Below are 71,428 nucleotides of genomic sequence, written 5' to 3'. Positions count from 1 at the left end.
CGCTGTGGGCCGGTTGCAGACTGGGCCCCCAGGCCCCTGGGACAGCGTGGCGGGCAGCGGACATATTCCGCAGCGTCTAAGGCGTCGGTGTTGATTCTCTAGGCCGCTGGCCTGGCGGAGGGGCCCCCGTCTGCGGGTTCCCCGGGTCCCCCGTTGTTGCTGGGAGTCCGCAGCCCTTTCCCTCCGCTGGCGTCATTCCCCATGTGGCCACCGGGTGGCAGGAGCGCTCTTTGCTGGCCGGGCGCCCGGTGCTGGGACCAACCCCAGCCCAAGACTGATTCCTGTGAACCCAAAGTTTGGGAGAAAAGCGTAAAAGCGCACACCAGGAAAAGTTTCAGTAATAATTTGGGGCAGAATCTGGACGTTCCCCTGGATTCTGAAGTGGCGCCCCTTGTTAATTGGCGGCGTGTTCAGGAGCAGAAGGGCGGGACCAGGGGCGTCAGCGGCCCCGGGCGGGGGGCCGGGGGCAGGGGGCGCCTCACGGGCTCCGTGGGGCTTCATACCCGGGGTGGGGGGCGCGTTCCGTGTGTGATTCCTGATCACCCGGGCGGGGGCGGGACGCTGTGGACCCGGGAGAGTCCCCGTGCTGGGCCGGGGCGGGCGGGGCCCAGACCCCAGGGTTGGGGGCCGGCAGGCAGGGCTGCAGAGACCCTGCGGGGCGGTTGGGGGACGCTGGGGCGGGTGGGTCCTCTGGCCCCCAGGCCCCACCTCTGGAGCACACCGAGTCGGGCTGAGAAGCGCGGATGCAGGGCTCCCCGCCCTGGACCTGGGCCGCAGAAGGCTGACCGCCGGCCCCTCACCACAGCCCCTGGGAAGCCCCCTGCCCGCCCCCCCAGAGCAACTGCGGGGCCCAGGGGAGGGGTCACTTCCTGGGTGACGGCTTCTCGTCTCTCCTCCCCCCAGCCTGGGCCCCCAAGGGTGGCACCCGGTGCTGCACCCCCTCCTTCCCCCAGCACATGGCTCAGGGCACAGCTCCGAGCACGGGCGTCCCCTGTGCTCCACGGTGACTGCGGGAGGCTGGCGTGGCGTGGCGTGGGGACGGGGGCTGGTGTGGAGGGGCTCACACCGGCGTAGGTGTCTGGGTGCCCGCCGCCGTCGCCCCGAAGGCGGGCGGTGCAGTGCGCTAGTGAAGACGGGGGGCTCAGACCCCCTCGTTCACCATGGTAACGAAACAGGGGCGCAAGACGCTGTCTTGTTCATCTTCCCCCTTGAAAGCACATCTGCAGCCTGGCCACTCTTCAGTGGTGGATGAAACCGTGGTGACCTGTGTTTCCCAGACGAGGACAAAGCTCCGGAGCTAGAAGTGAGCTTCACCTGGGTGAGCGGCGGAGAGGACGAGGGGGCGGCGGCGCCTGCGCAGGACGCTGGAGGGCCGGCCAGGGGCAGAGGCCCCCTCTCTGTCTGCGTCCCTGTGAGGGTACCAGGGCCTCTGAGGCCAGACGGGACCAGCGCGGGGCAGGCCACGGTGGGGAGCGGCAGCCCTGGGTCAGCAGAGGCAGGAAGAGGCAGCAGGGACCCTCCCTGGAGCCCAGCCTGCACCCTGATCTCGGGCTCCAGCTCCGGGACTGTGACACGGCCGTCCGCGCCGTCTCAAGCCCCTTCCCCGTTTGAGTGTCGTCACAGCACTCCCAGGAAGCCCCTCAGACCCTGAGCCCCTCGTGAGCGAACCACGGGCCCTGCACCTCCCACGGCCACGCGGGTTGGGAAGCGGGGGCCCAGACTCGGCTCGCACGCAGCCTGTTCCCCTCAGGGCTTCCGCCTCCACCGTCCTCCTCCCACCGGCCTGGGCCCCGGGCAGGGTCCGTCCGGCTCCGGGTACAGGGGGTTCCTGGCCATGTGCCTGTGATTCCTCCCCATGGGGGGGGCGATGCCAGGTGACACATGACTGTGGTCACAGGCTCTGTCCTGGAAGATAACGAGGCCTGGGGCTGCCCGCCACGACCCCGCCCCCCGCGGAGCCCAAACGTGGCCCCGGAACACCTGTGTGTGCAACCTCAGGCCCACCCTGGTTCCCTCCAACCTGACGCTGGGCCCCTTCGTGCCCTCCTCCATGCCCACCCCTGCCTTTCTCAGCACACGTCAGAGGATGCCTCGGTGCTGAAACTCTTCCCTTCTGCGGGTTCCTGGCTCCGACCCCCCGGCCAGGAACTGCTTCTATCCCAGACCCTCCGTCCCGTTAGCTGTTTTTCCTCCCCTGCTGCTGCTTGGCCGGAAATGACCTTGTTGAGATGGAGGGCGAGCTGTGCTGGCCTGCGCTGGTCCCAGGGGGCCGGGCCTCCCTGTCCGGGAGGGAAGGGCTCTGAGAGCTCCGGACGCCCTGGCCTTCCCTTGGGCTCCTCCCCTGGGTGCTGGGGGCAGGCCCTGCCCTGCTGGCCCACCTCCCATGGTGGGCGAACCATCCCCCCAGGGCTGTGCTGGGCCAGTCTGGGTGCCCCAGTGCCGTGGGGGCTGCAGGACGGGGGGGCACTGGCAGGGCTGCAAGGACGTCATGTGTCTGGGGTCCAGGGCTGCTTATTCCCAGCAAACCGACGAAGAAACCGAGAGGTGGGAAGGAGGGACGGAGGAGGCGTCCCGGCCTCACGCGCTCAGCCTCCGTGCTCCTGCGGAGCCCTTTGGGTGGCCCTGCATTTGGAAGGTGTTGCATTGCCCTCCGCACCTCTGGCACCGGCTCTGGGTGGGTCCTGGGCCTGTGTTGGGGGGTGCAGCGGGGCCCCGGGCGACCTGGGAGCGCAGGTGAGTTTCTGCCCCAGTGTCCCTGACCCCTGGGCAGCCTGTCCTGGAGAAGTGGCAGCAAAGGGCAGGACCCAGGGGACCTCGGTGCTGTGCCTGGTCCAAGTTCAGACGCAGCGCAGGGCCCCTGGGGCCTCTGAGGCTCGGCCGGGCTTGGGGGCTCTGACTCCTGGGGCAGCGCTGCCCGGCGGGGCCTGAACTGCAGCTGAAGACCTGCCTTCCGGGCTTAGCTTGGCCCCAGAGGGAGTGCCCTGCTCGCTCGGCCTTTGCCCTCCCCGCCACGGGCTGGGTTTATGATGCCTAGAAAATCTAAGTGCCTCTATGTGCACACACAGGCCTGTTTCCTATCCCCACCGCAAACTCGATAACCTGGCCACAGCCCTTTCTTCTCACCCCAGCACTGTGCCTCCGCTGACTTTGGGCCACAGCTGGGGCCCCTCTTCCTCCTGCAATCACACCCCCATCTGCCCCGCTGCTCAGGCCAGAGGCCCCGGGGTCTTCACAGCTCCCTGACCAGCACTGCTCACTAGGGCTGGCTCCGAACCATCCAGAAACAGCTCCTTCCCCGGCTGCTAGCTACCTCCCAGCTCAAGGGACACTCTGGCGCCCTCCCCGCATCCATCCTGTCCGTGCAGGACACTCGAGGGGCCTCCCCTCTGCCTAAGTCCTCTGAGACTGCATGCTGCCTGGGACCCTGACGTTCAGGCCCCGTGGCTGGCCCTTGACCCCCACCCAATCCACCTCTGCCTCTCCCTCCCCGTCAGGCTCGCTGGCCTGCACGTAGGCCCAGCGGGTTCCACTGGTGTATTTCTTCTGTGTCTCCTGTCCTTGGATGGTGTTCCCGGGCTCTCTGCTTGGCTAGCTCTCACTGTTCAGACCTCTGCTTGGATTTCGCCCAGAGCACTTTGTTACACGGCTTTCTTTTCTTTTTTGTTTTTTTAACATATATATACGTTCTTTTTTAAAATATTCTTTTCCACGATGGGTTATCCCAGGAGACTGGCTCTAGTCCCCTGTGCGGTACAGTAGGACCTTGCTGTTTATCCATGCTGCATGTAATAGTTTGCAGCTGCTGACCCCAAACTCCCAGTGCATCCCGCCCCCCTCCCCCCACCCCCCGGCAACCACAAGTCTGACCTCTATGTCTCGTTACATGACTTTCTTCTTTTCCTGCACAGAGGTTGTCCTGTTTCCTTGTATGGGGACTTTGAGCTCCAGGAGGTCTGGACGCCGTCCCTGGACGCATCCGCGGGACTGAGAATGGCCCGGGCACCAGGTGGTCTTCGATACATGGCAACTCTTAGTGAAGATGTTCTTCCTGCAGACCCCAGAAGATACCCGCCACCCAGACACCAAACCCAGGCCGCCCCCCAGGGCCCTCCTGGCAGCAGCTGGGTGCGGTCAGAGGTGGGTAGAGGGCAGTGTGAGGGCTGCAGACAGCCTGGCAGTCAGAGCTCAGGACGTGTGGGAGGTGCTATGGTGAGTTCTGGGTGGGCAGATGTGGCCCTGGTGCCCTGTTCTCTCCGCACAGCCACCTGCCTCTTTTAGAAAGGAACAGATGTCAGTCATTTACACAATAGTATGAATTTATCACCAGTGATAATCTTACATTTCCTTAAAAAAGTTAATGAAATATTTCAGTTATATAGAAAAACAGAGGAAATAATCTGATAGACTCACACGTCCAGCACCCAGATCGGCAGGTGTTAGCGCCTCGTCACGCTGCATCGCTGGCCCCACGCTTCACTTTGACGGGGGTGAGCATTAGAGGCAAGGCCATGGCCCGGCCCTTCCTCAGCTGGTTTCTCCTGCGGTAGCTGCTGTCCCGAATGTTTGCCCTGCTGACGTGGGGCTCAATCCGTCAACAATACCTGATGTCGTTTTGGGTGCTATAAACATTTGCATAAAGGGGATCATATTCTGTGATTCCTTTCTCACCTTTTTCCCTACTCAGCATGATGTTTTGGGATTCATTCACGTTAATAAATGCGTCTCTAGTTGATTCATTTAACTGCTGCACAGAAGAGCAGCTGGTTTGCACGCTCACTCCTGTGCTGAGGTGATTCACGGCTCCCGGCTGCCTGCACCCTTGGGGGCTTCTCCTCAGAGGTGGCTGGCACTTGTCCCAGCATTTCTAGGAACTGGAATCTGGAGCTGGGTGTGGCGTCCTGTCTACCATCTCACCGGAGTGGGAACTCTCCATCTGACCCTCCAATGTGAAGTTTGTTCCAGAATGTTCTAACTTGAAGGACTTTGCATTGCACTCACCAGATTACGGGAGCTCTGATAAGCCCTGGGAAGATGCAGGCAAGTGTCTGGAGGAGGGCTTGCAACCGGTCCACTCCCAGAAGTCGAGGTCAGCCTGGCTTCCTGCAGGAGCTGAGGCAGCAGCTGGCCTCGGTAAGTAAATACAGGTTAAGTTACTGGACGGAGATAACCCGCCGTCCAGGAGTGAGAGGGAGAGGGTCTGAGAGGAGGTGGGGAGGGCTGATGGGGGAGGCTGTGGATGGAGCTTGGAAGGACCCAGCGGGGCATGAGGACAAAGGGGTGCTGAGGACCCCACATTCCTGACGTGGTCCGCTTGGTGGGTGGCGGAGGCTTTACAGACAGCGAGCCTGGGCAGAGAGTTGTTTGGGGGTTTACATGGATTTTAAAGAACCAAAGCGGGGGGTGTCCAAGAGGCAGCTACGTGTACAGGCGGGTGGTCTGGGCTAGAGATAGGCGTTCGAAACGTGACAGTAATAGGAGTTCCACTTCCAAGGTGGGAGTTCAAGGAGCTCCACAGACTCATAGACTGCCCCCCAGCAGAGCAAGAAAAGCTTGTAAAAACTACTTAAAAAAAGCATTTAAAGTCTCTTGAAATTGTCCTCAGGGCCTACAGCAAATGAAGAAATATTTGTTCAAGAAAATTTACGAAGACTTGGTAAGAATTCCAAGAGCTGTGGCGTCTGAGCCGTGGCTGCCCCGCTTTCTCCCTCCGCCAGCTCAGTCTGATGGAAGCCCCACTCCAGGCAGGTAAAGCCATTCCACCCTAACCCTCCCCCCGGCCCCCAAAGGTTACAGCATCTCACCCGCCCCCCAGCATTGCTCACCCACTCCAGGTCCAAGAGGTCCGGCACTGCATTCCTGGTGAGTGTGGCCAGGAGGTCGGAGGTCCCCTTCCCCCCTCAGGTGGAGGCTCTACCCAGGTGTGGTGGGCTGACCCCCGGAGACCTGACCACCCTGGCCCCAGCTCTTTATCAAGCAGAGATTCCCGACCAGGAGAAGTAAGCCTGACGACCACAGGCCACGCCTTGCCCAGAGTGGTGGCTCAGAGACTCTGTCTGGGGGAGAGGTGGTCCCTAGAGAAGAGGGCTTCAAAGGCTCCCCTGGGGAACCTACTTCATTTGAAACAGAGTGTGTGGAAGTTCAAGCCTCTGGAAACAAGCAGTAGCTCTTCTTAATTAACAGCACGCGCTGCCCCAAGGAACACTAGAAAGAACCAGGGAAATACACAGCTGAGAAGAGCCCCCCTGGGCCACAGCAACCCTCAAAGACCGGCCTGGATTTAGCTGGATTACCTGCTGAGTAACTTAGGTTCCAGCAGTGAAAATAGCAGAACAGCAGCTGGCGATCAGTGGAGCTGAACAGGCTGGGTGTGATGCCAAATGAGTCAGAAGCCTGACGGAGAGACAGGGAAAGACGCAGCAGGTGGGAGCCTGTCATCCAGGTGACTGCACGTCCCCAAGGCTGAGCCACCTGACAGTGACGCCAAAGGCTTCACCCGGTGGGAAGCAGACTTCACTAAAGTAACCCAGCCTGCCCATCTGAAAATCAATAGAATAAAAGACAGAAAACACGTGATCATCTCAACAGGTGCAGAAAAACATGTGGCAAAATTCAAACCCCTTCATGATAAAAAGAGTTAAACTAGGAATAAAGGGGAAGTCCTGCAACCTGATAGAGGCAGAGTTTGTGTAACAGCTGATGGTGAGAGACTGAATGCTTTCCCTTAAGACCAGGAACAAGACAGGGATGTCCACTCATAGCCTTTCCAACATCACACCGGAGGTTCTAGCCAGGGCATTAGGAAAAGAAAAAAGAAAGGAAAAGAAAAGGAAAGAAAGGCATCAGTATTGGAAAGGAAGAAGTAAAAGTATTACCATTTGCTGATGACATGATTTTGTATATGAAAATTCAAGGACTCTACTGAAAACTATTGGGGCCCATAAACAGGTTCAGAAAGTTTGCAGGTTACAAGGTTCACATACAAAAATAAAGTGTATTTCTACACAGTAGCACTGAGCAAACTGAAAATGAAATTAGGAAAACGATGACACTTAGCAATAGTGTCAGGCTTCCCTGGTGGTGCAGTGGTTGAGAGTCCACCTGCCGATGCAGGGGACACGGGTTCGTGCCCCGGTCCGGGAAGATCCCACATGCCGCGGAGCGGCTGGGCCCATGAGACATGGCCGCTGAGCCTGCGCGTCCGGAGCCTGTGCTCTGCAACGGGAGAGGCCACAACGGTGAGAGGTCCACGTACCGCAAAAAAAAAAAAAAAAAAAAAAAAAAAAACACACAAAAACAGAAAAACCCAATAGCATCAAAATAATAAAATACTTAGGAATAAGTTTAACAAAAGAAGAGCAAACTTGCCCTCTGAAAACTACAAAACATTGTTGAAAGAAATTAAATTAGATCTAAATAAATGGAAAGAAAGCCATGTTCATGGATCAGAAGATTTGATATTGTTAAGACGGCAATACTCCCCAACTGATCTCCAGATTAACTGTTATCCCGATCAAAATCTAAGCTGACTTCTTTGTAGAAATAGGAAAGTCTTTCTAAAGTTCATATGGAACTCAAGGGACTCTGAACAGGGTAAACCAATCTTGAAAAAAGATGAACGAAGTTGGAGGACGCATATGTCTTGATTTCAAAACTTACTACAAAGCTGCAGTAATGAAGACAGTGTGGCACTGCCGTAAGGATAGACACATAGATCAGTGGAGTAGAATAGAAAGCCCCCAAATAAAACCTTACACTGGAAGTAACTGATTTTTTTTTTTTTTTTTTTTTTTTTGCGGTACGCGGGCCTCTCACTGTTGTGGCCTCTCCCTTTGCGGAGCACAGGCTCTGGACGCGCAGGCTCAGCGGCCATGGCTCACGGGCCCAGCCACTCCGCGGCATGTGGGATCTTCCCGGACCGAGGCACGAACCCGTGTCCCCTGCATTGGCAGGCGGACTCTCAACCACTGTGCCACCAGGGAAGCCCTCAACTGATTTTTGACGAGGGCGCTAAGACCATTCGTTTGGGGGGAAAAGAATAGTTTTTTCAACTAATAGGGTTGGAACAATTGGATACACACATGCAAAAGAATAAGTTTAGATCCCTACCTCAGACTACATGCAAAAATTAAATCAAAACGGATCAAGAATCCAGTTGTAAGAGCTAGAACTATACAACTCTTAGAAGGAAACATAGCTATAATCATCATGACCTTGGATTAGGTAATGGTTTCTTAAATATGACACCAAAAGCACAAGAAACAAAGGAAAAAATAAATAAGTTGGACTTCATCAAAACTGAAAGATGTGGGCATCAAAGGACACTCTCAATAAAATGAAAAGACAACCCAGAGAATTAGCAAAAATATTTGCAAATCATATATCTGCTAATGATTTGTATCCAGAATATGTAAGAATTATAAAAAGTACCATTACAACTCAATAATAAATGATAAATTTAATTGACAGATGAGCAAAGGATCTGAAAGACATTTCTCCGAAGAAGAGCTACAAACGGCCAATGAGCACATGAAAAGGTGCCCCACGTCCTTAGCCATCAGGAAAATGCAAATCAAAACCACAACGAGATACCACGTCACACCCAGCAGGACGGATAGCGTCTAAAGGACAGAGGATTACAGTTGTTGTTGAGGATGTGGTGAAGTTGGAACCCTCATGCATTGCGGGTCAGAATGACAAAGGGTGCAGCCACTTCGGAAGACAGTTTAGCAGTTCCTCAGAGGGTCAAATGTAGAACTCTACTCCTAGGCATATACCCGAGAGAAGTGGAAACATATGTCCACACAAAAACTTGTACCTAAATGCTTATAGCAGCATTGTTTGTCATAGCCCCAAATTGGAAACAACCCAAATGTCTGTCAAAGGTTAAATAAACAAAATGTGGTGTATCCAGATAGTGGAATATTATTCAACCGTAAAAAGTAATGAAACACGGACACAGGCTGCAATATGGAAGAACCTTGAAAATAATACGCTAAGTGAAAGAAGCCGGTCTCAAAGGACCACATGTTGTATGATTCCATTTCTATGAACTGTCCAGAGAAGACACATCGATAGAGATCGAAAGTAGATCACTGGCTGCCAGGGGCTGGGGGAGTGGGGCTTTGGGAGGGATAAAAATACTCTAAAATAGATGGTGGTGGTAGATACAGAATTCCATAAATATACTAAAAGGCACTGAATTGTACACTTTAAATGGGTGAGTTGAATAATATGTGAATTTTATTTCAATAAAGCCATTACATATAAAAAACGGTAACTATCAGAAAGCTCCTTTATGCAACCACCCCGCTGGGAGGCAGGGCAGGAAGGCACAGATCCGAAGGGGACTCAGACTCTGGGCCCCGGAGATAAAAGGCGGTGCTGATGTCCGTGGGCGCCACACACGTACCATCTTTCCTGCGCGCGAGCCAAGTTATCATTTTTATGGAGTTGCTTTTCCAATTAGGGCCATATTTATAATTAGTTTGGAAGCCATTAACTGTCTTATTACTCTTCTTCTTTTAGGTCAAAATCCTCTGCTAATTACTAACCATAATTTTAAAGACAGAAGGGCTGAAGTTGTGCTGTGCGTAGCTGTGCGTCTCTCTCTGCCTCCTGCACATACATGTTGTTGATTTTCATGAGCCTGGCGATGAGGCCGTGCATATGCATGATCTGTGCGTTCTCTTCTCTCCTGGCAGGGGTGCTGGCCTCTCACCCCAGGGCCAAAGATAGGAGCGGACAGCCCGGTCCCCATGGGGCTGCTGTGCAGAAGGACCACGGTCTCAGGATTCCCAGGACCACGCGGACTCCAGGGGCTCACGGGTGAGCCTATGACCTCTTGCCTCTGAGCAAAGGGTACGACTCCTTCTGGCCTCAGCCAGGAGAGGTGGGACTCAGGGGCCTACACCTGAGTCACACCTGCATGGTGGGTGCCGCCCTGGGGGCTGGGCATGGCCGGGCGGGGGCTGCCTGGCCCTGATGGAGGGGAGGCCGTGGGCATCCTGGCTTGGAGGACAGAAGCCGGGGCCGAGGAGGTCTGTGCCGTCTGTTCTGGGAGGGGCTCCAGGCCTGGAGCTGGCAGTGAGGCTGGGGTGCTGGGCGTGGCTGGGTGAGGGTCTTAGAGAGGGGCCAGAACAAGCCCACCTGGACTCTCCCCAACGTTTCTTCCTAATTTAGGCTCCTTTGAGTTATTAAGAAAATATTGAAAGCTGCCCTTAGTGGGCCTGGTCAGAGCCAATTCCTGCTCCTCTGGGAGAGGAGGGCCCTGGGTGGGGCGAACTCTCTGTGCAGCGGGTGGGCCCCAGACCCCTCCCCGCCCTGGAACACTGCTTGAGGCTCTCCTGACGCCCTGCCTTGTGTCATCGGAAGATGCACGAGCGCCCGTCGTCTCCTCAGGAAGCTCGGCCATTTCGCTCGGGGACCTAAAACGCTCTATGATTTTGTGCATTTGCCAAAATCATTTTTATGCGAAAAACAAAAGATGGCCCCATCACTCACTGGGGACTTACTGTCCCCGTGCCAGTCCCCGTGCTGGGAAGGCGCTGGGTGGGAGGGGCTCCGGCCTCAGTGCCGGCTCGCCAGCTCTGGGGGCTGGACCCTGGCAGAGTGGGAAAACCCACCCTCGGCCCAGGGGGTCATGGCGGGAGCGTTCCGTGGGAGCCCCGCCCTGGGCCGGCGACGCCCCGTCGTTGGCGGGGCCATCGGGGGTCTGCCACCCTGCGTCCTTCTTCTCAGTTGGGTCTTTTCCGTGTGGTGTCCTGGGGTCAGAGCTGCTCGACCTTGTGGCTCTTGGCCACAGCTGAGACAGACGTCTGTGAAACAGACAGAGGACAGGACGTGGTGAGGAAGAATCACTGCAGGAGGCCCTGGGGCGCAGCGGGCAGCAGGCGGCCGCGCGGTGCCCTCGTCCCCTCCAACAGCAGTGGGTGGTCTGCCGTCCCCTCACCTCCCATGGTGATGGCAGCCTGTCTGTCCTCCCCAGGCCTCAGGGTCAGTGGACCCTCCTGTGGGGCAGCGGACCGTGCCTGGCCTTGGGCTGGCTGCACTCAGAGGCGAAGGTGAGGCTCCCCACCCCACGAGGGCGGTCGTGGCCTGAGCGTGGCACTCACTCAGTTGGGTCCCCGTCTGCCACTGAGAAGGGGTCTGTCTCACCTGGCGGGAAGGTGTCGACTGAGCCCTGGGCCCTGCGGGGATGCTCAAGAAGAGCTCAACTTAGGGGCCCCGCGCTGACGTGCCCTGGGGGCGGGACCCTGAGGCAGGGCCGGGTCTGCTCTGCCAGTGGGAGGGTAAGCAGCAGGGGGCCCTGGGCGTCCTGCAAGGGCGGGTCTGACTCTGGGCGCAGAGGCGGGAGGCGGGCAGCCCCACCCCGTCTCCAGTCTCAGGCTCTCACCTGGCAGAGCCCCAGCTGTCTCTGTCCACTGGGGAGGATGGTCCACCCATGTGCCCACGGGCCCAGCAGGCCCCTGGGTCCCGGCCCCGCTTACTGAGGGAGCCCAGAGTCCAGAGCGTGATCTCCCTCCTCATGCTTCCAGGTCGGCTCGGACATTGCTGCCTCTGGGAAGTCCTCCTAGGCTGGTGCCTTCCTTGGGCTCTGCCGGCCCCTGTCCTGGGTGTGGGGTCAGCAGCAGGCACCAGAGAGGGCACCCCCGCTCTCAGGCAGCTGCCATCCAGCGGGAGAGATGGACAGTGTGGATGCAGCTCCTGGGGTGGGAAACACACGAGGCAGGGGCTGGGGGCTGAGCTGCTGTGGGAGCAAGGAAGGCTCTTCTGTAACCTGGTGACGGAGGGGATGATCTTCCAGCTGGCGGGCTGGGGCGGTGGGAGATCAGCTTTCCCAGTTGCGTGCGACCTGGTCACCCTGCCCTTCGCCAGCCCTTAAGGGGGCTGGGGGTCCCTGGTGGGTGGGATGCAAGCCCCCCAGCCCAAGGTAGAACCCTAACTCTGGGGGCTGTAAAACTCTGGGATTTGGGGCAAAGAAATTTGCCAACACACAGCTTCTTTGAACAAAATGAGAGATTTCCTCTGAATAATATTTGCGGCTAAAAGCGAACTCAGTTTTCAGAGCTGTAATTGTGCTCGTTCGGAAACTGACTCCCGTTTGGCCTCATCCTGTGTTTTATGAAATAAAGACAAAATTGCCAACACATTTCTTTATATTTCCATTTGGAAAGGGTTATAAATAGCTGGGCTTGGTAGAAGCCAATATGGACACACAGCTGCAAACTATTCCCGTCAACAGCGGAGGAACCTCGGCCCCAGTGTCAGGATGGAGTCAGAGATCAGTGTGACTTTGGGGTGAGGACACCATGGTCTGCACGGGCCCCGGTGGTCCACCTGCCCCTCCAGGAAGAAACCCACGCTTCTTTGTGGTCTAACTTGGATGTGTCTGCCTGAAGTTATAGCTCCTGAAGTTACAGAGCTGACGGGGAGCTCACCCTTTCACAGGAACGCCTGGTCTATTTCTGGGCAATTCAGTGATCCAGAACATGCTTTCTTTCACTGAACTTAAGCCCAGCAAGGCTGCCCAGCACCTCTGCTCCTTCCTTCCATTGCCAGACCTGAGGCCACCGTCCTGGTCCTCCGCTGCCACCCCTTCTCCAGGACGCTCACCGCTCGTCCTCCCATAGCCTTTCTCTTGCGTGGCTGGAACCCCCAACTGCCCACCACAACCGGCCCCCCTGCTCAGGCTCTGTTCAGTGCTGCACTGCTCCCGGCCGGAGCTCCAGGCTTGGGCTGACTCAAGGCTCGTGGGCGCCTTGCCCGAGTGGGAGAGAAGCCAGGGGCCTGGGAGTTTTTGGTAATTTGGTGGCGTGGGCAGACAGCTGAGTCCCGTCAGTTCCTGGGCGGTGCCTCCCGGCCCCTCTGGCCCCTGAGAACGGGGGCTGTGCAGGGCATCTTCCCCATCTGCTCTTGCGGAAGCACCTCTCTGTCCCTGACAGCACGTCTTCCTGCAGCCCGAGTCCATCGATAAACGTTGCCAGTGTTGTGTCACCTGCAGCAGTTTAGCGAGCGTCTCTGCCACGCTTCCCTCAGCCTGAGCTGGGCTGGTCAGCACCTCGGACAGTGCCCCTCCCGCCCTCGGGAACCAGATTCCAGGGGCGGGGCGGGTGGCGCCACGTGTGCCCTGCTCAGGGCTGGCCACCTCCCTCTCCGGGCCCCCAGGGCCCGGCCCCGCTCAGGACACTCCTCCCTCGGCGGCAGCTCACTTGGACTTAGTCTTGGCCGTGAGATCATCAACCGAGGCGCCAAGCCCCCTCCTCAGGTGTGTCCTGCAGGCGAGCAGAGCACCCGCTGTGGTGGGAGGTCAGGGATGGACCGCCAGACCGCAGGGGTGTCCCTGGCCCCGACGTCAGAGCCGGGGAGCCTGCCGTGCACACACCTCGCTCCTAGCGCCCACCTGCGCGCCCTAGCCCTCCCAGGACTGGGTGCTGGACCCCCTGGGCCACGCCCCCCCTCCTCGTCCTCCTGCTCTGCTCCTGGTAACGGCCCACACGCCTCTGGGCAGAAGCAGGAGTGGATCTCCCTGCAGCAGCGCGGGCAGCTCCAGGAGAGGCCAGACTTTCTCGATAATGAGGTTGGGTCTTTGAGCGCAGCTGCAGACACATCGAAAGTGCGCATGGCCCATGTGGCCCGAAGTCACGTGCTTTGAGGACCGTCCCCCCAGGAGGCAGCTCTGGCATCAGTGGAGCAGAACAGGGGAGTGTAAGGTGCTCAGCAAAAGAAGCAGGAAGTGAGCAGTGAGGGCTGCTGGGTGGAGGACGGAGCCTTCCTCTTGTGTAAACAAGGGTCACAACACCCCCACCCCCAATTAGTGTGACTTTGGTTAAAATGGAATAATTATGAGCAGCGCCAGGGAAACTATAGGCTTATCTGTGCTAGGAGCGAGGTGTGTGCACGGCAGGGTCCCCGACTCTGCCGTCGGGGCCAGGGACACCCCTGCGGTCTGGCGGTCCATCCCTGACACCACACCACAGGGGGTGCTCTGCTCGCCTGCAGGACACACCTGAGAAGGGGCTTGGCCTCTCGGTTGATGATCTCATGGCAAAGACTAAGGACGGGATCCCTCCGTCCTGTGAGCCCTCCACCTCCCACATGGCCCCAGAGGTTGCTCTTGGGTCCCCTCTGCCCCAGGCAGAGTGGGGGACAGCATGGAGGACCGTGTGCAGGTGGCTCTCGAGGACCAGGCTGGAAGCCTCACACCCCACTCGTACCACCCATGCGCATCTGCTGGAACTCAGGCACACGATGGGCTCTGACTGCAAGGGAGGCCGAAAATGTCGTTTAGGTGTGTGTCCAGGCAAAAGAGGAAACAGGTTCGGTGACCAGATAGTTTCTGACACATTGCTTTCTTCTGATTACCGAATAACGGATGAGCCATTTTTCCAGTGTGTGAAACCCATGTACCGCAATGTCTTCCTCACCACCAAGGAGGTACTTCAAGATGCCATCTGGTCCCTGCATCTGGTGCAAAGTCCTGGATCTCTCCCCAGAGAGATATCCATCTTTCTGTCTGTCTACCTATCTATCATCTATCTATCTATCTATCTATCTATCTTTCTGTATCTATCTATCTATCTATCTATCTATCTATCTATCTATCTATCTATATCTATCTATCTATGTTATAGAGGCACAGAGATACATAAGACACACGAAGGGAAGACAAATGTATTACTTGGTATTTCTGAATATGAATACAAATAAATGGAACAGAAAAGTTTTATTTTAAAAAGTAATGAAAGGCCCAACAAAATACTAAAAAAATCAAATTCAGAAACATATGAAAAAGATTCTACCCCATGTTCAAGTGGGATTTATCCCTGGAATGCAAAGATGTTTCAATATATGAAAATATACCACATTAACAGAATGAAGAAAAAAAAGAAACACATGACCATTTCAACTGATGCAGAAAAAGTAACAAAATTCAACACACTTTCACGATAAAAATACTCAACAGTCGTGGTGATCGTGTTGTAATGTGTATAAAAGTTGAATCACTACATTGTACACCTGAAACTAATATAGCATTGTATGCCAATTATACTTCAATTAAAAAAACATGAAACAAGAAAACACTCAACAAACTAGGAATAGAATGAAACTACCTCAACATAATAATGGTCATATAAAAAAGCCCACAGCAAACATCATAACTAAGGGTGAAGCAATAGAAGTGTTTCTTGTAGGAACAGGAGCAAGTCAGAGGCCCATTTCCCACCTTCTATTCAACCTGGCGCTGAAGTGCCAGCAAGAGCAATTAGGGCAAAAAGACATAAAAGCCATTCAAGTCGGAAAGGAAGATGTAACATTATCTCTGTTCGCAAGTGACATGATCTTACATGTAGGAAAGTGTAAAGACTCCACAAAAACTCTTTTAGAATTAAGAAATAAACTCAGCAGGCTTCCCTGGTGGCGCAGCGGTGGAGAGTCCGCCTGCCGATGCAGGGGACACGGGTTCGTGCCCCGGTCCGGGAAGATCCCACATGCCGCGGAGCGGCTGGGCCCGTGAGCCATGGCCGCTGAGCCTGCGCGTCCGGAGCCTGCGCGTCCGGAGCCTGTGCTCCGCAACGGGAGAGGCCACAACGGTGAGAGGCCCGCGTACCGCAAAAAAAAAAAAAAAAAAAGATCTACAAATTTGATGCAACCTCTTTTAAAATCCCAGTGTTATTTTTTTTGCTGAAATAGAACAATTCACCCTAAAATTCATATAGGATCTGGAGACCCAGAGTAGCTAAAACCATCTGGAAAAAGAAGAACAAATTTGGAGGACTCACACTTCCTGTTTTCAAAGTTACTACAAAGCTGCAGTAATCAAACAGCGTGACATGAAGACCAACATCCAGACCTATGGACTAGAATGGACAGCCCAGACGTAAGTGCTCTTGGCAAGCATGGCCAAAAGATTTCCAACAAGGCTGCCAAGACCATTCAATAGGGAAAGGGTAAACTGGATATCCATGTGCAGAAGAATGAAGTTGGACCCTTACTTAACACCATATACAAAAATGAACTCAAAATGGGTCAAATACCTAAATACAAGAGCTACAACCATAAAAGTCTTAGAAGAAAACAAAGGGGAAAAGCTTCATGACAGTGGGTTGGCAATGATTTCTTCGATATGACACCAACAGCATAGGCAACAGAATAAAAAATAGGTGAATTAGGGCTTCCCTGGTGGCGCAGTGGTTGAGAGTCCGCCTGCCGATGCAGGGGACGCGGGTTTGTGCCCCGGTCCGGGAAGATCCCACATGCCGCGGAGCGGCTGCACCCGTAAGCCATGGCCGCTGAGCCTGCGCATCCGGAGCCTGTGCTCCGCAACGGGAGAGGCCACAGCAGTGAGAAGCCTGCGTACCAAAAAAAAAAAAAAAAAAAAAAAAAAAAAAAAAGGTGAATTAGACTTCCTCAAAATTAAATAGGGCTCTTTTGTGCATCAAAGGACCCTATCAACAGAGTGGAAGACAACCCATGGACTAGGAGAAAATATTTGCAAATCATATATCAGATGAGGGTCTAATATCTAGAATAAACAAAGAATTCCTACAACTCATCAACAAAAAACAAACAACCTGATAAAAAAAGGGCAAAATACTTGAAAGGGTATTTCTCCAAAGAAGATACCCATCACTAATCATTAGGGAAATGCAAATCAAAGCCACATGAATAAAAGAGAAAAAGAATAAAAGGCACACGTGAACCCACCTCATACCCATTACGATGACTCCTATAAAAAACAGAATAGAGCCAAGGTTGTTGAGGATGCGGAGAAACTGGAAACTTTGTGCACTGCTGGTGGGAATGTAAATGGTGCAGGCACTGTGGAAAACAGTACGGCGGTTCCTCAGAAATTAAACGCGGAATTACCATACGATCCAGCAATTCCACTCCTGGGTACGTACCCCGGAGAACTGAATGCAGGGACTTGAACAGATGTTTGTACACCACGTTCAGCAGCATGGTTGACAATAGTCAAAGGTGGAGACAACTCAAGTGTCCACGGGCAAGTGAATGGATAACAGAACTTGGCCCCTACATACAAGGGAACATTATTCAACCTTAAAAAGGAAGGGGATTCTGACACCTGCTACAACATGGATGAACCCTGAAAACATTATGCCCAGTGAAATAAACCAGTCACAAAAGGACAAATATTATATGATCCCACTTACATAAGGGCCCTAGAGTAGTCAAATTTATAGAGACAGAAAGTAGAAGGGGATTGACGGGGGTTGGGGGAGGGGGATGGAGACTGCATGTGTAATGGGGACAGAGTTTCAGATTAGGAAGCTGAGAAAGTTCTGGAGACGGATGGTGGCGATGGTTTGGACAGCAAGGTGAATGTAATTAGTGCCCCTGAACTTACACTGAGAGACGGTAGAGATGGTACATTTCTTGTTATGTACCTTTTACCACAATAAAGAAAATGTAATGGAAGGAAAACGTTACTTGAATTCAGAGACTGAAAGGACCCAGAATGATCAACACAGGACAACAAGACAGCAAAATCCAGGGGAGCAGGGCTGTCCCAGCAGGAGCTGGGGCTGAAGGGATGGAGGCGGGCAAGGGTCCAGCTCACCGGAGAGCTGAGGTGGCTGTGATGCAACAATGCAGGTGGTGGAAACCTAGCAGGGAAATCAATGGCCTTCTCAGTGACACTCAGGAGGTGGGCAGAGAAGGAGGGGGTTTCCTCAAATTCAGTGCCAGTGAGTAACTCTATGTGCTTAGAATTAAAACCATGCAATTTAAAAGCGCTCCAACCTTTTAATATATTTTTGTAATTTCTACTCCCCCGCCCGCCCTGGTTTGGTGGGATTTTTTTTTAAGGAACTTTGGAGAAGGAATAACATATTTCAGCAATCTCTTCACGTTCACTTAAAAAAAATCTGTTTATTTCAAGTAAAATATAAAACTCTTAATGGAAGTTAGCATTTGTCGTGTGAAGCCGCTTCTCTAGCCCGTTCTGTCCGTTTTCTGGTTCGCTCTCCTTCCCGTGGACAGTTTGAGGGGGGCTGAGCTGTATTCACCAGGGGTTACGGGGCAAGATTTTAAATTTTAATTCTTTCCTTTCATTTTGTATTGCCTTAACTTTTTATAATGAGCACGTACTATTTTAAAAATCTAGTTAACCTATTTTTAGAAATTAGGGTAACCACTAGAAACTGGATAGATAACTTTCCAGAGGGAGAAACAGAACAGAGGAAGCGTCATCCAGTCATGGGCAGGAGAAGCGAAGTCGGGCAAACGTGGAAATAGGACGCCCGGGAGGGAGAAAGGGCTGGGCTGCGACGCACGTGGGCCTCCAAAGTACAGCGGCAGGCTGGACGTTTTCTATTTAAAGACAGAGGCTCTTGCACTGAGAAAAGAAATGATTCCAGCCCTATCGTGATTATGAGAGACAACCTCAAAGAAGGTGAAACACACAAAATAAAACATATACCAGGCGACTGTCAACCAATAAAGCAAACATACTAATATTAGACAAAATGAAATTCAAGGCAAAGTGCATTAAACAAGACAAAAGTGTCCTTTTTGTTGTTTTTTCAAAAGTACAACTCACGAAGGATATGTAATTGAGAAAGCTGGTGACTACGTGTATTAGAGTCTCTGCACACAGGTCCCCGCCCCAAACCAAACACCAGCAGCAAGCAACCACCCGTCAGAGCAGAGGTGCAGAGAACGAGCCCTCCTCCCGGTGCCCTCCCAGGACAGAGTGTCAGGCAGGGGCTGCTGGGAAGTCTCAGCAGGAGGGTCCCAGTGGAGGCGCGTGGGGTTGACGCTGTAGAAAATACGGCACTTAACTTACTTCATGAAACTGGCACAAACCTGACACCCAGATCAGAGAAAAAAAAAAAGTTCTATCTTATTGAAGACACAAGTAAAATCCTAAATAAAACATAAGTAAGTCAAATCTAGCAGCGTACTACAACATTCAGTACTAGTAAATCAATGGATAACATTAAATATTGAGTGAAAATATAGAAACAGAGGTTAATAAATCATTCAATAAAAATTCTAAGTTTCATCCCTGATGAAAAACATTTCGCATGATGGGCACAGCCAGGAGTCTCTTTAATTCGGCACAGGGTGTGTGCCAGCACCTGTGGCGAACCTCACGTGCTAGACGGACCCCAGTGAGGTCAGGTCCGGACGGAGGGGAGCCGCCCGCTCTGCAGGGCCTGGGAGGGCTTGTGGGCACGGAGCGAGCGCTGCCCACACCTTCTCTCACTTCTCTCACTTCCTCACCACAACCCTGTGAATTGAGTCTGCTGTTATCATCATTATTTTTTTTATAAGTTTCAAGTGTGCGGCGTTACAGTTCGACGTCTGTACACCCTACAGCATGGTCACCCCACAAGCCTGGTCACCACCCTCCCCATCCATCAACCCCTCCATGCACATCCCGCGCCGGGCGGCAGCCCCCTCCAGCTTGGCTACTGGCAGCTTCCGCGTCATCAGTGCAAACGTCAACTCAGTGAAGCAGCGAGTGACAGCTTGATGCTCTACGGGAAGGAGTTTGGGCCCAGGTGCTCGGGGACCTCTGGGCTCAAGGACACCATGGTGGCCACTGCTGGTCTTAAGGAAGGCATTTCCAGGACTGCAGGAAGTGTGACAGTGAGTGATGGCGGCTTGACAGTGACGGTGAGCGGGAGCCCAGGGGCTTAAGTGAAGACCGCCTTCCCAGCTGGAGCAGTCGTGCAAAGGCCCTGAGGCAGGAGGGAGCAGGGGCCTTTGGGAGGTCAGTGAGCCTGCGGTGGGAGGGGGGCCTGGCCCTGTCTGAGGGGCCACGGGGCTCCAGTGCTCCAAGCCCGCGGTCAGGTGTGCGTTTCAAGAGCACCTTCTGGCCCCAGTGCTGGGGACTGGTGGGCAGAGGGATGGGCGCTCTGTGCGCACGTGGCTGGCGGTGTGGGTGCAGTGAGTCAGTGGGGGCCGGAGGTTGGGGTGCAGGAGCGATGGGCAGAGTCCTGGCTATGAGAACGCAGCTGCAGATTGCCAACAGGGGCTCGTGGGTGCCTGTGATGTGAAATCCACCACCACAGCCCAGGACCAAGCATGGCGGGGATCTCAGCGGGCCTGTCCCTGGGGCAGAGGCTCCTCTGGTGCCTGGTTTGACCTGAGGGCTCCTGCGAGCCAGAGAGTCCTCAGATGTGCACCCTCACTCCACCCTCACTGGGGCTCCCCTGGGAACCTCTCGCTCCTGTAGTTCACTGTCGGCGTCTCATTCCTGGAAGATGCAGACTAACCCAGGGAGCGCTGTCCTTCACAAGGACGGGAGGATGGAAGAGGACCGAGCTGGCGGCGAAGCTCGAGCTGGGGCCGCACGGTCTGAGGCCCTTCGGTCAGCTGCCCGGGGGCTTGGATGTAGGTCTGGAGTTTGGGGGAGCCGATGGGGTCTTCCTGTGCAGAGACGTGGTCTCCTTGACGTGGCCGTGTCTTCTTGATCAGTCTTCATTTGAGTAGGTGACCACCAGGTGGAATTAAAACAATATCAATTGGGCATAAATGCACTTTCCACAAAAATTGGGCTTTTTAGGGCTTTATTTATTTGGTTTTGAATTACGGTAAAAATATACATAAGATTTACCATTTTAACCATTTGTAGGTGTACAGCTCAGGGGCATTAAGTGCATTCCCATTGCTGTGTGATCATCACCTCCACCATCTCCAGAACTTTTCCATCTTCCCAAAGTAGAGCTCTGGGTCGAAGGGACCTTTTGTGCTCACGGCCCCGTGGGGAGAGCCGCTTTCTTTTCTGTGTCTATTCCTTACCTCCTTCCAAATTCCTCCCTGTGGATCGAATTCCTCCAGGTGGACTGCCCCACGGTGTCTACACGGTGGCTTGTTTTCCACGCCCCACCGCAGCCTTACGTGCCACCCAGGCCATGGGGGGCGGGGAGGGAGACTGCCTCCAGGACTGCCTCCGGTCAGATCTGGGCAGAAGAGGCCACCAGAGGCCGAGTCCCAGACTGTTCGCTGCCCCAGAGAGAGGCAGAGGCGGAGGCCGAGTCCCCCAGACCTGGGAACTTCGTGCTCAGTCATCCTTCTACAAGCATCCGGGATGCTTGCAGAGGTTAGCATGACGGCCAGCAGATGCTGGGACACGCCCTTGTCCCCGGGCGCAAAGGTTTTCCCTGTAACTTATCCAACTGGCTTCTTAAAGTACTTCTATTCTTCAAACAGGAAAAACTGCAGGCACTTTCATGCCTCTTTCCTGGGAAGCACCTCACTGAAAGGTGGTAGATATTTGCCTCTCGATATGCCGTTTCTCATTAAAATGTTTTCTTCTTGCTTTTGTTTTCAAGCCCACAATGTTAAACACACAAATTAAAAATCTTTATTGACATTTAATATAAAAACTCTCAGCTGTGAAGCTGAAGCGAATATTGTGGGTTAACTTAGCATATATCCCCGCAAATGGCTCTTAGGAGAAACACATCGGCAACAGTGATGTAAGAGGTGCGACTCGGAAGGACCATCTAATGAAATCTGATAAGAGGAAGGTGTAAGTCCTGCTGGTTGTGTGTGAGCCTGGAAATTGAACTGAAGTGCGGGGTTACTGATCCCCCATCAGAAAGAAGGAATCACTCTCTACAGCACGGAGACTATTTACGTTTTGCTGTCCTGGCTTTAAAGGACATCTCTGTGGACAGATCTAAGGCTGGCATGGAGACTATTTACGTGTTGCTGTCCTGGCTTTAAAGGACATCTCTGTGGACAGATCTAAGGCTGGCGTGGAACATCGTGCGTCTTCGGCGGGAAGAGGTGTCAGTAGATCGATCTGTTAGAGCACGAGGCCCTTGCTTCAGGCAAATGGGATATTTATAAAGAGAGCGGGGAGGCCTCAGTGTCTGTTTTCCAGCACTGTTTCCTGCTCACAAGCTTTACCTTTGAACAGCCAGCTCTCCCAAGGGAGGGGGGCGCCCTCGACAGATGTCACTGTGGGTGCCTCAGGGACGGGCAGCAGGGCAGTTGACCGCTGTCCTCCAGCAGCTTGGGCCGGACACCTGGTCTGGGGGGAGGCATGAGGGCCATTCTGACCTTGCAGGGCAGGGAGTGGCGCTCTGGGCTCAGCGCAGCTGCACGCTGCGGGTTCTGATGGAGATGGTGACCCCGACGGAGGGCTCCCAGGATCACGCTCTGCGCCATCACTTTGCAGGCCCTCGCCAAAAGCTGAGTCTATTGCCCGCTCCTTCATCCAGGCCGGCCTTGCCACCTGCTTTCGTGCCATGACTGAACACCAGCTCTGAGGTTGGCCAGCCTGCTGGAGGACCAGGGTCCGGTTGTCCTGGTCGAGGCCTCCCCAGACCAGCCTGTAGCCCGCCGAGCCCCAACGTGGGACAGAGCCAGCTACAGTCATCAGAACTCTGTATCCCGGCTCACAGCTGATCCTACACACGTGGGCAAACCTACCTGAGACCGGAACAGCCTGCTGACCCATTAACTCGTGAGCAGCTATGCACACATCAAGCCGCTGAGTTTGGGTGTTTGTTTTGCAGTGACAAAAAATGATACAACCCCCGGCCCAGGGGATCCGGGTCTGCAGAGTCACACACGCCCCAGGTGCACCAGGGGGGGGCAGGGCAGGGGCCGGGCTGGTCCTGGGGGCAGGCTGGATGGCTCACACCCACTGCTCTCTCCACTGGGCGGCCCCCCGGGCTCCACCTCGGCTGGTGTAGACAGAAGGGCTAGGAAGCGAGCGAGAGCCTTACTGGTGCTTGAATATCTGCGAGATTCCCCTCACGCACTGGCAGCAGAGGCGAGAGCCGGAAACTGCAATTTGGAAATTTAATTATATCTTTGGAAGACATGTATGCGCTTTAGAATGATTTTATTTAAAAAGTCCTCAAAAAATAGAGTCTGGTTTTTTCCTATCTTGTGATTAATTCAGGCCAAATAAAAGGAACCAGTGAACCTCACTAAGAGCCTACGGGGAGGGTTCATTCGCAGTATCTGTAGTCTTGAGTCTCGAAGTCTCAATTTGTGTCAAATAAGCTCCTACAGGTACAGTCCTGGGTTCCAGCACGGCGTGTCACATTTTGTTCCATTTAAGTAAATTACATATGCGGCCACGGCGGCGTTACTCCGGCTTCTAATCAAATCGCCGATCTGTGGAGCGCCAGACGGCGTGTCCCCGGGGGCAGGCTGCTCACACGGACAGGCGAGTTGTGCAGATGAGGCGCCTCGGCCCCCTGGGTGGAGTCAGGACGTGAGCACAGCTGTGAAGGAGGGGCTGCCCCCGGCCCCAGGCGACGGGAGCCCCTCAGCTCCATGAGGCTCCACACTTCTTCCCTCTCCCACGCCAGGTTTGCACTCCTGCCTCTAGATGCAGTGAACACGGGCTGTGCGCGATGGCCGGCAGGGGGCAGTCGTGTGGGGAAAGAGTGCCCATCCTGTGGGGCTCTGCCCGGCGGTGCGCCCAAGCACCGAGGCTGCCCAGCTGCCTGGACGTGGGCACGTGCGTGTGTCATGTACTTGAGTGTGTGTGTGGGTGCGTGTGTACACGTGTGCATGTGTATGTCTTTGTGGGTGTATGCGTGCATGTGTCAGCTGTGTGCATACATGTTATGCGTCAGTATATATGTCTGTGCCTCTGTGTGTGTGTAGATTTAAGTATGTATGTACGTGTTTATATGGGAGTATGTGCGTGTGTGTGTCTCTGCATGTGCATGGTCTATGTGTGTGTGTGTCCATGCATCTAGTGCACGTGAATGTGTGCCCGTGTGCCCACGTGTGCATCTGGACATCAGTGTTATTATCTCCCACTCACTCTGTGTCCACCTGGGGGCCTCATCCTGTCTGGGTCCAGTCACGAGTCCACACAGGTGGCCAACACGCTATCCTTCCCTCCTGACCTGGGGTCTCTTCTCCTTCCCCACCCCCCCATCATGCCCCAGCCATGTGGCACTGTAGGGCCCCATCTGCCCCCCAGCTCCCCATGGCCACGTCTTCCCTGGGGACCCTGCCCTGGAACGAGGGCCCACCTGCTTGAGCCAGGGCTCCCCAGGCGCTGGAGGGCTGCATCTGGAGGTACCACAGGAAGCAGGGTCGGCCCCTCCGGCCGGGAGCACACTTCCCTCCTCGGCTGTCTCTAACCAAAGGCGGGTGTAGCTCAGAGTGAGGGAGATACAGGGGGATGGAGGTAGGGAGCGAGGGAGACCCAGGGATTCGCCCGTGAGCAGTGACAGAGTCGCAGCTTCAGACCCGTGTCCTGTGGGCAGAGTGAGCTGGGGCTTGGCAGCCTGGACGTGAGGCCCTGGGCTCAGCAACTTAACAGGATGCATTTAAATGCACCCTCTGTCCGTCCCTTCAGGTGGCATGGACAGGTTGCCCAGAGCCCGTGTGCTGATGCCTCTATAAACCGCGGATGCCAACCCCTTCCCTCACACACGAATTCTTTTGTAAAATTAGAAACTTGAAGCCGAGGGCTCCTGGGCGCCTGGGAAAAGTGACGTGGGTCCACCATGCCTCCTCTTTGCCCAGCCCTGGGCCACTGTGGGCTGGCTCAGTGCCCCCTGTCCATGCCCGTCGGGCCCAGAGCTGAGAGGCGGACGAGGCAGGGAGGAAGGGCAGTGGATGCTAACACGCTGCGTGGCCACGCCTGGCTGACTGCCCCCACAGCACCGGGCTGCGGAGGCGGGACCTCACTGGCCAGGCTGCCCCCGGGGCTCCTGGGTCCTCGGGTTTCTTCGGGCGCCACCGTGACTTTCCAGGGCCCTGGACGCTTCTGCCTTCATGAGCCTCTTGATCAATTTTCTTCTTTTAAGCTTCTTTGAGCAAAGAGGATTATATTTTTGATGTCATATCTGAGAACCGTTTGCCAAATTCAAAGGCAGCTTTTGATTTCCTCGATTGTTTGTCTTTTTTCTATCATTGATCTCCTCCCTGGTCTTTAGTCTTTTATCCCGCACACTTTTAATTCAATATATTGTCTTTTGTCTCCCTACTTTCTTTTTTTTTTAAAAAACATCTTTATTGGAGTATAATTGCTTTACAATGTTGTGTTAGTTTCTGCTGTATAACAAAGTGGATCAGCTATACATATATGTATATCCCCATATCCCCTCCCTCTTGCGTCTCCCTCCCTCCCACCCTCCCTATCCCACCCCTCTAGGTGGTCACAAAGCACCGAGCCGATATCCCTGTGCTATGCGGCTGCTTCCCACTAGCTATCTGTTTTACATTTGGTAGTGTGTAAATGTCCAAGTCACATTCTCACTTTGTCTCAGCTTACCCTTCCCCCTCCCCATGTCCTCAAGTCCATTCTCTAGTAGGTCTGTATCTTTATTCCCGTCTTGCCCCTAGGTTCTTCAGAGCCTTTTTTTTTTTTTTTTAGATTCCATATATATGTGTTAGCATTCGGTATTTATTTTTCTTTTTCTGACTTAGTTCACTGTGTATGACAGACTCTAGGTCCATCCACCTCACTACAAATAACTCAATTTCGTTTCTTTTTATGGCTGAGTAATATTCCATTGTATATATGTGCCACATCTTCTTTATCCATTCATCTGTCGATGGACACTTAGGTTGCTTCCACGTCCTGGCTATTGTAAATAGAGCTGCAATGAACATTGGGGTACCTGACTCTTTTTGAATTACAGTTTTCTCAGGGTATATGCTCAGTAGTGGAATTGTTGGGTCATATGGTAGTTCTATTTGTAGTTTTTTAAGGAACATCCATACTGTTTTCCATAGTGGCTGTACCAATTTACATTCCCACCAGCAGTGCAAGCGGGTTCCCTTTTCTCCACACCCTCTCCAGCATTTATTGTTTGTAGACTTTCTGATGAGGGCTGTTTGGAGAGGTGTGAGGTGATATCCCATTGTAGTTTTGATCTGCATTTCTCTAATGATTAATGATGTTGAGCATCCTTTCATGTGTTTGCTGGCAATCTGTGTATCTTCTTTGGAGAAATGTCTATTTAGGTCTCTCCCAGTTTTGGATTGGGTTGTTTGTTTTTTTGTTATTGAGCTGCATGTAAATTTTGGAGATTAATCCTTTGTCAGTTGCTTCATTTGCAAATATTTTCTCCCATTCTGAGGCTTGTCTTTTCGTCTTGTTTATGGTCTCCTTTGCTGCGCAAAAGCTTTCAAGTTTCGTTGGTCCCATTTGTTCATTTTTGCTTTTATTTCCATTTCTCCAGGAGGTGTGTCAAAAAGGACTCGCGGCACACTTCCCAGAAATTCAAGCTCCGTGTCAGGGAATTTGATGTGATAAGATGCACAATCAAATGTCGCTGGAGGCTCAGCCCTAGTGAAGGTGCTGCGGGGCCCAGAGCCCAGCATCACTCCTGGTTCCGAGGCCCCAGCCCCGTGTGCTCGGACTCTGGGAGGGGCCAGGCAGGTGAGAGGCGGCTGCCCTGGGGCAGCTCCGCGCCCGTGAGGACTGACAGGCGATCGGGGAGAGGCCAGCACCGCCTGTGGCCACGGGTCGCTCTCTCCCTCGGAGCCGGGGCCAGGCCTGCTGGCCCTCCTTCGTGGTGGCGCCAGGTGCTCAGCTGAGCTGGGACACTGCTCTGGGGAGTTGGGGGGGTCGATGTGCAGAGCCGTGCCCCAATTCCCACCCTCCTGGGGGAAAGACCCTCAGCCCACTGTCGGTATTCCGTCCACGGCCCCTCCTCCCCAGCCACTATGAATACACCAACACGGCCCCTGACCCAGGATGGCTGGTTTGAGCCTCTCCTGGGAATTCAAGTGAAAATCTTTCTATTATTGAAAATTTCAAACATATTTATACATATTTGAAAGGGGAGGCTATCATATACTAAGCTCTTATGTGTCCCCCTCGCCCTGCCCAGCTTCAAGAATAATCCGCCGTGGGTCCCCACCGCCTGCCACGGACAGTCTGGTTTTATCAAGCACCTGCCCACCCCCACGCCCTCCCGCACTGGAAAACTTTGAAGCCGACCTCCGATCACTGCCGTCCAGGGCTTCGGAGGGTTGAGAGAAAGGTGTCTTGACCAGCACCGTCCAGCCGAAATATGAGAGCTGTGGACATCATCTCACATCGAAAAGTAGAAACGAAAAAGCTAAAATCAATTCTAACAGCGTATTTTATTTCACCCAACAGACCTGAAATACCACTCCAGTGTGTAATCAACATGAATTATCAATGGGGTGTGTTACATGCTTTTCCACACTAAGTCTTTGCCATCTGGTAAGGATGTGACACGTATGACATATTCAGAGGCTGTATTTTCATTGGACAAACTTGATCTGTATTTGTGTTTCATAAAACTTACAGCTAAGAAGGTATATTCACATACTCATGTGGTTCCAGATATGCTTAGAAGTTTTCCAGTAACTGACGTGAGCACAAGAAATCGTTCCCCTTTGTACTCACATCCACGTTGACCAAAACTGGCACCTTTTAAAGCAGAATCCATTCTGCTTGGAAGTAAAGGCGTATCAGCTTAAAACCCTGTCTGTCCAAGTCAAGCTCCTTGCTAGTGAATTTGCTTTGTTTCAGCCCCTCGGCCACACGGGCCATGGTTCCAGTGCTCAGTGACCACAGAGACCAGCGGCTGCTGCGTGGACAGGGCAGGTCTGGAGCCGCCGGCAAGGCTGGGGGCCCGCGTGTGACCTGAGCACAGAATGCAGGGTGGGAGTGTCCCTGCACGGCCCCTGACTTGGCGGTCATCGAGGGTGACACGCATGCACCAGGCCAGCAGGAGTGTCCACTCCAGTGCTCGGAAAGTGTCCACTACTACTGTTGTGTAATTAACACTGCGCCCCCTCCCATCAGAGAAAGAGCCCCTTGGGCCGCCTTGCACACAGTGGTCACTTAGTAAGCTCTTGCTGGCAGGCTGCACCACCCCTGGCAGCTGCAGGCTTAACTGGGCCAGGTGCCCCCTCCGACACCACCATGATGTGGTCCTGGCGTTGCTCCCTTGGACGGTTAGCCACAGGGCACTGCCATGTGCCCGCCTGCCTCTGGTCCTTCCCCACGTCCTGTCCTGCTTCCTGAGAACCTCGTGTGTCCAGGCGCTGGGGATGCGAGCTGGAGGTGTGGTGTCAGCCTGGAAACAGGTTTGGGGGACACCTCGGGACCAACAAAGGAGGGTGGACACAGGAGTGCCCAGGGGAGCTGGTCCAGGAGGAGGAAGGGCGAGTTTGTGAGGATGAGACCAGACTGCGTGAGCGAGCGTCTTGGGGGCGACTCCGGAGGGTGGCTCGGGCCATTTTGCCAAATGCCTTGGAGGTCCCGCAGGATTTTGGGTTTATCTTCTGGGCAATGAAGGTTTGTTCAGCCGGGGAGTAGCCGGGTCCTATTTGTGCTTTGAGAACGACACCGTAGGGGCGTGTGGTTTGGTGATGGGGGTGTTGAGAGGTGAGGAGGGTCAAGACTGTGAGTGCAGTGGTCAGTGGGAACGGGCACCGTCAGAGGAGACCCGCAGGACCTGCTGACCGATGCCCGGGCTGAGAGGGGTGGAGGGCCGGGTTCCAGGCTCAGGCGGCCTTGGGAGCCTCCCCGGGGTTTAGAGAACATCTTGCCTGCCCATTTTCCATCCTGATCCCGCTGGGTTTCACCTGTTCCTCCAGGTCAGTCAGTAGATGGGGCCCTGCTGTCAGCATCTGTCTTGAGCTGGAGGAGGGTTTTGATCCCCCAGGAACATTTTCACACGTGGAAGCTCTTCTGGTCTTCAGCAATGTGGTAAATTACATGGACCGATTTTCAAATGTGAAACCAACTTAGTCTTCCTGGAGCAAACCCCACATGCTCACGAGGCATTTCTCCTTTTACGCATTGCTAGGTTTGGCTCGCTAGTATTCCGTTTTGGAGTTTCCATTTAAGTAAGAATTCCACAGGTAAGAATGGTCTTTAAAAATAACGTCTTGGTCATATTTACGTATCAAAGCTATGCCAGCTTCAGAAGTGAGCTGGGAGATTTCTATCCTTTTTAGTCTCTGGAGGAGTTTGTATAAGATTGACATTGTTTCTTCCTTAATATTTTGGGGAATTCACTGGTGAAGCCCATTGGAAATTTTTCCTCGAGGAAAGGTTTTAAGTTATGGATTCAACGTATTTAATAGATACAGGACCACCTACATTTTCCTTTTCTTCTTGTCAGCTTTGGTGAGTTATCTAGGACATTTTCCACTGCATTTCAATTTTTTTTGTTTGTTTTGTTTTTTTTGCGGTACACGGGCCTCTCACCGCTGCGGCCTCTCCCGCTGCGGAGCACAGGCCCCGGACACGCAGGCTCAGCGGCCATGGCTCATGGGCCCAGCCGCTCCGCAGCATGTGGGATCTTCCCGGACCGGGGCACGAACCCGCGTCCCCTGCATCGGCAGGCGGACTCCCAACCACTGAGCCACCAGGGAAGCCCAATCACCATCCGTTTTTGATTCTTTTTGGTGGCAGCTGCCAACTCCCAGGTGGGCTCCTGGTGACCCCCCTGAGGGCTGGCTGGACCGCTCTTATACTCCCTTGCCTGGTGGTGCCTGTGAGGAGAAGGCTGATGTGTCCTGCCTGCCCCAGGCCCTCCTGGACAGCAGCGATGAAGGGTCAGTCCACTGAGGGAAGATCAAGGCACTGCCTGGGCTGAGCTCAGGCCTGGGCCCTGGGGACCCAGAGGCGGACACACAGATGTCTCCCTGGGGGGAGACAGTCAGTGGACAAGGAAGCACATTCTTGTCACTTGCACAGTGAAAAGCGACCTAAAGAAAAGCCAGCCTTTCGGGTGATGGAGGGAGGCTGGTGTCCTCAGGGCACGATGGCGGGTAAGCCCCTCTGACCCAGCCTGCCTCCCCACTCCCGCGTGCAGTACGCCTTCCGGATGCTCTGATTTCTGCACCACTCAGATGATCCTAACATGACAGCAATGCTTGGAATTCAAAGAAAAATATCATGAAACTAGAGAAAAGACCAATGTAAACAAAAAAGACAAAACCAACTTATTCTAACAGAGTTCATACCTCAGAATACTCAGATGAGTGGCTAAAAAGTAGCCAAGACCCCAGGAGGACAAGTGGCAAGAGATGAGAGACCCTCCACAGGGAGGGAAATCCTGACCATGAAAAGCCCCCCAAACAAGCTGCTGTCTCTGCAAGGTCCAGGCCAGTTCTGCTGGTCCCAGAAAAGTGGACTTTGCGCCCCAGAGTCACAGACCCGGTCATTGCAAGAAAGTGTGTTTGTTTCACTTTGTTTTGTGTCCTCAGGACTTTTAGCTGGTGCTTCTGACTTATTTTCATAGTTCAAATCGTCTTCCTTGAGCACACGGTATTTCATATAAGATCCAGCAGATTTATCCTTCCGGAGTCATGTACCCTACGGGCCCGTGCTTGCAGACGGAGCTAAAAGTAGGTTTGCTAAGCAGTGGCCACTCTGTTTAGAGGTCTGCCCTCCTTAATAGGACTTATTCCTTTAACAGAGCATCGCCACAGGCGTTCAGAAAACATCGATTCATTCGCACCTGCTCACTGAGGGCCCTGGGGCCCCAGGTGCCAGGGCTGAGCCACGTAGGGGACAGAGCAGGGCTCGGGCACCTGGGTCTGGGGCTTGGGTGGGGAGGGGGTGAATTCTGCAGCGCTACACTCAAAAGTGCCCAGACGATGGGAAGTTCTGGATCTTGTAATAATTGACCAATATAAGCAATGTTTTTTTGGCCTCAATTAAAAAAATATATACTATAGTATAGCATTATGCAAACGATATGTGCTTATGTAAGAGAATTTGAAAAATACTTAAAAATAAAAAGGATTAAATAAGTCATTTGTAGGGCTTCCCTGGTGGCGCGGTGGTTGGGAGTCCGCCTGCCGGTGCGGGGGGCGCGGGTTCGTGCCCTGGTCCGGGGGGATCCCACATGCCGCGGAGCGGCTGGGCCCGTGAGCCATGGCCGCTGAGTCTGCGCGTCCAGAGCCTGTGCTCCGCAACGGGAGAGGCCACAACAGTGAGAGGCCCGCGTAGCGCAAAAAAAAAAAGAAAAAAAAAGTCATTTGTAGATCCAGCCACAAAAGATAGCTTTTGTTATAATTTGGTCTATTTCATCCTGATATTTTCTTCCACGGACATTTTTTTACACATAGACTTAATTGTGTTCTGAAGGCATTGGGTAATGTTAAGTATTTTGTCATTAGCCTGGCCATGCTGTTTTAGCTGCTATAGGACATTGTGTATATATGTCTTCAAGTGGATGGATATATAATTATTTACCGATTTCTTTATTGCTGGTATTGAGGTTATTTCCGAGTTTTCATTTCATAAACGATACTTCAGTGCGTTTCTTCAAGCCCAAGTGTTGTCCCCCTGTAGTTTGGATCTTTTATTTAAAAAAGGGGATTAATGGGCACATAAACATGTTTGATTTATGTGGTCAAATTATGTTCCAGGAGTGGTACCCAGAGCATCCCTTCTGCTATTGGCAGGTGCTTGGGCGGCCCCACTGGCACCACCCCAGCAGCTCTGGGCACCTGCCAGGTGGGTCGCATCACCTGTACCCAGGTGCCTCACTGGGTGAGGTCGGCTGCGTCACCGCACAGTCTTGAGATGGGCTCCCCTCTGTCTACCTCACCCTGGACCTTTCCTTTGCTGTTTCTGAGCCCAGAACAAGCTTTCCTCCTCGAGGTCCGACGTTCCTCTGTCTTCTGTTTTCTCTTATTTTCCCCAGAGTGTCTTCATTGTCTTCAGTCACCTGCTGAAGCGCTGGAGGGGATGCTGTGATAAGGCCCCCTGAGGCTGCTGCTTCCAGACAGCCCTCCACCAAGGTGCAGGGAATAGACGAGTCCTCTTTCCCGAACTTTCCAGTCCCCACCCGCTGAGCGTCCTCTGTCAGATTATCGACTTGGAACCTGCTTGTTGTGTGAAATTAGGGCAGTGTTCTTAGATTCACTTAAACAAATTCTGGAAGTACAGCGAAGTGGGAACACTGGAGCACAGAGCTGGAGGGAGGCAGGGGCCTCGGGGGAGCGAAGCCCCTTGATGTGATGCGGCTTCGATGGGCCTCTGCCGGCCCCTCAGGGGGGCGCCTGGGCTTCAGCTGGATTTATGCTTGGAGAAGGAAGTTCCTTCTCATTCTTCCGTTGCTCAAAGACCTGCTCCGCTGCGACTCGGCTGGTAGCCCGTCACCCAGAGGACTCTCACCCCCAGACCCCGAGGCTTAGCTCCGGGCTCTGGGCAGAGCTGCCTCCACCTGTGCGGGGGGACCTGGGGACCCTGCACCCGTGCCCAGGACAGGGGGTGGACAGCCCCATCTGCTTGCTATTAGCAACCCCGGCGCCTGGCCTACCCCTGAGCTGAAGGCTGCAGCGCTCAGGACAGGGTCGATGATCCCTGGAGAGGATGCAAACTCGCAGTGACGGGGGGTCCTAGGGTCAGGGACTCTGTCGGGAGGACCCCTGGCCGCCCGCTGCCCCATGGCTCAGCCCGAGCCGCCTTCTCATCCTGCCCCCTGGAGCTCAGGCCCCGCCTAACGTGGCCCACGATGCAGAGGTGAGGCGAGTGCAGCGTGCGGACCCCGTCTCTCTGCAGCCCTCCCCCATCCTGCCCCAGAGTTGGGAGTGTGGAGGGCCTGCCTGGCGGGTGGCAGCGGTTCTTGTTTATTATTTTCCCTCAAACCTCTTCTGGCCTCAGGAGCCACTGGCAGCGGGCAGGGCTGTGAGCGCGGGCTGCGAAGAGGAAAAAATCAAGACAAATGAGCTGCCTGGAGCCGGCGGCCAAGGCCATGCTCAGGCGGCATCTCTGGGCATCATGGCCGTAGGGGGGGTGGTCCAGGCTGCCAAGCGGCCCGGATGGAGGCCGGGCCGCAGGTGATGCTGTGCTGGCCACCCCGCCTCCCAGGGCTTGGGGTCAGTGCTCAGTTTCTCCCTGGGCTGACCTTGACCCCCGGGTTCTTGTTCATTCGGCTTTGGCAGGGTGGGTGCCCTCCAGGTGTGGGCCAGGCTCTTAGCGGGACCACCTGTGAGCCCCCTACCCATCTGGCTGCTCCGGGAGGGGAGGGAAGGGGCTGCCAGTGCGGGGCCTGACCCTCACCCTGCGGCAGGAGGGCATCTGTGCAGGGGCAGTGCCTGGCGGTCCCGCTATCCTGGTGGCCACATTAGGATGTGGCCGGGAGCAAATGGGAGGGATCCCTGGTGGGGACCCTGGGCCTGTGGGTGTGCAGGAGGGTGGGGTGTGGGTGGTCGGAGGAGTTGGGTGCTGCTGGTGCACAGGGCGGCGCGGCCGTGGGGAAACCACTGGGGGGTGGGCTCTGCTCTGTGTGTCTTTGCCCCTCCCCCCCCCACCAAGCGACTTGTAACCCGTGGCCTGGAGGTCCCCACTGCTGGTATTTCCAGGTCACTCCCGAGTGGACACGGCGGTGCCTGACTGTTCGTGTGCGGCTCGGGATGTGCTGGGCTCCGTCCTGGGCGCACACCTGGCTCGCTGCTCAGGGGGAAGTGCTGGCGGGAGCTGCGGGCTGGGGCCGTGGGCGTGTGGGCACTGGGGATGCCAGGGAGGGCCTTCCTTCCCCTCTAAGCTCACCGCCGGGCATCTCCAGTCCTCTCCCCTCGGATGCCGAAGACAGCCTCAGGACTGACCGTGCAAGACGAGGGTTGGTGTGTGACACACGCGACTAGCGGCCTGGTCGCTCAGGCCGTGAGCTTGCCGCCGGAGGGGTCCCTGCCCCGCTCCGTGTCGACCAGCTCCTCGTGGGTGGAGCTGCCAGGCACTTTTGTCTCCGGCTTTGGGGCAGGGATCTGGCTGGAGGTCCAGAGGACGTGGCCGGAGCACAGGCGGGGCCCTGGCGATGGCCTGGAGCAGAGGCTGGGGTCCAGCCTCAGACAGAGGAGCCGTGAGATGGCTCAGGGAGGAGCGTCCATCGGCGGCGGTGCGGGGCCTGTGGGAGCCGGAGGGAGAGGAGGCCATAGCCCAGGGCCCAGGGAGCAGCAGGCCTGTGGGAGCATGTGGGCAGCGTCGAGGGTCTTCCTGGGCAGTGATCAGACTGCTCCCAGTGCCTGTGCGGGCCCCTCCACCCTGCTGTGGGCCCAGCGCGGTCAGCACCCGGGCCTGGAGACCCGCCCTGGCTGCTTGCGTGGAGTTGCTTGGAGACGGATGGGTAGCGTGCCCGGCGGTCCTCGGTGCCCGGCAACCACCCACGGAGCAGGGCCGCTCACCACGCCGCGCTGGGCAGCAGGGGCCTCGGAGCAGCACGCTCCCCCGGGACCCACAGCAGGCATGCGGACCGCCCGCGTTGACTGAGACGACAAGCAGTTCACTTACGGGCCCAGGGGCCCTCGAGCGAGAAGGGAGGCCCGTAGTCATGCTGGGGACGTGGACACAGGTGAGCGCGGAGTTGCCCGTCGCCCAGCATCTCTTCTGTCCCAGCCCTGCAGCGGCCCGCGTCCCCTTCAGCTCAGTGGGCAGGCGTGCCGTGGCTGTGACCTGACATCACCTTTCCTGAGCTGGGTGACAGGCATTGGGCGGGGGTCAGCTGCCCTTCAGGGATGACCTGGACCTGGGATGGCGGCCTCCGGGGAGGAGTGGGCCGTGGGTACGAGGGTGAGGCCCGTCCGTGGTGTCCAGGCGCCAGCCCGCGTGGCCTCCTCCCACTGTCACGGGAAGGCCAGCTGGGTCCTGGCTCGGGGGCCACTAAGGGACCGTTACCCAGGCTCTCCCCTCTCCTTGGGGCCCCAGGCGGCACAGTCGTATCCCCTTCCAAACCTGTGCCTGACACACGGCGCCCCTGCAGCCCCTGCCGCGGGCCCTCCAAAGGCGGCCCTGCCAGCTCCCTGTCAGGGCTTCACTGGTTAAATTCAGTAAATAAGTAAAGACTCCCGCGCACCCTGCCCCACTCCCAACCTTGTCTCCCGGGTTTTTTTTCCTGAAAAATTCAGTATTTTCTGTAAATAATTGACATGCAGAAATCACGCTTCTCCACAGAAATACATTTTTGCGCATAAACAAAATAAATCGCCTCCCGAGAGAGCGCTGTGGGGGGAGGTGAGCGTCTGTGCGGAGGAGGCCGGGGCCGTGGGTCACCGGGGCCCAGCGTAGTTACCGTGGCCGTGGCTACATCTCTGCAGTAAGAAGCTGTGACGGATTCCCTGTGAGTGCCGACACAGCGACTCATAAAAGGGCCGCATCTCTTGAGCTACTGGTGGCATTGATTTATCTGATGACAGTCTATCTAGGAGGAGAATTTAGGTGAGCAGCTGTCTGCTCCGGGCCCAGCAGAGGAATTTGCCAGAGCAGGGGGCTGGCTCGAGCAACGCCAGGCTGACCTGGCAGCTTGGAGGCAACAGAGGCCACGGACGCCAGTGGACGTGGGTAGTGCCAGGCTGGCTGGCGTGCACCCGAGCCTCCGGGTCGCTCCCTCCCTTCCCCAAATACTGTTTTGGGCTCCAGGACCACAGGCCACAAGTCCTGTGACCCCCCTGAGCCGCAGAGAGAGCGGGCCCTGGACCAGCCTCAAGAGCTCCGTGAGCTGTTGTATCCACCCCCAATCTCCCAGCCCACTCGCCCTGCAGGCCTCCTGCACTGGCCCCAGACGGAGGGCCCCCTGGCCTCTCCACCATCCTGGATGTCACAAGGTCGAGGAGGTCACGGAACTCAGCCTGCGCCTGGTGCGCAGTAGGGTGGGGATGCACAAACGCAGCTCTCCTGAGGTTGGAGAAGGACGAGAAGCAGCCTCTCCTTCCCTGGCCCCTCTCGCCTCCCAGGCGGCCATGCAGACACCGTACCCGCCTTTGCTGCCGTGGGCCCCTAGCTGGGTACTGGCCCAGGCGGATAGGAGAGAGGGCGGGTGAGGCCGTGTGGCACGAAGGCACGCCCCTTTGGCTTGGGTTCCTGATTTTCTGGTTTTAGTTTGTTTTCAGTAGCAGAAGCCATTCTGCAAAGAAAGGCTAGCAGTCCTTTTGGCAAAACAGTGGCAAACCCCTAATGTCTTGCCCCTTGATGGGGGGTGGGGGACCCCAGGCAGAAGGGGCCGCAGAGCATTTGCTCGGCCCTGCCGTCCCTGCCCTGCCTGCTGTTCCCCAGCACATGGCTCCTGTTGCATCTTCAGGGCCGCAGCCCAGTCACCATCCTGGACGTCCTGCCAGGAAACGCCCCCGACCCCCAGCTGCGCAGCAGGGTACACAGCGCCACGGTGCGTGCACGCGTGTGTGTGTGGGATGCGTGTGCATTCGCGTGTGCATGTGTGTGTTTCCAGAGTCATGTCCTGTGAGCGCGTGGAGGAGACTCATATAGGTTCCCCCCCGCGCTGCACGTGACTGACAGGTCCGGGGCTTCTGCTTTGGGTGACTGGTGAGTTCCCCTCCCTGGGCCGCCCACACGATGTCCGGCCAGGACAGTCCCCACGGCCCAGCGCCTCTGCCTAGAGCTCAGGGCCGGGTGGAAAAGGATGGGACAGGGAGTGGCTGCTCCGGCCTGGCCACCGTCCTCGGGGACCCAGGGACTCCCTTGGGGGGTTCTCCAAAGCGTCACTCATCACTTGGGGCTCCCTGCCCTGTGGATGGGGCATCGTGACCCCTGATTCCCCGACACTTTCGCCCCAGTGAGGCCTCTGCTGTGCCTGCCATGACCGTGGCCTGAGGTCCTGGCCAGGGCGGCTGAGAGCCTGAGTCTGTGGGAGAGCATGGGCTTCCAGACCTCGGTGTGGAGGAGACGCCCCAGGCGCTGGAGCACAGGGCCTGGGGCTGCCCAGTGCCCACCCTGCCTCTGCCCCCGCCCTCCTCTCCTGCAGTTCTGGGGCCTGCATTAGCATCTCAAAGCCTTCCCCCTGGCTTTTCAAAAGCGCCTCTTCCCACCTGTGAGGGCTGATTCTTTTGTTATCATTTCTGGCCAGAAATCAATTTCTCCTTTAATTGTGCTCACTAATGAAACAGCCTCCTGACAGCCGCAGCCTCAGAGACTGGCCTTCTGGTGCTAAATGATTAACATTTGCTCTCTTGGGAGGGTGAGGGGGGTGGAGATGCGGGATCTTAGTGGGGGGCACAGTCTGTGTAACTCAGGCGGGGATGAACCAGGGGGGCTGGGGGCTCGTGGAGGAGGGTGGTCGAGGAGGGGACCTCAGGGAGGAAAGGTGTGATGCCCCTGGCGTCTGGGCCGTCGTGGGATGAGGGCAGAGCCGCCAATGCTTGGGCCCGTGGTCCTTGGGGGGCACCGAGGAAAGGGGCAGAGGACCAACAGGGCACGCAGGGTCCTGGGAAGATTGTCCCAGCTTTGTGACCCCAGCGCGGCCTGGACCTGCCCTAAATGACCCCAGGCTGCGGGAGTTGGCCCCTCCTCCTGAGTGCCTCTGGGTGACCTCGGGCAGCGGGAGGATGAGGACAGGTGATGAGGCGGCCGCATCCAGCCCTCTGCGTGTGTCCAGAGCTCCGCCGTTGCCAGCGCATCCCCGGTCATCCCAGCGGAGCCTCGGGGTGGCCCCGGGACCCATGTTGAGCAGCGTCAGGGCCTTGACCCCCTGGACGCCAGGAGCCCCCCAAGTCCTGACAATCAGAAGTGACAAGTGTGTCCCGGGGGGCGAGTCCCCGCTCTCCGTGCTCCTCCGGCTGAGTCACCCTCAGCCTGTGGCCACGCGACCTGCTGGCCACCACTCCTGGGTGAGTGGCCTGGGCCCAACATGGCCCAAGGGTCAGTGTTGTGGTGAGGACTCTGCTGGCTCCGAGCTGGGGGGGCCTCACAGATGCACGCAGAGGCACGTACGCACACACACACACACACACAACACATGCAGTCACACCTGCACGCTCCAAACACTCCTCTGCTCGCACACACACGTGCACGTGTGTACAAGGCACACCTCAAACACACGGACATACACACACCAACACACGTGCACAGACACATAGGTCTGTGTATGCATATGCACACGTAGGGACTAGTACGCTTGCACACACACACACGCACAGGCACACTGCCCCACTAGGGCCCCCGAGCCTCTCTCTGCTCCTCGCGGGGGTGGGGGCGTCCTGTTACAGACCAGAGAGGGCCAGGGAGACAGTGCCAAGTGCCTGCCTGCATAGGTGCCTAACCTGGCCCTGCTGACCCCTCCCAGGGACCTGTCCCTTCACCTGCATGTGGCCCGGGGACAGGGAGGCCTGGGGACAGCTCGGATGAGCGGCTCTGAGCCAGGAGGGCTGGGCCCTGGTGGACGAGCTCGGCCGTCTCCTCGGTCCCGGCACGTCCAGCTCTCCAGCCTGTCCACCCAGTACCTGGAATCTTCCTGGGACCCCACCGGAGCACAGCTGCCATGCACCCCTGGGCACGCTGGGAGTCACCATCTTGGGGAGGAATGAGGAGAATTCCATGCTTGCCGTGAAGGAAGGAGGCATGTGCCTGCAGCTTCTGGAGGCGACTCTGCGTGTGCTGGCCTCCCGCAGATGCCTGTGGAGACACTTCTCCCGTTTTCGGTGGGAGGAGAGTTAGAGGCCCATTGTATTCAGATTTCACAGAAGACCTGCGCCACCAGCTGCAAGCCCCCTCACTGCCCCTACCCAGGGCCCTTCGGGTGCTTGTCCTGGGGGGTCCTGGCTGACCTGTCCCACCTGCTTCTGCTGTCCCAGGAGGACTCAGGGCCAGCCTTTTCTCCTCTCCTTGCATCCGACGCCTGGTGGGCTGGGGTCCCCACGTGGCATAAACAGGGGACCAGGTGTGATTCAGGGTGCTTCCCCTCCCCAGATGGGGCAGCGGTCAGGGGCCTGGCCAATGTCTGGGGCCGGCAGCTCTGGGTAGAGAGAGGGGCAGGGAGCAGCAGCCCCTGTGGGGTTTAGGGGTCCCCGGAGCTCCAGTGGCTACGAATTGAGGTGCCCCCTGCCCTACCCAAGTTGGGTCAGCCTGTCATGTACCTGTCAGCTTTGCGGGGCTGGGGGCAGCTCAGTTCCTGCTCCACTTTTCAACACCCACCCCCTCATCAATCCCCAGACTCAGCTCCTCCTTGACTCCCTTCAACTTCCCCACAAGCCCACAGGCTTAGAAATGCTTTTGTATGACATCCCAAGACATACATAGAGGAGATTAAAAAGGATAGAGCTCTCCACTACCCAGACACAAGGGAGGGGCTTGAACCTGGGGGCAGACGGGGTAAGAAGCAGCTGAAGGCTCAGGGGTGGGCCTTGGGGGCTGAGCTTAAGGCCCACGTGGGCACCAGGACCAGGCTTGCAGGGGAGTCGAGGGCCTCCCTCCCAGCAAAAAGGGGCTGAAGAAACCACCGGCAAGTGGTGGAAATGGCAAGGTGGCCAGTCCTCTGCCAGCTCTGGGGTGGGCTCAGGGGTCAGGACTGGGGTGGGCTCAGGGCTGTGGTGGGCCCAGGGGTCAGGGCTAGGGTAGTCTCAGGGGTCAGCTAAGAGGTGCCTGGTAGGGGACAGGTGCTCAGTTAGAGCTTCTCAATGGATTGAAGATGGGAAACGCTTGCCTGAATCATGTCTGTATGTGACATGGGATTTATATCTCTAGTTCTATGGGAAGACAACTTAAGTTAAAACACAAATCTGTGTAGATCCAGTGAAAGTCCTGTGTCCTGGGGGCGTGGGTTTCCACGAGAGGCTGCCATGGAGAAGAGCCCACTGGAGGTGATGAAAGGAAAGATGAAAACCTGGCAGCCTGAGGGCAGCCCTGGGGGCTGATGAAGAAATGGGGACACCTGCACCCCAAAGACGAGCGATGGTAGAACGTTCTAAGAGCTCCTTTACAAGGGTAACAAATGTAAGGATAAAAAATAATACAGGAACATTAAGGCAAGAATAGGAAACTATGAATGAAGGAGGTAGACTGTAAACAAGAGAAGAGGAAGCAGATAGAATGTGTAGGAATGAAAAAAGAGTCATTTAATGTGGGAAGTAAACAGGTTAAATGGTCAGTTAGACACAGCTGATGAGAAAATCAGTGAATTTAAAGGTAGATCTGAGGAAGTCACTTCCTCACAAAGAGAAGAGACATGGGGAAGGGCAATGGAATGGGAAAGTCCAGCCCATCCACTGAGATTCCAGAGGAGGGAAGAGAAGGGGGACAGTGTATGGTGTTCCTGGACAGATGCTAGATGAGGGTCTCCCAACATCGAAGGAAACATCCTCTACTAAGTGAAGTAAGTGAAAGCAAATATGCACCTTGATCTTGTTGAAATGAAATGGTGGAACATTAGAGGCACATGTCCACACACATGTCCACACCTACACACTTACATCCACACACACCCACATACATACATACACACATATGCACACACATTCACACCCACATACATACATCAACGTAATCCACACATACACGCATCCACATAATTACATCCACACATACCCACATACATACACATATACACACATATGCACACACATTCACACCCACATCCATCCAACCACACATACAGACACACACATACACATACTTACATCCACACCCATCCACATACATACATACACACATCCACATATATACATACACTCACACACAGGCATGTTCACAAACATACATACATACACACATACATAAATACATAAAATATTACACTTTTTCAGAGAGTAGAAACATTACTATAGAAAAAAAGATAATTAGGTTAGAAAGACTTCTCATCAGCGGTAGTGATTACTGAGGGCAGCGAGACATCTTCAGTGTGCTGATAGAATGTAATTGTCAATCCGGAATTCTATACCCAGCTAAAATACTCAAGAGTGAGGGTAAAGCAAAGACAGTCTGGGGCCAAGACCAGGAGTTTACTTTCACTGGAAGAACTAGACAGGGTGAACTTTAGAAGGAAATGCCATGAAAGGTTGTGATCAAATAAACTGGTGACATGACAGTAAGTCTGTATGACCATGGAGTGTAAGGAGGTGGTGGATTTAGGCGTTTATCCCAATGAAGGACTTCCACATCGGGCAGTGTGGCAGATGAAGCACTGAATGTAATCCAACTGCAAACAACTATAAATGCTGGGTGTAATCTATTTAAAAGTTCTTTTCAGCGCTTCACCAAACTGTCAGGAAAGTAAGGAGGCCTCAGAGGCCAGTGCTGTAGAGAAAGTGGAAATCCTGGGTGGTGAATTTTCACTGAATGCAGGCCCCTCCAGGGAGCGCAGGGGAGCCCTGGTGACCGGAGCTCAGACCTGATGATGTGGAGAGTCTGGGAAGGAACTGATGAGGTAACGTGTATGTGATTTCTAATAGAGCTGGCCTTGCCCCTCAGTGCGGAAAGGAGACATTCAGTAACTGATACTGGAGAAATTGGTTAATATCTATAAAAAGGAAGAAAATGGACTCTTACCTCACTCTGGGCATACAAATCAGTTCCAGGGACTTCCCTGGTGGTGCAGTGCTTAAGAATCCGCCTGCCAGTGCAGGAGACATGGGTTTGAGCCCTGGTCTGGGAAGATCCCACATGCCGCGGAGCAACTAAGCCCGTGTGCCACAACTACTGGGCCCACATGCCACAACTACTGAAGCCCATGCACCTAGAGCCCATGCTCTGCAACAAGAGAAGCCACTGCAATGAGAAGCCCGCACACTGCAATGAAGAGCAGCCCCCGCTCGCTGCAACTAGAGAAAGCCCGCGTGCAGCAACGAAGACCCAATGCAGCCAAAAATTAAAAAAAAAAAAAAACAGTTCCAAATGGATTAAGTACTTAATGGTAATATAAATGTTTCTAATGTTTTTATAAGACAACATAGGAGAACATACTATGACCATTGAATAAGAAATAATTTCTTAAAACCCCAGAAGTGCAAACACAAAGGAAAAAGATTGACAAATTCTGCTACATTAAAATCCATCAACGATGGCTTAAATAAATGGACACAGAGGCCACCACCTGGGAGGAGGTGTTTGCAATGCATTCATCTGACAAAGGATTAGTGTCTGAAATGTGTAACTAACTCCTACAAATCAGTAAGAAACAGACGAATAACAAGACAAAAACGAGTGAAGGATTTGAGCCTGGAAGAGAAACAGGAGGTTGGACTGGGAGGCGTAAATCGTGGGGACATTTTAGAGAGAGACTAAGGGAAACTGAGCAGTGTTGAGATGTGTATCCCTACAGGCGATGTCCAGCCTCTCCCATCGTGGCCCACGTGGACAAGGACAGAGTGTGTACATGAAGTAAATGGCCCAGGCACCACACCTGCACCCGTTGTGCACCTGTGGGAAGTCTGAGACGGGGGCATGTGCCAGGATCATCATCATGGCAGTTATGTAATTTTGCAAATTACCTGGCATGGTGGAATGGACAAACCAGGTGTGACACATTCAGACAGTAGGGGACACACAGCCACGAAAGTGGGTGACTCTCAGGGTGTGTGGCCTTCGGGGACTTCATGGGAGAGGAGATAGCATAGAGGCAGAGTGCCGGCACGGGTCCACTTGCACCAGGTCCAGAGCACCCCAAACCCAAGCAGTGCATCCCTTGGTCTTCCTTGCAGGTGTGGAAAAACGATTTGAAAAACCAGGGAGCAGGAAACACAGAACTCAGGGTGGCATTTCACCCAGGGGTGGAAGGGGGTGGGGTTGGGGAGGGTCACACAGGGAGCTTCAGAAATTCTGGTTTTTTAGCTTGGGTGGTATTCTGGTGTTCATTGATGGTTATTACTTGTATCTTACATATAATCTAAATGGTCTTCTTCTTTGCTGGATAATAAAGGAAGGACACCAACCTAAGTCCCATATGCCTTGTATCAGTTAGCCTTCGCTGCATAACAAATCAGCCCCAAAGCTTCATGGCTTGAAGTGGCTCACGATGCATGGTGCCTGCAGAGTTAGTGGGCACCACGGACAGGCACTGGTCTTTAAAATCTTTGGGATCAGGGCCTCCCCTGGGGCCTATGTGTTCTGAACTCAGCTTCAACTGTACGGCCTCAGGGTCCCTTCCCCCCTCAGAGTGTCCTCATCCCACCAAGCAGCCTCAGTAGTGGGGACCCTGCTCAGCTTCAGTGGTGGTCCTGCTGAGATAGCTCTTTGGGTCTCTGTCTCTGACTCTCTATCTCTCTCTGTCTCTCTCCATCTCTCTCCCTCTCTCTCCAGCACCCTCTTGCCCCCAGACCCCAGGGTCTGAGAGCTGACTGTCTCTTGTCCCTGAGGGGTGACCGGCACCCACTCAGAATACCCCCCAGGACAGTTTAAAGTGGAAGAGAAAGCTTTCTGTGGGTTCCTAAGAGCCAGCTGCAGTCCTGTTAGAGGAAAGAAATATTGATTGCTAATATCTGCAATAATGAAACCCAGGAAATGACACAAATTACTTCTCAGATGGCAGCTTGACAAATGTCATCTCCAGAGGAGTCTGCAGAAATGTCATTTGCCAAACTCACATTAAACATTCTCCCAAGACAGATTTAAAATAACTTTTGGGGTGAAAGTCTAAATCGTACAGACATAAAAGTGACAACATGTGCTAATTGGAATTATATATTTGTGAACTAATTCTCACATAAAATTAGAATTTGAGGACTTGATGCAAAGCCGGATGTTTTCATTGCTAGCAATTATCTTGTAAACAGTTAGAATCTATACCCCAAACCTCATTTCAATTGTTCTCACGATGCACTGCGTAAGGAAAATCGGCCCCTACGGAAGCCACTTAGGAAGCTTTTCTTTTTTAGGTGTGAGGCTCCTCGAAACGCTTTGCGTGTGCTGACAGTCATGGATGGGGGGTGCTGGGGGGGAACTGCATTTAGTTCACGAGGAATATAGAGGAGCCCCGCCCTCTCCGGTCACGTCTGTGGCTGGACCGTTAATACAAGGTCACACATGGGGTCTAATTTCACTGCTCAGAGATGGGAGACCTTTCTGTTCAGACCTCAGGGCTGCCTCCTGGAGGCAGCAAGAGAGGAGAGAGATTCAGGGTCTTAAAGTGCGAGTCTCACAGTTCGAACGGAGCCAGGCAAGACACGGATGCCACTTGGCCCCGCCCCTTTCGTTTTCTCTGTCCAAAGAGCACCTGTTTGTGTCCAGCTGGGGACCGGAGGAGGACCCTGGCGCTGAGACTACAGGGCAGGCCTGGCCCCAGAAGACCCCGCAGGGCTGTGTCTCTGTGGCCCCGGGGTTACTGTGTTTCTCGCTGTGCAGCCCGGGCTCCTGAAGCGTAACCAACAGCTTTAGATGCTTCGGAAAGTTGGGCTCCTCCAGACTGAATTGCCCCAAACCCCAGTGTGCTGGGGTGGAAATTGAGAAAGGTTTGCTGCATTTTCATAATAAATGGGTGGAAATGAGGACAATTTGTCCCACCTTAAAGTAGGTTTTCTTTCCATCTTTCCAGACAACCAGAGGTGAGTTTAACGATGAATGTCAGTGAATTCTTCTTGAGATGCTCTGATCTCGCCACCAGCTGGGCTCTGACGTCAGCCGTGGTTTTAAGTAAGATAACTGTGGCCGTCACTCCTGTTCTCACTCGAGGGGGTGTTTTTGCCCTGGGCATCCGTTTTTCCAGCCTCCGACTGCTGGCCTGGGACACGGGGGGACGATCTCTAGGTGCTGACCTTTGCTTCCTGGTTTACTTTAGAAATCAACCGCCTTGCTGGGGATTTAAAAAGCTACTTGTGTTTGGTACCGCTGCTCCCGAAGATGCAGTTTCCCTAGATCCAGAAACTGGAAATAAATGCAGTTTCTTATGTTTTTATAATACTATTTCCTAAATTATTTTGCATTAAGTATGCTTTTTAAAGTTCTATGTTTCTTGGACTTCCATAGGAAAGGACTCTGCTTACATTTTAAGAGAGAATCCTGGGGCATTCCAGGACCCTGGCATCTGCTCAGGAAAGTGGTGTTTGCTATCCAGAAAACTCAGAATGTTGTTTCCGCTGCCCACATTATAAGCATCCTCCCTTTTAAAAGTTTTATTTTGAAATAATTTCAGACTTACAGAAGAATTGGAAAGACCCTGCAGAGAGTCCCTGTATGCCCCATCCCGCTTCTTCTGCACACTTCTCCTCTAACTGTCGTGTTTCCATCGAGACCAGGAATAGAGCGCCGGCTCGAGGGACTGTGAACCAAACCACAGGCCTTACTGGATCCGCCCGCCTCCCCACGGGTGCCCTCCATCTGCTGCAGGATCAGCCAGGACCCCGCATCCCATTAGCCCCTCATCTGTCTTCTCTGGCCTGTGACAGTTTCCAGCCTTTCTTATTTCTTGTGACTCGGTTGGGTCTCCCCCCGTTCTGGGTTCTCTGGTGTTTCCTCTGTATTCCCGTGTTGTCAAAGGACATCGCAGGTGGGAAGCGCCCTTCCGACTGCACCCTCTCGGGGACTCCCTGGCGGCGACTCTGGGGAGGCTGTCACTCGTGGGGGGTCGCGAGGTTAAGGTGGTGTCCGCAGGCTTGTCCACGGCACAGTTTCTCTTTCTGTCTGCACTCGGTTTCTGGAGGGAAGTCACTGAGCCCAGAACCCCCTCAAGGGGAGGGGGCTTGAGCTCTAGCTGCTTGAAGGAGGCGGTTGAATAATTTGGTTCATATGCTAAACTCACCCCGGTGAGTAAGACATATTCGGGGGAGGTATGTTTTAAAAAGTTTATTTATTTTTGCGGCCGTGTAGAGTGTCATGCGGGATCCTAGCTCCCTGACCAGGGCTGGAAACCGCGTCCCTGCAGCGGAAGTGCAGAGTCCTAAGCACTGGGCGGCCGGGGGTCCCAGGAAGATATATGAGGCTGTGCGACCACATGATTCCGTCCAGGTCTCGCCCAGCAGTTTCTGCGCCCACTGGGGCCTGTACCTGTGGCTTAGCGCTAGGGAGCTCTAATGGGATTTTCTGCTTCCCTCATTCCTCCTGCAGGGTTAGTGGGAATTGTTCTGTGAGAAGATTTGTCCATTCTCTCCCATGTATTTAGTCAATCACTTATGTCTTAGATATTTATGTGTTGGGTTATAATCTCTTTTTTTTAAAATAAATTTATTTATTTTTGGCTGCGTTGGGTCTTTGCTGTTGCACGCGGGCTTTCTCTAGTCGCGGCGAGCGGGGGCTACTCTTCGTTGCCGTGCGTGGGCTTCTCATTGCAGTGGCTTCTCTTGTTGCAGAGCACGGGCTCTAGGCGCGCGGGCTTCAGTAGTTGTGGCATACAGGCTCAGTAGTTGTGGTGCACGGGCTTAGTTGCTCCGCAGCATGTGGGATCTTCCCGCACCAAGGATCAAACCCGTGTCCCCTGCGGATTCTTAACCACTGTGTCACCAGGGAAGCCCTGGGTTATAATCTAATATCATTTGATTTCACTGCTTGAATGGCTCTACCTTTGGCCACTGGGATTGCATTTTACGTCTCTGACACCCTCATACCGTCTTTCTTTCTTTCCTTTTTAGCACCTCCTTGCTTCCTGGCCCTGCAACAGGCTCCTGACTCAATTGCCCTCTTCCCTGCTGCAGACCTGGAATTGGCCTTTCTCTGAGGGGCCCTGGCTTGTTTCATTAGAGAAGGGATTTAGAAACCAGGGTGTGGGGCTGGGCTGTCGCAGCTCCTGAGCCCTGCAGGGGACCGAGCTGGGAGATCCGTGGATGGACACTACCCCCGTATACACACGTATCTATGTTTATTTCACTAGGTGTGCGTCTGGGTTTACACGTTAGAATAAACACGAGCGCAAACTGGTGTCTCTGACTTGAATCCAGCTCCATGGCGCATCCTACCCCCTGCCTCACTGTCACCTCCTCTGACAGGGAAAAGCCTGGGTCCCATTTCCTGTAATTTATTTGCTTATTCCATCCACAGTATTCCACAGTTCAGAGCTGCTCATCCGTAGCCCTCAAGCGCGGTGTTCGCGTCCGGCCCTCCTGTCCTGCAGCGTCCAGCCGGCACTGTCTCCTAAGCGGCTGCAGTCAGCGTCCCCACCTCCAGCGAGGTGGCCGCGCTCTGCCACACGGTGGCACTCATCTCCCACGGTCTGCGTTCCTCCTGCGACCCCCTCCTCCGGGTGAGTTTTGGATTCGCTGTATTAGTTGCTCAGGCGGCCAGAAACAAAACAGCACAGACGGGGCTCAAACAACAGACCTTCGTTCTGGCAGCCTGGAGGCCGGAGTCCAAGCCGGAGAGGTCGGCCGGGCTGGTGTCTGGTGGGGACTCTCTTCCTGGCTTGCAGACAGCAGGCTTCTCACATGTGCTCCTGGGGAGGGGAGAGAGCTCTGGTCTCTTCCTCTGTTTACAGGGACACCAGTCCCGTAGGGCCAGGGCCCCACCCCACGACCTCATTTAGCCTTTATGTCCTTAAAGACCCCATCTCCAAAGAAGTCACATTGGGAATTAGGGCTTCAACGTATGAGCTTTTAAGGACACAGTTCAGTCTGCAACATGCGCTGTAAAGTTCACTTTGTCCTGTGGATTTTGACAAATGGGTAGAATCCCGTATCCACCAACACAACATCATACACAACAGTTCTATCATCCTGAAAATGATCTTCTGTGTCCCCTGGGTGCTGAGGGACCCTTGGTGATTGGCCACCGGAACAGTGAGGTGACAGTTAGGGCTCCCCTGAGGTTTCGGGGAGTCTGGTCTCAGGCTCATAAACCCTTCTGCAAACCTGAGAGCTTCCCAGAGAGTCAGAGCTGAATGACCCTGAGGGAGATGACCTGACCCTTCCCGCAAGTCTCTGAGTGCCCGGCTGCACTGGACAGAGGGTGGAAGGCAGGCAGCTCCAGACCTCACTGGCTCTGGGCGGGCAGTTGCCTCCTCTTCTTTGGCTCTGCGTCCGAGGTGGCGGGATGGCTGGGCCCCTGGGCCCCCTTTAAGCTCAGCCCCTCCCCGCGTGGGGATGCGCCATCCCGTCCAGTGTGGGATGGTGGCTCTTTCACTCTCTGCCCGGGCGTGGGCACCTGCCTGGTGAGGCTAGTGGGTTCAGTGATGTTGGGCTGGGTCTGCAGACCGGGTCCTCTGTAACGTACAAGAGGACTAAACTAGGAAGAGGAGGGTAAAGGGGCCTGAAGGGCAGGGAGGCAAAAATACTGATTCCCAGTATACTGTGGAAAGGTAAGTATTACATATTGTAATTCCTAGAGAGACCACTCAAAAAGTTATATAAGGAGATGCAGTCAAAAAGGTGATAGATTAAAAAAATCCACAATGGATAAATTAAAATGAAATACTATTATTCGGCCATATAAAAGACTGAAATAATGCCATTCGCAGCAACATGGATGGACCTAGAGATTATCACACTAAGTGAAATAAGTCAGACAGAGAAAGACAAATATCATATGATATCACTTATATGCGGAATCTAAAAATAATGATACAAATAAACTTATTTACAAAACAGAAACAGACTCAGTGACATAGAAAACAAACTTATGGTTACCAAAGGGGAAAAGTGGGGGGGAGAAGGACAAATTAGGAGTTTGGGATTAAAAGATACACACTACTATATATAAAATAGATAACCAACAAGGACCTACTGTATAGCACAGGGAAATATATTCAATATCTTGTAATAACCTATAATGGAAAAGAATCTGAAAAAGAATGCATATACATATATATATATATATATATATATACACACACACACACACACACATAAAACAATCATTTTCTTTCTGTCTACAAGAAACTAACTTCATGGAGAGGGTGTGGAGAAAAGGGAACACTCTTGCACTGCTGGTGGGAATGTGAATTGGTTCAGCCACTATGGAGAACAGTATGGAGGTTCCTTAAAAAACTACAAATAGAACTACCATATGACCCAGCAATCCCACTACTGGGCATATACCCTGAGAAAACCGAAATTCAAAAAGAGTCATGTACCAAAATGTTCATTGCAGCTCTATTTACAATAGCCCGGAGATGGAAACAACCTAAGTGCCCATCATTGGATGAATGGATAAAGAAGATGTGGCACATATATACAATGGAATATTACTCAGCCATAAAAAGAAACGAAATTGAGCTATTTGTAATGAGGTGGATAGACCTAGAGTCTGTCATACAGAGTGAAGTAAGTCAGAAAGAAAAAGACAAATACTGTATGCTAACACATATATATGGAATTTAAGAAAAAAAAATGTCATGAAGAACCTAGGGGTAAGGCAGGAATAAAGACGCAGACCTACTGGAGAATGGACTTGAGGTTATGGGGAGGGGGAAGGGTGAGCTGTGACAGGGCGAGAGAGAGTCATGGACATATACACACTAACAAACGTAGTAAGGTAGATAGCTAGTGGGAAGCAGCTGCATGGCACAGGGATATTGGCTCGGTGCTTTGTGACCGCCTGGAGGGGTGGGATAGGGAGGGTGGGAGGGAGGGAGATGCAAGAGGGAAGACATATGGGAACATATGTATATGTATAACTGATTCACTTTGTTATAAAGCAGAAACTAACGCACCATTGTAAAGCAATTATACCCCAATAAAGATGTTAAAAAAAAAAAAGAAAAATTATCAGTGAACTTGAAGACAGACAATAAAAATTACTGAATTTGAATAAAGAGAAAAAAAAAGAAACTAACTTCAAATGGAATGGCATAGGTAGGCTGAAAGGATGAGAGATAGAGGGACATTGTGTAAGATGAACAGCTCACATCACAGAAGATACATAATAACCCTAAATGTGTATGAACCTAATGACAGAGGTTCAAAACATCAACCAACATCATCAATCCACTGGGTCTGATTAGCACTCTTTTCAAGAGTGCGTGGGACATTCACCAAGATGTACCCTTTTCTGGTCATAAAACAAACCTTAACACATTTGAAAGAATTGTAATTAAACAATGTGTCTTCTGAGCATAATGAAATTAAGCTAGAAACCAGAAACAGAAAGATAGCAGGGGAATTGCCAAATGCTTGGAAATTAAACAACAGAATCTAAATAATCCATGGACCAGAAAGGATGTCTCAAAGGAAATTAAAAAAAATACTTCCAACTGACAAAAATGAAAATACAACGTACCAAAATTTGTAGAATCAGGCTGGAGTGTGTGCTTAAAGGGAAATTTACAGCATAAATTCTTTTTTTAAAAAAACTTATTTATTTTTATTTATTTATTTTTATTTTTGGCTGCATTGGGTCTTTGTTGCTGCACTTGGGCTTTCTCTAGTTGTGGCGAGTGGGGGCTGCTCTTCATTGCGGTGCGCGGGCTTCTCATTACAGTGGCTTCTCTTGTTGCGAAACATGGGCTTCAGGCGCGCGGGCTTCAGTAGTTGTGGCTCACAGCATAAATTCTTATATTAGAACAGAATAAAGATCTGAAATCAATAATATAAGCTTCCGACTTAAAAAGCTCGTAAAAGAAGAAGCAAACAAACCCAAAGCCAGCAGAAGGAAAGAAATAACAAGGAGCAAAAATGAATAAAAACAGAAAAAAATGGAGAAAATTACTAAACTCAAAACTGTTTCTTTGAAAAGATAAAATTGATCAAGTTTTAGTAAGACTGACAAGGAAAAAAAAAGAGAGAAGACACAAAGTACAAATATCAGAAGTGAAAGAGTGCGTGTCACTACAGACCCCACAGATATGAAAAGAACCATAAATGCTGTAACTTAGACGAACTGGACAAACCACAAATTACCAAAACTCATCAAAGATGAAATAAATAATAGTTCTGTGACTAGTAAAGAAATTGAATTTATAGTTGAAAATCCTCCCGAAAAAGGAATCTCCAGGCTGAGAAGCTCTCACGGGCAAACACTACCAAATATTTGCAGAAGAAATAACCCCAGTTCTATACAATTTCTTTAAGAAAACAGATCAGGGAACACTTCCCAAATCACCCAATGAGGCCAGTATTATCTTTTTACCAAAACCAGAGGAAAAATTAAAGAAAATCACAGACCAATATCTCTCATGGTCTTAGATGCAAAAATCCTCAACAAAATATTAGTAAATTGTATCCAAATATATCTATATTTATATCTCTATTTATTGCTATGTCTGTGTCTATGTCTTTATATCTTGCAACCACGTGACATTTTCCCTGAGTAAGCAGGTTCAATACTAAAATATCAATCTATGTAATTCACCGTGTTATCAGAAGGAAAAAACACATGATCCTGTTAATTGATATGAAAAAGCAACATTCTAAATGATAAAAGTTTTAGAATAGAAAATAACATCTTCAACTGGATAAAGGAAATTGACAAAAACCCTTCAGCTGACTGATACTTAATGGTGAGACTGATGCTTTCTCTCTACAGTCAGGCTCCAGGCAAGAATGTCCATTGTCGCTACTCTTACTCAACATCATATGGAAGCCCTAGCCAGAACACTAAGGCGAGGGTGGGGAGTAAGGGGTGGGGGAAGAGAGAGAGAGGACATGCATTGGAGAAGAAGTCCAGGTGTTCACCCCATTCATGGATGAAATGTCCATGTAGAAAATCCCAAGGAATCTACAGAACAACTTCCTCAGTAAATGAGTTTAGCAAAGTTGTGGGATACATGATCCATAAAAAGGCACAATTAGAAACAAAAAATTTAAGAAAACCTCACAATTACTCCCCAAATGAAATATTTAGATATAAATATTAAAAAATAGTATGCTGAAAACTACAAAATTCTGTTGAAAGGAATCAAAGAACTAAACAAATGGAAAGACATACCAAGTTTACGTGTATAAATTTCAAAGGAGCAAAGATGACAATTCTAAATAATCTGTCGATTGAACACAATACCAATCAAAATCTGTAGCAGGAGTTTTGCAGACATAGGGGTAAGTTAATTCTAAAATCTGTATGGAAAAACAAAGAAATCAGTATGTCTAAACCAACTCCGAAAAAGAAGAATAAATCATTCTGCTTGATTGTATGACTTACTACAAATCTACAGTAATCAAGAGAGTGTGGAATTGGTGACGGGACAGAAACACAGATCCATGGAACAGAATGAAGAGTCCAGAAAAAGATCCACACACATATGGGCATTGAGTTTCGGCAAAGATGAAAAAGCAATTCAAGTTTGTAATGGGTAGTTTTCAACAAAGGGTGCTGGATCAGCTGTACGTCCGTGACAGAAAAGGGAGCATCAGTGTGAAGGTTACACTATCAGTGAACTCGGATGTAAATGGAAAATGTAAAACCAGAAAACTCTGAGCAGAAAACTTAGGAAGAGAGCTTTATGGCTTGCTGTCTGGCAGAGTTCTTAAGTGTAGTGTCAAAAGTACAAGACTTAGAAAAAATCTGTAAGTGGGCTCGCATCAAGATTAAGAACGTTTACTCTGTAAAATACACTGTAAGAGAATGAAAAGATAGGGAGCAAACGTATGCCAGCAAAGTATCTGACAAGTGCCTCGTACCCAGAATATATAAAGAATTTTAAGGACTCAACAATTAAGAAAACAAACAACACAGTTAAAACATGGGCAAAAGACTTGAAAAAAGATACATGAAGACACGAAGGTAAAACATGGGCAAAAGACACGAAAAAAGATACAGAGAAGGAAAATTCTCTATGGCTAATTATTAGCCATAGAGAAATGCAAATTAAACACTGATGAGATAGCATTACGTACCTCTCAGAATGGTTAAAATAAAAATCACTGACAGTGCCGGGTGCTGGCAATGACCCAGAGCAACTGGGGCTCTCAGACATTGCTGGTCCACCATTCTGGAAAACTATTTGACATTTAAAAGATAAAGCTAAACATGCATTTACCATATGATCCAGCAGTAAAGAATAAGAGAAACAAAAACATATGTTCACACACTTGTGGCTGCCAAGGAGAGGCGGGTGGGGGAGGGATGGGTTGGGAGGTTGGAGTTATTATATATAGGATAGATAAACAACAGGGTCCTACTGTGTAGTACAGGGAACTATATTCAGTATCCTATGATAAACCATCATGGAAAAGAATATGAAAAAAGAATATAGATATGTATAAATGAATCACTTTGCTGTACAGCAGAAATGAACACAACACTGTAAAACAGCTAGATTTCAATAAAAAATATGTTCACACACAAACCTGTACATGAATGTTTATAGCAACTCTATGTAGTGGCCAAGAGGTAAAAACAACTCAAAGTCCTTCCCCAGATGAACGGGGAACCACTAGGCTACAGCCACACAACCGAATGTCCTTCTGCAGAAAGAATGTGCCCCTGACACGTCTAACAGGCATGGCGCTGAGTCAGCAGACCCAGGCTCAAAGGGTTACAAGTTCTTGAATACACAAAACCACAGTGACGGAGAACAGATCAGTGGTTGCTGGGCTATGGGCGCGGGGAGTGGGTGACTATAAAGAGAGGAATGAGCATTTGGTGGGGGGGGATGGATTTATGTTCATAAATGAAATGGAGTATCACAGGACCACAGTTCTAAAAATACCCCAATGGGTCAGTATCCTGATTGGGGTGGTGTCCAAATGCATCTACAGTTATGTTAAAATTCATAGAGCTTTTCACAAACATAGTCATCTGTACTGTATACTAATTGAAAAAAATGAAATCAAATGAAAAAGTAAATGGAAAAAGAAAAAAAGGAAAATTTTAAGGTTTAACGGCAATGAATATGTGTTGACGTGTTGAAGGTGCACCACCAGGTACACCACCCCCCAGAGGAACTTTTATACCTTTAAGTACCCTTATTGGAAATAAGAAAATTTAAAAACAAACCATTCAATTCAAGAAGTTTGAAAAAGAGCCGCAGAGAAAATCCAGGGAAACAAGGAAAGAGAAATTAATAAAGAAACGGGCAGAACTCAGTGAAGCAAGGTTCCCAGCCACACCTCCTGTAACAACAGAGAAAAGGCAAAAACCAAGCTGTTGATGGAAAGATGGGGAAACGGACTGATGCTGTCAAGACCACAGGAAAGGAGAGAAGGTGCAAATAAAATGCGGAATGAAATCGAGTGAAATTATTATAGGCCAAAAAAATTTAAAAATAATAAAAGGGTTTTAGGAGCAATGCATGCTGATGAATTACAATCCAGATCAAAAACGTAGCTTTCTAGAAAATAAGCAATGTATAAATTTGGGCAAAAAGAAGCAAGAATCTGTGGAGTCACTGACTAGTAGGCAATGAAATGGCAACGAAACTTCTCTCCTCTCAGAAAGACTCCACCTCTCTTACACGGCATTGAGCAGTAGGACAAGAAAAATAAATAAAAGACACACATATTGGAAATAAATAAATACAACTGCCACTATTTTCAGAAGACATGATAGTCTATATAGAAAATTCCAAGGAATCTACAAAACCAAAATAAAACTGAACAAACGAGTTCAGCAAGGTGGCAGGATGGCAAATCAGTATACAAAATGCAGCGGTATTTCTCCATACTAACAACAAACATGAGGAAACTGAAATGTGACACACAGTAGCATTTACAGTCAGTCACAGAAGATGGAATACTCAGGTATAAATCAACCAAAACGTGTCCAGGCTCTATACGCTAAAAATTACAAAATGCTTGTGAAAGAGAAAAAAAGTGAAATAAATGGAGAGACATACCATGTCATGGACCGGAAGACTCAGCATAGAAAAGGTATCAATCCACACCCCCTGATCTGTAGATTTAATGCAATTCTTCCCAAAGTCCCAGCAAGATTTCTTTTTGTAGACATAGACAATCTCACTCTGAAATTTACACGGAAAGGCCCAGGACCTAGAATAGCTAAAACTTTGAAACAGGAGAAGCAAGTGGGGAAAATCACTCTATTTGATGTTCAGTCTTGTTCTATAGCTGCGGCCACCAGGATAGTGGGGCATTTGTGGAGGACAGAAACACAGATGGCTGGGATGGAGTAGAGGGCCCCGAAATACCCCCCGACGAACAGCCCCAGTGGGCTTGGACAATGGCGCGTGAGCAGTTCAGGGGAGGACAGCCCTGAATTTTCAACAGGTGGGATGGATGTCCATAGACAAAAATAATGAGCCTCGACCTAGAAGACATCACACCTTATACAAAACTAACTCAAAGTGGATCACAGATTTAAATATAAAATGTAACCATAAGACTTTCAGAAAAATACATAGGAGAAAATCTTTGGGACCTGGAGGTAGAGGAAGAGTCCCTGGACTTGACACCAAGGCATGATCCATTAAAGGAGAAACTGATAAACTGGGCCTCTGCAAAATTAAAGACTTCTGCTTCACAGGGTGACCCTGTGGAGAGAATGAAGATACGCTACAGATGAATAAAACAATTGCAAGCCACACGTCTGACAAAGGACTGCAAAAAGGATATATAAAGAACCCTCGAAACTCAGCATTAAGAAAACAAACAATCCAATTAGAAAATGGGTAAAGACATGAACAGACATTTCACAGAAGTGGGCATACAGATGGCAAATAAGCACAGGAATAGATGGCCAACATCCTTAGGAAAATGCGAATTGAAATTACAAGGAGGTCACCACACACATCAGAATGGCTTAAAAAATAGCGATAACACCAAATGCTAGAGAGGATGCAGAGAAAATAGATCACTCATACGCTGCGAAATGGTACAGGACTCTGGGGAAGGCTGTGGCGGGGTTTTTTTTTTGCATAACTAAACATGTAACTACCATATGTCCCAGCAGTTGCACTTTTGGGCATTTATCCCAGAGGAATGAATTACATTCACACAAAAACTTGTTCACAAATGCTCTGCGCAATTTTATTTATAGTAAAACTGGAAACAGTGTGAATGTCCTTCAAGCAGCAAATGGTTAAACTGTGGTTACTGTGGAGTATTACTCAGCAATCAGTAGGAATGAACGTTGCTCACAGACGTGTGTGAAAAATGACAATTTCAAAAGATGACATACTGCACAGTAATCCCATTCACAGCATTCTTGAAATGACAAAATGAGAGATGGAGAACAGATTAGTCATTGCCCAGGTACAGAGGGGAGAGGGAGGGAGTTGGTTGCTTCTGTATCCTGAATCCTGACTGTGGTGGTGCACAGACAAACCTACACTTGTGACAAAATTGCATAAACTACACACACACACACGTACACACAAATGAGTGCATGTAAAACTGGGGAAATGTGAGTAAGGTCAATGGGTTGTGTCAGTGTTGATTTCCTGGTGTGATGTTGTACTGTAGTTAAGCAACTATACCCCCTAGTACCATGGGAAGAACTGGGTGAAGCGTGCAAGGGAGGGAGGGGGAGGGAGGGGGGAGAGAGGGAGGGGGAGGGAGGGGAGAGAGGGAGGGGAGGGAGGGGGGAGAGAGGGAGGCAGAGGGAGGGGGAGGGAGGCAGGGAGGGAGGGGGAGGGGGAGAGAGGGAGGGGGAGAGAGGGAGGGGGAGGGAGCGGGTCAGCGAGGCCAGGAGCAGCCTGTTGATGGGAGCGTGGCCCCTCGGTGAGCAGCAGGAAGGCCCGAGTTGAGAGTGGACGGTGCAGGTGTCACCGAGCAGGACCGTCCGAGGCCTTCCCAGAACACAGCCCCACCCACGTCCTCCGCCTGGCTTTTGTCTGTAGAAGAACTTTAGTCAAAGAATAAACTGAATCAGAGAAGTGAGAAAATACAGAAAGGAAAACAGTCACGCAAGACAAAAGAATAATACTTCTGCCGCTAAACAAAGCCGGGGACCTTCAGCTCTTCCTCAAGGACTGTGGAGGCTATTCTGAGCCCTGTCCTCTGAGCTGTTGTGTAGGTACTCAAACCCCCACCAGGTGGGAGAAGTTAACTGTCGGCTGCCCACAAGCACGTAGACCCCAGACCGCTGGGAACCAGAAGGTTGACGGTGCCGACTCCCGATGACCTCACCGCCAGCCAATCAGAAGAACATCCACGAGCTGACCACGCCCTGCTCCTTGGACACGATAAAACTCCACACTACCGCCCCCTCCAGGGTGGGACTCACAGTCTCGAGGGCATTAGCCCATCGGGGCCCCCTTTGCCAGGCAGAGCAATAAAGCTCTTTCTACTTCGCCCAAAACTTGGTCTCCGAGATTTAATCTGGCGCGGGGTACAGAAGCCAAATTTTGGCAACACAGAGAAGGGGCAGCAAAGGTCCTGAGCAGAGGGGCACGCTGAGGGTGCTTCGGGAAGGCCAGTTGGTCTCTGTGGTCCTGGTGGGTTTCGGGTAAGGGGAGGGGCTGCGGGCAGGGCTCTAGTGCAGAGAGGGGTGAAGTTCTGAACGGGCAGCAGAGTGCAGGAAAGGAGCTCCGTAGGTAAAGACCCCAAGTCTTCACTGAGCCGGACTTGGCAAAGGTTTTCCCCAGCTGATCCGGTGGGAAGTAGCGTGAAGTTCACACCCACCGGTTCCGGGATACTTAATGTCATGAGGTCTGGAGCCATACTCGGGTTGGCGGGTGGGATCGGGTCGGTAGGGGCTGCTGGGCCCTCCCAGCCTTGTGGACGCTGCCATCTGCGGCCACCACCCAGGGCCTCGGCCTCCCGTCAGCCCCTGGCCAGGGCAAGCCTGGGGTGAGCACAGGGCGGGCCAGCCTCCCTGCAGCAGGACTTGACCGTGCAAAGCCCGCCGTGCATCCGGGCCCCATACATCACTCCCTTTCATCCCCTTCAGTTTTGAACAACCTTGAGTCCGGGCCACGACTATGGCTGTGATTTATGACAGACCACCTGGCTGGTGGAATGCACTGGTCTCTGAGTCCGAATCCTCTGCCCACATTAGTCAGTGTGTCCCCACACCCAGCGGGGTGGCAGGCTGCAGACACATAAAATGCACACCTCTCAGCTCTAAAGGAGTCATTTCCAGTGAAAAATTGGGCTCCCAGTCCGAGGTTTCTCTGTGGTGCACGGAGCCGGGGTGACTTGGGGAGGAGACCTGGCAGCCAATCCCGGGTCTGCAAACGGCCGCTTCTCTCCCGTCTCCACGGCCTGGGCAGTGGTGTCGCCACCGCCAGGGTGGTGGTCTTCCGCTGACTGGTGTTTTCCTGCTGTTAGCCACGTTCCCCGGGCCTCTGACACCTTTGTTATGACACCTCAGTGTCTGTCAAAAGCCAACAGCAGAGGTTTCCAGATCCGAGTGGTAGAGCCTGAGAATGAGCGCTCACCGTGTGCACGGCTGCTCCAGCCGGGGCCTGAGCTCGTGCTCCTGCGGAGATGCCCAAGGATGGGCACCCCGCCAGCCTGGGATAACGGTGCCTGTTGCCTGGTGAGCTCTCTGCCCCAAGCGTCCCCCCCGCCCTGAGCCTCCCCCACCCCGTCCCGCTCATGCCTGCTCTGTCCTCCCCCGACCCCCGTGGTGCTTCTCCCCGACTTACGAGCGTCCCGCCAAGGACCCCTCTGTGGCTTTTTGGTTTTATACGGGAGTTTTCCACGTCAGTGGCGCTGATTTAAACTCTGTTTCCGATTGTCAATCGATCTTGTGAACTACTTGGCTATAGGTCCGAGGGGCTCCGGCAGAGGAGCTGGATCCCCAGTGCACTGTGTAGACCCCCGGCCAGGACTGGGCTGTAGGTGCCGGTCAGTTGGAGCAGGCAGGGGTCTGTGCAGAAAGGAAACGTAAGATTCGGGGACTCTGAGTAACGACGGCCCAAGGCAGCCTGGGGGCACCCCAAGGCCCAGTGCTTTCATCCCCCTGCCCACTCGGGGATGGAGTGTCACACGCCGTGGCTGTGGGCACACCCACCCTGGCTGGAAGGACGTCCCCAGGGTGTGCCCAGGCGGGAGAGGGTCCCCAGGAGGCTGGTGAGAGACAGGAGCCTGGGCTTCGTCGGGAACCCCCGCCCTGCCCAGCGCCCTGTTCTGGATGTGGGCATCCGCCAGCCCTGCTGTTCCCCTCACCCCGGGCGTGGTCAGGGCCCCACTTCAGCCTCTAAGCCTCTACTTCTTCCCAAGCTGGGAGGTTCGCCCACCCTCCCACTGGCCAGGGATCCCGGCCCTGGTGAGCCTGGCTCTCCAAGGAGGTTGTCCGCTGGGGTCCTGGTCACTGCCCTCGGAGGCTGGCCTGTCACCAGGGCACTGTGACAATAAGGCCGCCGGGCGGAGCGGGCCAGCAGCCCCACCGGCGCGGGGGGAGGGTCGCCCTGTTGGGTGACCGTCATCCAGGTCACTGAGCAGTTACCAGGGCCTCGCGGACATTCCACCGAAACGCCCGCCTTACAGGTGGGGACCCTGAGGCACAGTGCGGGAGTTGGGCGCCCCCTCACCCGAAGGCCGGGTCCTGGTGGTCGAGGAACCCTGTGTAGCATCGTCGTTGGGGAGAAGACGGGGAGGGGTTCTCGTGCTGCCTGCTGACCTCTGGGCCGCGCTCTCAGCTGCAGCTGCCCCGCGGGCGCCCAGACAGGGGCTTATCCCGCCCACTGGGGCCCCGCGACTCCAGCTCTGACACAGAAGCACCCTGTGGGGGTCGGCCGGGTCCCCCACCCCCGGCACCGCATTCCTGTCTCTGAGCCAGCGTGGTCCCCGAGTTCCTGATGCCGGGGCCCTACCTCCTCCTCTCGGGATGCAGACTCTCCTCCCTCCAGGGTCCTTAGCATGCAGGCTCCACTGTCTAGCGGGCAGCCAAGGTCCTCTCCCGTCCCCACCCGCTAGGACCCCCTCCAGGTTGCCATCCCGCCTGGACTTGCCCTGGGGGCCCATCCCCACCTTTGCAGTCGCTTGGCAGGCACAGCCGGTGCTGGCCGGGGGCCTGGACACCGGCGTGGGGTCTGTGTCGGTCACTCAAGGCCCCCGGGGCCCACGGCGGCTCTGATGCAGGCTCTCCGGGCCCCTACGTTCCTCACCTTGTTCCCGGCTCCACAGGTGAGTGGGCATTTCCTCGCGGGTAGCACCTCCGTCAGTGCTGGCATTTGGGAAAGGCCTGGGATCTTCTCTTTTTGTTTGTTTTCCAAGTTTGTTAGTGCTACCAATCATTTCATTTTTTCAGTTGATTATTTTCAGTTTTCTAGGTATATATCACCTGCAAATACTTCTAACTATGTTTTCTATTCTATATTGCTGCTTTGATGAAAACTACTGAAATAATATTTAATAACAATGGTGACAGTGGGTATAGCCAGTTCTGTGTTTAATAGGGATTTTTCCCCCCTTATATGTGAGGAAGCTGAAAACTGAAAAAGAATTTATCATGAAAAGGGAATGCTTTTTTATCCCTAGGTTTAAAAGTCTTCCTTTTCCCCCATCAGGAAATGGTGATTTTTACCAAATCACTTGTATGAATCTTTACGATGTTACCACAGCTCTCATCAAACCTCAGCCTGCCCCTCCTCTCCCTCCCCTGCGTTTTCTGTCCACCCTAATACAAAGCTACCCTTGGACCAGAGGACAGGCTCTGCTCACGGCCTTCAGTATTTTTAATGCAAGGCTGAATTCTGATTATGTTTAGTTACTTGCAAGTGAGCGTGGACCGTGGCGTATTTGTCTTCTCTCTTTGTCAGGTTCTTGGAATCAGAGCCATCCTAGCTTCAGATGCATTGGGCTGTGTTTCCCATTTTTCACGTTGGGGAATGCTTCCTATTTTGTTGTTGAATATTTTCAAGCACTCCTCAGTGAGACTCTGGGCTTACAGCCATTTTCTGAGGTGATCTGGGAATCATATTTTCTACCTGGTTTCTTGCCCATTCAGGTTTTCTGCACCTCAAGCCCCTTTTAGAAAATTGCACTTTCCCGGGGAGTCACTTTCCTGGGATTAACACGTTTGCTGTCCTGTTCTGCTGTGATGAAACATCTTTGCATCTTGGAGTGTTCTGTTTTCTTTTCCACTGGTTTTCAGAGGTTTATTTACTTCCCTGTTTTTTTTTTTTTTTCTCAAAGTACTGGCTATTTCTCAAAGATCTAGAGATAAAAGTTCTAATTGCCCTCATTCCCCATGAGTGCCCCTTCCTCCTGCTTCTCTGTTCTCCTTGTAACTCTGGGAGTCTTGATTCAAAGCATCCGTTTCCCTTTTCTCCTTGTTTAATCTGAAACCTGAGATGTCCTTCAGAATGGACAGTAGCCGTGCTGTTCACTTTTCCACTCGCAGAGCTATTCTTGTTGTAATTTTCAGAAAGCTTATATTTAGAATATTGGTTTCCTTTTTAAACAGAGAATTATTCATGCATGTGTTTTAAATTGCATATGGTTGGATTGTTTCTTAAATCTTTTTCGTTTTTTGTGATGTTTCCTTGTGTTAATTGTACTGTCTACAGACAATGACTTGTAGTTTCTCTCTGTTGCAATTTATTGTGTTTTTTATTCTGCGACCTTATTTACGATCAACATTTGCAAATCCTTCATGAATTTTAGAGGAAAAGCGTGTGCTCTGTCTGTATAGGATATTTATTAAATCGACCTTATTAATCATATTATTCATTTTTCCTACAATCGCATCTAATTCTGTCGGTTTCAGTGTCTGAAGATTGAGTTGTAGGTTAGATTCTTTCACCCTAATTGCTTTTGTGTCAAATTTGAAAATATTTTTATTAGCCTTGGTCTCGTATAAACACTCCCATGCCTCGTTCTTAAGCTCATCCAAATTCACTGTAGTAATCTCATTCCTCAGGTTGTATAAAAACCCGATTTATAAAACGATTTCGGTTCCTTTTCCTGCTTTTGCCTTTGGCTATCGGGTGGGACCTCTGCCCCACTGTCTCCTGGTTCCTCAGTCAGGGTCCCTCTGCCCTTTGTCAGCAGAATCTGGGTGGATTTTGTTTGGGGACCTGACATGTTTCCCTGAGGTCATTTAGGGGCACAAGAAACACGTTAAAATCAAATGCCTCGCGAGCTGCCCTCTGAGTGTTTATTTTGCCCCGAGGCTGAGGCGGCCTTGTCTCCGTCATCGTAAGGATTCTCCGAGGATGTCCCTTCCGTCTCCTTGGGGCTCTGATGGCTCCTCTGCGGGGCTGGCCTCCCTCGGCTGCTACGCGTGGAGGGCTCGGCCCTCGGCTGTCTTGGCCGCTGAGGGAACAGAGTTCCTTGGTCCAAGTGGACCCCCCCTTACCCAGCGAACGCCGACCAGAGCCAGGAGCTCCGGTCCCTGGGTTTGTGAGAGGGCGGTCGAGTCCTGACGGGCAGCTCTGACCCCGGCAGGACCCCCACCCTCCTCACGCTGTCCCCCGAGGCAAGAGTGGGAGCGGCTGGGTGTACTCTCTGCCCAAGGCCATCGGCCCCTGTCCGGCTTCTCAGGGGAGGGACTCCCGGCTGGGACTGTCCAGGGCGTCCCGGGTGGCTATCCCCCATCACCCTCTGCTGCTCACAGAGCCTCTGGCCTCCGGCATTTGTGTCCAGGAAGAGGACGTGGCTCCGGGGCAGGGCCTGGCCTGGGGCCTCCCTCCTGCCCCCCTGAAGCAATAAACAGGCTCCCAGGGGCAATCTGCTTCATTTCTGATGCTCACCACTCTCACGGTCGGAAACTGAAATTCCCACATGAAAGAGCTAAGGTTAGTAAGAAAAAGGACGCGAGAACTCAGGTGTGGGTGTTTCCACGCGCGTCTGGCTCTGCTCTGGGGTCCCATCTGGAATGTGAACGTGTGTTTATGAGGAAGCGTGTTCTCCATAAGTTGCTTATAAATAATTTCTTTGAGATGAAAATACACAGAGATTAGATTTCTGGGCGATTCCCAGGCTCCTGAACTTTCAGAAACTGCCCGATTGTGTACAAACACGTGAAGGACTCACATGTGAGACACAGATGGCGGGACTTGTTCTACGGTGGCTGACGTGTTTGGGGGGTGCTGGCCCCCAGGATCAGCCAGGTTGGCAGGGGTTTCAAGGAGACGGGGGCTTCTGGTTTCCAGAGCGGAACACTGAGCCTCCTGGGGGCGGTGTGGAGGAGAAGGGGCAGGTCCTGAAAGGTGTGAGCAGAGCTGGGGTGACACTGATGCGCCCCAGCTGCCGAATCTGCTTCCCCTTCCCTGGTGGGGCACTCCTCCGCCCAGCTGGATGCCCAGGACAGCGTCCCCCCATCCCCGCAGTCCTCAGCCCTCAGAGGCGGCATTGGTGTGTAAATCCCCAACTCCCTCTGGGCCGGGCTGTCCTGCACGGCTCTGTGCCCGGCAGGGTTGGGCGTGGCACCATGGTGGCACCTGGCTTGGCCATGCACCTTCTCCCTGAGCCCGGCGGGGCCCCCAGGGGCACCTCCCAGGGCAGCTACTTGCACTCGGGTCCCGTCTGGGGCTCCTCCGGGGACACGGACACCAGGTGATGCCCAGTGGTCAGGTCTCCATCAAGGAGCTCGTGGCTTCCTCTAGAGCAGTGTTTCTCCAGGTTCGTCATGAAGGCGAGTTCTTGGGCTCCACTCAAGGGATGGGACCAAGCAGGCCCTCCAGGCGATGCGACCCCTGGGGTGGGCTGTGGAGGTCAGTGGTGCTGTCACAGGTCGGGGAGACGGTCTGTCTTCCTCCCTGAGGTCGGTCACTCGGGTTTCCTGGAGGAGGCTGAGGGACCAGAGTGAGATGTGGGTGTGAGGCGAGGGCCTGGGCGTTGGGGCGTCCGGGGGCAAACGTGGGTGGGAGGCGTTAGGAGGGGAGAGGCAGGATGATTCTTGGCTTGACCTGGAGGCTTAGTGGCGGGAAGGGGATGAGTTCCACTGTGGACAGACTGACTGAGCGCCCGTGGATCGCGGCTTGGGTGGACACGGCTGGAGGCTTTTGTAAACTTCAGAGCGAGAGCCAGGCTCATGGCAGGATCCGGGCGTCATCAGCAGATGGACGTGGGTGGAAACCCCTCTGAGTTATCATTCCACCCCCAGAAACTGTGAGGAGAGAGGGAGCATCCTTGTGTATAAAACTTCTTATGTATTTAAGATTGTCCCCTTGGGAAGATTTCCACGAGTGAAATTTATGTGGAATTGAAAAAAGCCTATTATCAAAATATTTTCTAAAAGTGTTCTCCCACTTGGCGTGGCCGGTTATGCATGGGTGAGGGCCAGTCTCCACCCACCTGGCCCACAGCGGACGTGCCGTCTTCATTCTTGATTCAAGCGGGCAGAAACCGCAGCTGCTTATCGACGTTGTTTGCGTTTGGGTTCTGGTGATGATGGGCGTTTTCCCGTGTCCCCTTGTGCTTGTCTGTCTGTCTTTTCCACGGACAGTGAGCCCTGAGGCATGGATGGTAGCATCCTTTCAGGGCTACTTCCCAATCCCAGGCAGCCGGGCATTTCTGTCCTGGTTGGTCTGGGGCACGGTCAGCTCGGACGGCGGCAAGCGGCACAGGATGCGATTGTGGAGCGAGCTCGCTGGTGTCACGTGTGTGGTACGCTTCCTGAGGTGCGGGTCAGATAGCAGTTGCATTCGGCTGTAGTAACAGAGACCCAAACCACAGTGATTTAAACAAAATTATCCTCTCACGTGAAAGGAAAATCTGGAGGTTGGCTGTCCATCTCCACGCGCTGTCCATGTCCTGAGCTCTGCCATAAGTTTGCCTCATGGCTGTAAGATGGCCTCTGTAGCTCCAGCCCTCATGTCTCCTTTCCAGGTGGGAGGGTAAAAGGGGAAAGCGTGAGGGGAACTGACAGCTGAGATGTCCCCATTTAGGCATCTTTCCTAGAAATCCCACCCAGCAACCCTTGCCTACATTCTACTGTCTGTGATGTAGTTAGAAGGCCAAGCATCTCTCTGCAGGAGGTTAGGACACTGAGGTTAGTTGAATGCACAGCCAGGTCAGGCCCCCAGTCAGGGTTTTACATGAAAACTAAAAGGAAGAGTTTGTCCTTTGGGAAACGAGCCACCTCTGCTGCAGGAACTTGATCTCGGCTGCCCTGAACGGGTTTGCCCTGCAATGGGTTTGCCCTGGGTTTGCAATGGGTTTGCCCTGGGTTTGCAACGGGTTTGCCCTGGCCGGGGGCTAATTTGCTGGGCATGGTGCAGGGCGGCTGTTGGAGATCGGGTGGGCTGGGTGTGTGGGGGGCTCTCTGTGCGTCTGCTGAGTGAATGAGGAACTGGGGGTCAAGGTGAAAAATACATAAAATGCACGTGTGACTCACTCTTGGAGTTACAAACTCAGTGGCTCCAGGTGAATTTTTTCTCTCACCTTCTGGAGGCTGGAGGTCTGCCGTCGCAGGGTGTGTGTGGGAGGTCCATTCCCCCTGGGGAGGAGGGGAGGGTCCTTGCTGCCATCCTGGGGGTCTCCGGCTTGTGGCTGCATCACCCCCGTCTCTACTTCTGCTGTCGCACGGCCTTCTCCCCGCGTCTGTGTCTCTGTGTCCCCTCTCCTGTGAGGACACCAGTCACCGGATCGGGGTCCACCCTACTCCAGCGTCACCTCATCGGAACTTGGTCACACTGGCAAAGACCCTGCTTCCAAACAAGGTGACACGTGCAGGTACGGGGAGAGGACATCAGCGTACCATTTTTCGGGGGGAGGAGGTGCTACGTGGTCCCTGACAAGTGTCTCCACTGTCCCAGAGGCAGGTGTGAGGCCATTTCTTTTATGGACGAGGGAACCTTTCAGAGTTGTGAAGCTACAAGGGACAGTCTCCGCTGTAACATGCCTGGGATGCTGCGGACGTGGGCGTGAGGGGGGGATGAAGGGATGGCGTGCCCCAGCCTCCACCTGAGCTAACGTCCCGAGAGCTCAACCCACACCAGGAGCTCTCTTCCTAAACCCTTGCCTACACGGGGCATTTTGTGTGTTTTTGCTTCTAAATCCTTTGCCAAATTGGTAGATGATGAAAATGCTGTACTGCTACTCTGGTTTCCATTATCTTTGGTCACTAGAGGCGTTGAATTCTTCACCTGGCTTATTTATTTACAAACAGAAGAGGTACAGAAAGGGCCTAATGAAAATCCTTGGTTTATAAAGTACCATGGGTATTGGCCATGTTGTATGTATTCATTTTTATTTATTTATTTATTTGCGGTACGCAGGCCTCTCACTGCTGTGGCCTCTCCCGTTGCGGAGCACAGGCTCCGGACGCGCAGGCTCAGCGGCCATGGCTCACGGGCCCAGCCGCTCCGCGGCATGTGGGATCCTCCCGGACCGGGGCACGAACCCGCGTCCCCTGCATCGGCAGGCGGACTCTCCACCACTGCGCCACCAGGGAAGCCCCATTTTAAGTCTTTTGTATTTATTTCACTAATATAATGAATGCCTCGAATCCCTTTATCCGTGGCCAGGCACAGTGCTCGGCTGCTGAAAGCAGTGTAAACTTTCACTAAGTGATGTGCTTCTCCTCTAGTGCACTGACCTCATCACCCGTCAAGATGCCGTTTCTGGAAAAACAGCCCCTGGAGTCCTCTCCCACCTTTTCTGAGCTCAGAAGTACCTCAAAAGTGTGTCCTAACCTAATCTGTGTCTATTTTGCTAATTAAGGCAAAACCACCTTGAAGAAACTGTCCTTTTTGTTTTATGTTAATTTAAGTTTATCCCCCCCTTGTCCTCCATTTCTCCATGCCTGGGGCGGCTGCAAGTCATTCGAAGGAAGGGTCCCAGCTGGGCGGAAGTGAATCAAGGTCACAGCAGCTTGGGGCCAGAAAGGTGGGAATTGGAGGCAATTAAGTATTTGTACGTAGACAATGGAAGTAACTCTTTTAAAGGAAAAACCATTGGAATGTCTTCGTTCATGTTCAATCTGTCCCTCCAGGCTTCCTCCACTTTTTACAAATTGGGGACAGAGGGAGGTGGGGCTCTAGGTGGAATTTGTGTCTCCAGTTCAGTGCCTATTGCCCAGTGGTGGTACCCCTGGGCCACATCCATCCCTGCCCCCACCCCCACCGCCGGGCACCGCTCTGATTGACTGTAAGGCTGTCCAAGTTGCAGCCACACACCCTGGCAAGCATTTCCATTGCTTCTCTTTATTTTTTTTATTCTTTGCGGTACGCGGGCCTCTCACTGTTGTGGCCTCTCCCGTTGCGGAGCACAGGCTCCGGACGCGCAGGCTCAGCGGCCACGGCTCATGGGCCCAGCCGCTCTGCGGCATGTGGGATCCTCCCGGACTGGGGCACGAACCCGCGTCCCCTGCATCGGCAGGCGGACTCTCAACCACTGCGCCACCAGGGAAGCCCCCATTGCTTCTCTTTCTGAGCAGAGAGCGCAGTTACTGCTCCGCGGTTCCCTGGAATTGTGGTTCTGATGCCTCGTTATGAAACGGTAGTGATTTCTCACTCAGGTGATTTTCTTCATCCAGTGCTGTCTCTGTTTTGTCAGTCATGATGGATGTGTAACTGCACTGGGACCCTTGAGAATCCACACCAGCTGGGTTAGCGTGGAACCCCGGCAGTTCATGATCGGCGGGTGGGTGCTGGTGAGCTGGGGACGCAGAGAAGCCTCCAGTTCTGCAAGGCAACACCCCTGGAGCCGCAGCAGTTATTTTTCTTCATCTGTTCATTTGCCTTCTGTGTAATGTAATATTCCGCCAGGTCGTATTTTCTCCTTCCCACATGCGTTGTCACTTTTGATCACCTGTGACTTCCTTCTTTTCCTTTTTTCGGGGGTGAATTCTCTTGATTTTCCTGGTCCTCGTCGTAACTATTGTCTGGGCTACCCTGAGCTGCTGAGAAATGAAGCAGTGAAGGGTTCTATTTAGAAGAAGCGCTCCGTGTCTGGGACCCTGATGGCAGAGCGGTGGGGAAGGCCAGAGGAAACACAGATTTCACTGCCGGTGGGGCTCCGAGGGCCCATCACAGCTCAGTGAGGAACCTCAGGTTTGTGTGTTCGAGGCCTCTTCCCGGCATTAAGAATCCCACCCAAATTCTCGTCTGCTCTGTGCGTCTCTTTTACGAGCTCATCTGGAGGGATTTGGACAACATGCTCTATTATTTATGCAGTCATATCTGTTAAGTTGTCATGTTTACAAGGGGATTGACAAGAATGGTATACATATTGTCAATTAGCGCCCTGAATGAAACATTAAGGTTTCAGGTTAGAAAGAAGTTAGTCAGCACTGTAAAGCTTTACTCCAATAAAAATTAATTAAAAAAAAAGAAAGAAGTTAGTGTTTCAAGCAAAACGAAACCCTTGCCTTCTCACGGCAGCCCCACCTCTCAAAGCTTAGACTTCCCTGAGGTCCCCTCTAGCACGCCTTCTCATTTATGAATGTTTCCTGATTTTCCCACAGAAGTGCGTGCCCTCTCCTGTTCCTAAACTCCCGGGTTTCTGACGGCGTTACCTGATTCTGCCTGGTAATTGCCTACCTTGTCCACTTCTGCTGGGTCTGTGACGGCCAGGCCGGGCCAGGAGGAGCCCGTGACCGAGGCTGACTCAGACTCGCTTTCCTAGGGTGCCGTGGGTGGACCTGCCCCTGCTCCCTGGAAGCTTCCAGAGCAAATCACCACAAACTGGGGGCTCAAATCGAGAGAAACTCATTCTCTCGCAGTGTGGAGGCCGGAAGCCCGAGATCAAGGTGCGGGCCGGGCCGCGCTCCCTCTGCATCCTCCGGGAGGGTCCTTCCTGCCTCTTCCAGCCTCTGGGGTTTGCCTGCCGTCCTGGGGGCTCCTGGGCTGTGGTTGCGCCCCTCTGGTTCTGCCTCTGTCTTCACGTGCCCCCCCCCACCCCCCTGTCTTGTAAGGACACCTGTCATTGGACGTAGGGCCCGCCCTAAACCCAGGGTGATCTCATCTCGAGATCCTTAACTAATTACATCTGCAAAGACCCTATTTCCAATAAGGCCACATTCCGAGGTTCTGGGTGAACATGAATGTGGAGGGGACCCTGTTTGACCCTTACACTCCTTAACCCCCAACCGGCTGGGCTCCATCTCTGTGTTTCTGTGGTCAGACCTTCCGGAGAGTGTAGGGACCTGAGCCCTCTTAGCTTGCCCGGGCCCTGCTTGCTGGGGAGGCTGTGATGTCCATCCCGTGTCCACCCAGCAGCTTCCAAGCCTGGAAGCCCCCCTCTTCTGGGAGTTCCGGGCGGAGCACTTACCCAGTGCTTGCGGTGGCCGGACATGGCCTCGTCTTGCGAACGTCACCCGCAGGCTCCAGTCTGAGTGTCCTGCGATGCTCGCTGCACAGGGCGGGGGGTTCCCACGTGCCCCCGCTCCCTCTCCCCCTCTGCCTTGTCGTCACTAAGAAGAGTCGTGAACGGAAGCCCAGGCGCAGCCTCCCCTCGCGGCTGCACACTCAGCAGGTCGTGTCGGGGGCTGCACTGTCGGGTCACCAGTCTCTCCACCGTTTCACAATTAATTTAGCCTGAAGCCTCCACAGGACCGTGCCGGGCCCGGGGACTGAGTGGGGGAGCTCCAGCCCCATCCGCATCCCCCTCGGAGACCCCAGGCTACCCGGGAAAGCGCCTCTGTGCGCTGACACCTTCAACACTGCGGCCCTGTCTGGGGCGGCCCTGGGAGGCCCCGTCGCCCCGTGGACTCCAGTCTTTAATCTAGAAGCTGTGTCACTGCGCCTGCCCGTGAGCTGCTCCTCAGGGGGTCACCTCTCCAGGGTCTAAAGCATGCTTGCTTTCCCGATAACAGCGGTGCACGACCCTCCCAGCCAGTTGCTGCCCCAAACAGCTTTTAACTTGGCCTTGGCCAAAGAAGAGCCTCTTACTCAGGCAGGCGTAGCTCGTGGGGCCCCTTGTGGCTTGAATTAGTTACAGACGTGACAAGCCAGCACCGCCAAGTCAGGGCATTTTGGGGCCTGTGACCCTGTCGTGTGTCCATGTGGCACGTGTGACGTGGGCCAGGGTGGCCTGGGGCTTCTTCCCTAAGACAGTGGGGAAAGGCTGGGGCCGTGGGTCTGTGCTTCTGGGGGAGGCCCTGCTCCCAGAGGACTCACTGCAGATGTGCACATGCATGCGAGTGTGTGCACGTACACACCACACACGTGCACACATGGACACATACACGCATAGACAGGCATGCATGCACGCCACACACATGCACTCACACTGGTGTGCACCACACACACAGACGCAGGCAAGTGCGTGGACACATGCACACACACGTTTGCACCACATGCATACACACAGACGTGTATACGTACACAGACAAACGTGCACACACATGCACACATGTGTGGGTAAACTAAGTATCATTGTGGGTACTTAGCACTGCAGGATGAGCACCTGTCACCTCCTCCAGACCAGCGCTGGCCCTGCTGGGGCCTGGGGCGTCTGTGAACGTGTACATGCTGGGTCCACGTTCCGTGTTCCATCAGTGGACACGTGCTGAGGGCAGCAGGGCCCAGGGCTAAGGGCACAGACGCTGCGGGTTGAGACCTCACCCTTCTGCTTCTCAGCTGGCGACAAGGGCGAGTTGTTCAAATTCCCCGGGCCTTAGTTTCCTCATCTGCAGAATGGGCAGGATTGCAGCACCATCTTCACATGTCGCTGGGGGCCTTGCGCACTTACAGCAGCGCCGGGACTGTGGGAAGTGCCAGGCAAGCCTGTTACTATCCTGGTGATGTGGGCACTGAGGTCCAGTCAGAGGAAACCTCCACGTCCTGGAGCTCCCCCCAGTCGGGGGCACAGGCCATCCGCAGTAGGAGGAGCAGCTCTGGGTCGGTTGCTGTTTCTAACAGCACCGGAGGGCTTCACAGCAGAGGTGGATTTGAACATTTGGAGGAGGTGAGGGAGGGAGCCTGTGTCCGTCTGTGGGAACAGAATGTGCAAAGGCCCTGGGGTGGGAGAGAAGTGGAGAACCAGTGCCAGCTGTGGCCCGGGCAGTGACGCAGCTGCCGGACGTTGGCGGGATCGCTGGCCGCTATGTGGTGGGCGGGTGGATGGGACAGGAGGTGAAGCTGGACGCGGAGGCCCGCGAACCTGCGTGCTAACTCCTTTCAGCTTCTTCCCTGGCACCTCGCTGGTTCTTGGTTGGGCTCCGTTCTCACGCTCACCCCCTGCCCTTTCAGCAGTTCTACCCACTGGTCCTTTCCCTCTGCATCCTGCGGGCTCCGTTTCCTGCCTCTCAATTCTTTTTACTTTTTTAATACTTTGTTTCAGTCTAATTTTTAACTTTAAGTTTTAAGTTTCCTTAACCATCGCCCAGCCCCCTGGAGCTGCTGGGATGGTCTGTTTATTTGAGAGGGCCCGTGTCTGTCCGAGAAGCCCAGTGGTACCCCAAGACCTGCCCTCTCTGCCCCGACCCCCGCAAACCCGCTCATAAGCTTCGCGGGAGGATCTGGGATGGTGCTGTTTCCCCCACTCTCTTGGCACGTCAGAGCCCGCCCTGGAATGGGGGGTCCCCGCCCTGAGCTGAGTGGTTCTCACCCCATCAGCACTCAGTGCCTTCCGCCAACCCTCGAAGAGGTATCTGCACCTGCCCCGCGGCACTCAGGGCTCGGGGACCCGAGTCGTCCCTCTGTCCCTCCCGTCGTCTCCCATTTCTTGTCTGGGAGGCGGCCCCTGGCTGGGTACAGAAGGGTGGGTCAGGGGTCCTTCAAGTTGACACGGCTCCTCTCTAAGGGGGGCTCTCGGGAGGCCCAGCCGAGCCGGGCCGTCGCCCTCCGGCCACGACAGTCCGAACACAAGTGGCTGAAGGGAAGGGAAGCGGCTTCTTGGAGCCTCGTGCCGTGGGAGTGGGGACCCCCGCTTCCACGCAGCCCCCGAGGCTGAGGGCTCATCTCCAAGGAGCCCCCTCCCTGCTCCCCAAAACGCACCAGCCACTGTCCTAGGCCCTCAGGATGTGTTGTGGAAATGCAACTTTCAAGAAGCTTACTGGGTGCCAGGCCGGGTGGCAAGGCAGCCTGTGGGGCGGCTTTCCCAGCCAGGGTCACCACCTGCCAGGGTGACTCTTGCCGCCTCTTCTCACCCCACACTCAGCTCTTTCTCTGGGGCCCCAGCTGTTGAGTTTGGGGTCACGTAAGCCTCGGCCCTCTCTGTGGGGGGCTCCTCCTGAGGCTCCCCCCACTGCTGGTGATTCGGGGGG

The sequence above is a fragment of the Leucopleurus acutus genome (genome assembly GCF_964270905.1).
Source record: "Leucopleurus acutus genome assembly, chromosome: 11".
NCBI classification, from domain to species: Eukaryota; Metazoa; Chordata; class Mammalia; order Artiodactyla; family Delphinidae; genus Leucopleurus; species Leucopleurus acutus.
This window is presented reverse-complemented; position numbering follows the sequence as displayed.